This window comes from Lycium barbarum, chromosome 7 (genome assembly GCF_019175385.1).
Source record: "Lycium barbarum isolate Lr01 chromosome 7, ASM1917538v2, whole genome shotgun sequence".
NCBI classification, from domain to species: Eukaryota; Viridiplantae; Streptophyta; class Magnoliopsida; order Solanales; family Solanaceae; genus Lycium; species Lycium barbarum.
This window is the reverse complement of record NC_083343.1, coordinates 113,094,343-113,166,431: the sequence shown is the minus strand read 5'-3', so window position 1 is coordinate 113,166,431 and position 72,089 is coordinate 113,094,343. Positions and strand designations below refer to the sequence as shown.

Genomic DNA, 72,089 nt, shown 5'->3' with positions numbered 1-72,089 from the left:
GATTTTACTTTTGTTGTTAATGAGTGTTAATGAGTGTGATTCCTTATTTAAGATGCTAATTATGTTCGTTTCTTGATTTTTGAGATGTAATTTTCATATTTGCAAATAAAAAAAAGCCTATTAAGTTGACCCGAATAAACTAAAAAGAGATGAACCCGACCCAAATACACGTTCCTAACAAGATGTATATTGAAGAAAATTGTGGCACCTACCACCTTCAAATCCTAGATCCGCCTCTGTGCTCTTGGAAGCTGATAAGTATGTCCCTCCTTTTCTTATTCTTTTTTTAATTTTCTTTTGTTACATAGGGTAAGGGAAGGGAGATTACGTACAACGATGGATTTGAACACTCACCAACAAGCTGAAAGTTACTAGATCCCTACTCATCTTATAATACATACATATACGCACACTTTATTTTTAATTAATGGAAAAGCAGAATTTCAGTTTTCCTAATGATTTTTTTTTTCAGTTTAAAAGTTTGGTAAAATACAAGATGGTGTACTAGTATTTCTCACACAAACTATTTAAGATCATTATTAGCTTGGTAAGATGATACTCCCTCCGTCCCATGTTACTGGTCCACTTTCCCTTTTACATGCCCTTTTAGAAATCATAAATAAAAGTGTATTTTTACTATATTACTCTTATTCCTATCCTTATCTCTGTTCAATAAATTGCACTCTAATCAGTATCGGTTACTTTTAAAAACATTTAATGTTAAGGGAAAAATAGGAAAATTTTGATTAATTTTATCTTGGTTTTGTAAATGGATTAGTATTTTGCGACAGATGTTTTTAGTATTGTGGACAAATAATACGGGACGGAGGGAGTATTATACGTATATTTTAGACAGATGACTAGTTGAGAGGTATACATATATATACACACACCATTTAATTCCTTGCTTTATGTTAACCCTGCTTTGGATACCTGCAGTTCTATTTGGAAAATGAATCCGACATCCGTAGGTGTTGCGGAACCATGCAGCTTCGAAGATTTGAAAGGAATGACCGATAACTTCAGTACGGAATGCTTAATTAAGAACACTATGCATGGGAAGGTGTATCGAGGCTCCATTTACGATCGTGAAGTGACTATCAAAACATGGGATTTCTTTTACCAATGTAAGCCGTACTATGTTGACCATCCGTCTAGATTCTGTAATGAGCTTGAAATGCTGACAGGTGAAAAGCCACATCCAAGTTTGATCAAGATACGGGGTTTCTGTTTTAAACATGTACTTGCACTTGTGTATGATGAAAAGCCAACTAGTAAATTTTTGTCGGATGAGCTTCATTCTGGTATTTGAGAATTTTTCTATACCAGCAAGTAATACTTCATCATTACTTTACTAGTAATATTTTTTGATCTTCAGCAGCTGAACACTTTGGATGGAATGGGAGATTAAGGGTGGCAACTCAACTTGCAAGCCTCTTCCACTGGTTGCATGAGAGGGAATTTTTATTTGGTTGCGTTGATTCTTCCACCATTATGATTGACGAGGTAACAGTTGCACATTTTTTTGTACCTCTTTATATTTTACGGTTTATGATTGCCTCTTCACTTGGTTGGCTTGCAGGACTTCAACATAAAAGTGTTTGACTTTGGTTTCCTCACTCATATAAGTGAGGAAATAATTGACGGAATTGAAGCTTATTATCCTCTTTGCTGGGACGATGCTCCTGAAATTGCTAGTGGTGCGTCTTTTTAACTTTATTTTCTTATTTAAAGATTTGTATGTTAATGTGAACTTTTAGTCATTGAATATTGGAACCCAAATCGTGGGATATGGATATAGTTAGGATGCATGTTTCCGACCCCAACTAGCTTGGGATTGAGGCGTAGTAGTTGTTTTATTTAGTTCAATATTTGTACTGCTAGAGGACTTTGCTACGATGAGTTTGTTAAAAAGCAATCGGCGGCATGAGGAGTCTTGGAAAGCCTGACGAACTAAAGGGTGGGCTTTAGAATGGTGTACAGAGACTTCGTTATACTGTAATAGGAAAAAGCTGGTTCCTGGACTTTTGTAACACATTTGATTCACAAACTGATTACTATAACTGGTCAAACTGTAATGCTGTATATTGCCAACCCTTTAAGAAAGGCAGCTAGTTGGACTTGTGGAAGGAAATCTCGCCATGTATTTGTTAATAAACCAATATACATATTTAAATTTAGAGTGCTTGAGTAATACTTGTGACGTGTGAAGCTGCACGCTCTTCCATGAGATGGTCGTATCCACATTTCTTCGATTCGCAGTTTGTAGAATCAGCTTTTACTGAGTTTTGTTTTTGATTTTCTTCATTACGAAAAAATGTGCAATAGTGATGTGATTTACAGTTCATACAACCTAAGTTGCACGGACTCTTCACTTTCGATGCAGCATCCGTGTCGGATTCTCCAAAAATAGAATACTTTTGGAGTATCCGATATGCACCCGTTGACATTTTTGAAGATCCGAGCAACATAGCATATAACCGATCCAAACTTCTTTGGAGATTGGGGAGTTATTATTGTTCCTTTGGCATGGATAGCATGGACTTTTTGATGTGTTGAGAGTGGGTGCAACAGAATACTGAACTAATACTGGGTTTACCAGCTCAAGAATAGTAGAATGAAAATATAGGGCTTAACCTTAACCCTAAGTTTAGGAACACCTCATACAGTATATCTTTGAATAAGCAGTGTATAGTGGTAGAGTCCTATACAAATTCTGGATGGCAGATGCACTTCAGGAGGAATCTCAATGACCGGGAGATGGATGATATCAGTCAATTGTTGTATGCAGGATCCTATTACTCTTGAAGCTAAGAAAGTGGACTCTCTAATTTGGACAACTAAGAGGGAAGTTCCTCTTTTAAAAACAGCAACACGCTACTGCAGAAGCAAGCTGGAACTGAGATCTTACTTAGCCATGAAAAATGTTATGGAAAACTAAAGCCCCAACTAAGAATAGGTTGCTGAAGATCAAGAGTCCGCAAATAACTTATTATTACACTGCAGGCAAGCAAGACAAATTTGGGACCTTTTTTCGATATAGGTGGAGTACAGCGGGAAATGCCTGAAACAGTCAAACAGTTACTTGAATGTTGGCAGACCCAGGTTGTTAGCAGAAGATTTAAGATGATACGGATGACCCTACCTTTATGCATCATGTGGAGCATACGGTTAGAAATATATAAGAGATGTTTTGAAGATAAAAACTTCACATTTCTTTTGTTCTTGATGAAGAGATGTTTACAAAGGTTATACTTTTGGTGTAGGAATAGCTTGATTGAAACCATGTCCCAGTACATCTAGAGGTGTTAGTTTCTAGGGATGTAGTTTTGGCTAGATTTTTGTAACATTGGTACCTTCTTGGTACTTTTCTTAATCAAAATTACCTTATCAAAAAACAAAAAAAATTGTGGAGATGACCCATGCGTTTTCGGGAAGAAACCAAGTCTAAATTCCAACTGAATAAGTTCTGAATTGCTAGCTTGAAATTTCAATCATTTATTGTACATATGTGTGATCCAATCACGGACACATGCCCAAATTCATTAGAAAAGGGAAAGATTGGGCAACAACCAAGCGTATAATGTGCATGGCTGACCATAAAACTAAGTAGAAATATTGCACATACTGCTATAAATAAATTGCACAGGAATAAGTCTCCTCTTCATTTAGGGTACCAGGATGTTCGCCTCCAGTTGAGCCAAGAAGTTCGGCATCTCAGATGCCTCTCTATTCCTTTTTAATTACATTTCGTCCTACTTTGTTTTGCTTATGTTATAACATGATATTATATGTTGGTAGTTGACTGTATATTTCCTACGCTCTGGTCAAATGGATTTCCTCTTGAAATATTACTTGCTGTATAGATCAGTTTAGTAGGTTCAACCTTTTCTTCTTTGTTTGCCTGGTTACTTGTAACAGTAGTGTTTGGTGGGGCATCCGTTGTTGTGTTCATGGTCCTAATGACACCCTTACCTAGAATCGGTAGGTGTAGCTTGGTCTTCAAGGGACCCTGGGATATCTGAATCAGTTTTGTAATTTCATCTCTTTCTTCTTTCATTTGACCTGCCATTTTGTGTTCTTATATGTTCAATCATCAGTTTCTATTTTATTCTAAATCCAAAGTGATAGGTTGGACAATTCATCATTCACACAAAATTTCCTTGGACATTTTGACGTTATTTGCATTTAGAAAATTGTCAAAAGAAACTGATTCCATTAATATGGCTTCTGATCCATGTAGGTATTCGCGATTTTAAAAGTGATGTGTACAATTTTGGTCTTCTTCTTGTGGAGTTGATTTTCCAAAGAGGGAATGTATCCAGGACCCGCAATCGCAAGGAGCTCATAGGTGGTCGTATAAGATCGATCCTGGTTAAATCACTCCTGCAAGTTGATGATGAGCAAGCTAGTTGCATCACAGAATACTAAGATCATGTCTGGAACAGGATGAAAAAGCACGCCCAGCTATGAAGGATGTCTTTGCCACCTTGTCTACTTTGGGACAGGGGAGCAACTCAGACTAAGGAAGAAAAAAATGATTACTTTGTTAGCTTATTCCGAGGCTTTATATTCTAAATTTCCTTTTAGAATAGCCACAGTCTGATCATACTGCTCCTCAGAGAAAGGATAAGCCCCCATTTGAGACTGGATCCCCATTGCATCACCAACTTGACATTGACCCTGAGCCATATCCTGACCTTGAGAAGTGTTTGTCAATGGACTTGAGCTTTCAGCTACAACACTCACATTGTTAGCAATTGAGTATCTTTGCTGATTCCCTTGTTCATTCCCACTGTTGTAAGGCCTCTTTCTTGGGTCTGTAGTCTGCAGGATAACCAACTAACTTCCAACAGTTCTCCTCAGTATGACCCTTTAGTTTGCAAAAATCACGAATCTTGTTCTTTTTGAACTTCTGAGAACCAGGACCAGCATTTACATACCCTTTATTACCATGATTACCATATCCATTGTTTGCACCATTCCTAGTAAACATTGCAAGACCGAATTATCAGCTTGTATGCTCTGATACCACAAAGATTTATGTGAAGAAAGATAAGAACCCTAGTTTAGGGATAGAGAAGAAGAGGAGAGTGGATAGATTGTAGAGAGAAGAAATTCTTATTCATTCATTCATTCAATGTAATGAGAAATGTACAGATACAAGTCCTTATATATTGGAGTTGTTGATTATATGATTAGCCAACCAACTAACTAATCATTAGGACACTAATACTAACTAGCTATAACTAACTTCCACATTACAGTTAATTAGTTTACTAAAAATTACACATTTGCCCTTCTGTGCTATTCCTTCAGCTGTTAGTTGATGATAATCCTTCTACAATATACAAGATCAAAAAGCAAAATATTCTTACGTACTGTGCTTCCAAAATACTGCTGATCATATTACATAATTATTTAAGCATTGTTTAGTTATTGTTAACGAATTATATCCACATTTCAAAATTTAAAAGTGATAAATCTTCGATGCTTCTAGAAAATAGTAAGGGTGCTAAAAGTAGGTGGTCATTGATTGTTGTCTTCCAATGGTAGAATGATTATAATTAACACAAGAAAAAACATGTTAGAAATTTAAAACTAAACCACGAATAGATGGGGGCTTTTACTGATAAAACAATAAAAAGAACAAACTACAAAGCAGGACTAGATGAAGACCTCCATAGGAACACAACTTTAGAAAAAAGGCGACCTCCATAGGAAACACAACTTTAGAAAAAAGGCATCCTTTTTATATATGCGATAGAGAGTTTTATGACAATTAAACATTGCTGTTGTTAATATAATTTTGGAAAAAATGCATACAGTCGTTCTTATTATCTTCCATTTAAGTGGTGTTTTAAAAGACACGGACGACAAAGATTCAATAGATATTGAACCAACATGAATTGATCAATACATAAATGTTGAGGGAGATCTTTGCTAGCTAGTATTATAGTCACATTTTCCTATTTGAGTATCAATGTTGAGATTAATTATACCTAACATCTTTACCATGTTGTGACCGCATAATCCTGGTATATAGTTGTGGCTAAACACACATGGAGACATCTAAAGGTGACACGATTTTTCATTTAGATACCTAAACTTAAGGGTTCTATTGAGGACTTACAATATCCAATATTTGTTCCAATTAGACCTTTTTTGTTGAGTTGGTAGATAGAGTGAGTTTCACCCAACATAGACACGTGAAGAACCTGAAAACAAACCTTTTTTTTCTGTCTTTTTATTTCCTCTTCCTCTTTTTTTTCTCTGCACCGCCACTTCCACCATTGCCTCCTTGACTTTCACCATTGTTGTGCCTCCACCATTGCCTCCATCTCCAACAATTGCCCCTGTTGATTGAAATTGAATTGAGACCGTGTTCTTCATTTGTGTTGGCTATTTATTTTGGTCGGGTCGCCCATGTGGACTGATCCGGCCCATTTAAAAGAGATAAACATGTAGGGAGTTACTTAGGGCAGTTATTTTCTTAACTCCTAAAGAAAAACTACCACTACATTATTTTAGGAGTGAACGTGCAATTGAGGACAACACTATTTTTTGAAAGTTCTTCCAAAAACTCTTTTCTCCAGCAATCTTAAATTCTCCACACAAAAGACATCTAGTTTGTGGTAAATAATACTTTGTTTCCAAGTGATTCAAAGTTCGACTTGGGCGATTCTTTGGTAGCAAATTTAATGATTAATCTTCCGCTGTTTTAAGGTACACAATTATGTTGTCCTTGCTCCGTATGATTTTTTCTAACAATGGTATCAGAGCCTAGGGTTATTTGTTCCCAAGTCTTGTGTACGGGGAGAATCTCTATTTACGGTCTGTCGCAATTACTTCTTTCGTTAAACTAATCTAAGACTGAAAAGAGAGTTTGAAGATTTTATTGCCGCCGTCTCTTGTGAATGTGTTTGTGGTTTTCTGTCCGAATTGTTTTTTAAACTAATTTGATGGGTCCTTTAATTTGTGTTGAAACTGAGAGAACTAAATACGGATGGAAGTTTAAGTTGTTTGGCTTTTATTGTATATATATTGAAAACATCTCATCTTTCAATACAAAAAGTGACTTTGTTGTCTTCTCATCAATTATTAACGATTTTTTTTATTGAAAGATGGGCTCCACAGATCATGATTAAGTCATATGTGTGTTCTTGCTTTTAAATGACAAAAGGAGTGCCTTTACATGATATCTTGTAATTATATTTTGGGAGAAGACAAGTATATGAATTTATAGTTAATTCTTTCTATTCTCTGAACTAAAGTGATTCTTCTTTTATCAAAGAGTCACTGCTTCTACGAACTTTAAATTTTTAAGTCATTTTGTTGTGTTTAAAAGGACTTGCAGCACTTATAAGGCTTTTTGTTGTTAATGGCTTAACTAATTAAGTTTGTATTTGAAAACAAACAATGCGTTTTGTTGAGTGTTGGTTCATTCTCAAGAATATTGTATTCTGTTTTTTTGAGTGAATTGTTGGTTCAGTATATGTATGTGGAATCTTATCACACTGGACGAAAAAGAAAATCAATGAACTGCTATTTTTTTTTTTGTTGCTTGCTGTGAGTACATGATTAAAAAGATGGTCTGTATATAATTCTCAGTATTCTCAGTGTAATAAAATTTGTTTAGTCCCAATGATCCTTAAACGTAAATTGGTCTTCTACGAGTAATTGTGGCATATGTTGTCACATTGAATGGTATGTCCATTCTTATTGTTTCCTTATTCCCATTTCAGACATGGCTGGATAGGGACATGCTCGAAATGCTCCAAGTGGGAGTGGTGGTAAAAGTCCAGCAAAAGGACAACGTAGAAGAATGCGTCGTCGAAGGACTATATCTAGTAATGATTCAGACTCTGAGCCTGAAGTCATCAAGAATTTCCTAAGGACGATACAAAATATATTTAGGGAGGATAGAGTTGTGCGAAGGGAATGAGAAAGAAAATTTGTAGAATTTTAAAAAATCAAAAAGGACCCATCTGCATCTATTCTAAGCTACCTTCGTCTTTTTGGGAGGAAATTGTCGGAAATAATGTTTTAACATTTTAAAATTGTTTCGAGTTGGGATGCCTTGGGAATATTGGAGCAATTTGCCAGATTATTGGAAGGGTCAGTTGGCTGATATTTATCACAAGCTTAGTCCAAATGCACCCATTTGGGTATACTATACGGAACTTGAATCTAAGTGGGAGGAAAAGGAAATAACAACTAAGATTTAGAAATCTTGGCTACTAAATACTTGTTCTAGACCCAGATTGAGTCCGATAGTTCCTAAATCTCAGCTTTCTAAACTTTCTCCCATAGATAAATTGGCTAAATATGTGGCTGAAAGTGTTGTAGATCCTCGTCACTCACGTAATGAGATAGCCATAGACGAGTAGTATATGACTTGTAATTGTGTAAATTCCTTTTATGAACATATGTTAGTTTATTTTTTCTGTGAATATATGCATATGAATATTTATTTATTTATTGTTAATTGATATGCATTAACAGAATGTTGTAAGGGGATAAGACTAAAAGAATCTGTGTGATTCTAGTCACGAATATAATTAAATACACATTAAAAAATGATTTTAATTTGGTTAAACATTTAGTTCGTAGATGATGATTGGAAACTTTTGTGACCTTTCGATTTTACACTAGATGTGAAACCTTTGTGAAAATTGATTTGCTTGAATGTGTATATCACATGCTTTTATTTTAAGGGTAAATATTGATGAGTAAAAACTTGCTTAATTGTCTCAATCAACATATATGGCATCTGAGAGCATCATTGTTGATTTAAACAAGGGTGAGAAACTAAACGGTGAAAATTACGACATCTAAAGTCGAAATATGTGGTATGTATTGGAAGAGCAAGATGCTCTGGAAGGTATTAACCATGTTTTGGTTCACCCAGAAGAGGGTAACACTGTCCAACACATAATAAATCTGGAAACTTACAATGCGTGGAAAAAGAAAGATTCTACTGCACGTGGAATTATTGTGAGTTTTGTTGTTGATGATCTCATTCACGAATGTGAAGAATACCCTACTGCTCATGCTATGTGGGCACACTTACGAGAGACTTATGGGGGTAACACTGTGACCCGCCTTAGACAACTGACTATCAAATTTAACACTTACAAGAAGCGTCATGATCACAATGTCAAGCAACACCTTAGGGTGATGTCTAACATGATTGCTCAACTCAAAAGTGTTGGTCATGTTCTCTCTGATGAGCAACAGGTTCAGGCAGTGATCCGGTCTCTTCCCAATAGTTGGGAACATTTGAAGGTCAACTTAACCCATAATGATAACATCAAAACTTTTTCTGGTATTGCCCGTCATGTCGAGCTTGAAGAGGGGGGCTTGGTGCTGCTAAAACTGTACCTAATGCCTATGTGGCAGAATCCAGTGGCACAAAGTCTTTAGGATTCAAACGCAAGAAGAATTGAAAAAATGACGGAAAGGGTAAGGAGACCGGAGAAGGACCCTCCAAGAAAAGGAACAAGCCAAATCCCAAGAAGGGAAAACCTTTTTTCGAGAAGAAAGACAAGAGTAAGATGAAATGCTACAACTGCCATGTTCCAGGGCATTTTACTCAAGAGTGTCCCAAGCCGAAAGAAGTAGCATTTCAAAACGCATCTCTAAGTGCTACATATGTTTCTAGCACTGTTTTACTAACTGAATCTTATCCTGTATGGATTGTAGTCTCGGGGGCCACCGAGCATGTGAGTCGTGATCGAGAAGCGTTTGTGGAGTTTCATCGAGTCTCACCTGGATCAAGGTGGATATATGTAGGAAATAATGCAAAGCTTGAAGTCAAAGGGATAGGCACTTGCAAAATGGACTTGCGTGGTGGCCGAACTTTGATGTTGCATGAGGTCCTATATACTCCAGCGATCCGACGTAACTTAGTATCTATGTCTGTTCCTCTAGATCTAGGTTTTGATTTAAAGTTTAGTCGCAATAGTGTTAGAATTACTCAAGATAATGTTTTTTACGGTTTTGGACTTCGTTATGATGATTTTATTGTTTTAGATTGTAATCCTTCAACTTATGACTATTATGTTGACCGTTCTGTAATGACATGTTATTCTAGTAACAGTGAAGTTGATGTTATTACATGGGATGCAAGATTAGGTCATATAGGGTAAGACCGGATGAATAGATTAGCAAAGGAAGGGAAATTAGGTCTTTTCTCCAAAATTGAAATGCCAACTTGTGAAAATTGTCTTGCCGGAAAGATTACACGTAAACCATTTGGGAAGGCTAAGAGAAGATTCCCCATTGCAATTAATCCATTATGATATCTGCGGTCCAGTGAATATGAGGGCAAGGTCTGGTGCTTTGTATTTCATTACATTTATTGATGATTTCGCACGCTTTGGTTATGTCTATTTGATTTCTCATAAATCTGAAGCACTCTAATGCTTTAGAAGATATATGAATGAAGTTGAGAATCAATTAGATAAAAGTATAAAGACTTTAAGAGCCGATAGAGGCCGTGAATATTTATCAAAATAGTTTGAAGAATTATGTAATGAAAAAGGCATTACGAGACAGTTAACTACTCCTTACACACCTCAACAGAATGGTGTAGCAGAAAGGAGGAATAGAACATTATTGGACATGACAAGGTCAATGATGGTACAGGCAAATTTACCTATCTCTTTCTGGGGAGATGCTGTTGACACCCAATTTTGTCCCTCCTTTATTCTAATATATTCCCTTAGGCTTCTAAAATTATTAACGAACTAAATACTTTGTTTTCACTACTATTTTTATTTTCTACTACTTTCTATATCGTTACTTTCAATATTACTAGCATTACTTTATCACAAATTTTAAATGGTTCGTCATCGTTTCATTTTTAAGATTTGTACTCGTTAAATTAATTTTACTTTATTAAATCCTTTATTTTCTACATACTAATTATTAATCGTCTTCACATAGTATAGATTGTACTAGTTATTAAATTAGAAGCCCAAAGAATAATTAAAATAGAGGAGAAAAGATTAACATTGAGCCCAAATCATGGCCCAAACGGAGCACTCTCATCATCAGCCCAATCCTCTGATCCAACCCACATCAACGACTCGACCCGGCCCATGGCTTCACTTCATCATCTAAAAGGGAAAACAGCCGCATACGCACAGCTACTCCCCCTCTCTTTCGTCCCTCTCTCCACCTTCTCTCATCCCATTTTTAGCAAAACCTTGACCAACTTTCACCATGGCAGATCCTTGCCCTCTCATTTTCGTGCAAGCCCTTTCCTCTTTCCTCTTCCAAACAAGAAACCATCTTTGTTTTCAGCCATGGCAGATTTCACCTTGCCATTTTTATATACGATCTGGTCAACAAATGGCCAAAACTGTTGAAATTTTTGAAAAAGGAGATCAACATTTAAAGATCCGATTCAGATTTCAAACGGCTAATTCCACTTGAGATCCCGCCCAAAAAATTTGAACCATAGCAAACCCTAGGGATTTTCGCTATAAAGACTCACTTTCTTGACCTACAAAGAGGGTTCTTTCAGCCGCCTGAACACCTCTTAAACATTTACACTTTTTCAGTCACTATATCTGAAAAAAAAAACAGCACTGCTAATAACAATCCTTACTCTAGCATTTTCATTCAATTCGTCCGAAAGTGAAATACGAAACTTTAGTTCACAAAAATCCGCAATACTTACATTCGAATTCATTTGGCTTAAGATTCGGGTCTATCCATAACGAGAGAGTGGATTCGACGCCGACGACCCCCGTTCACTGCACCTAACAAAGGTAATTTTCCCTCCCTCTCCTTTAATTCTGTGATTCTGTTTTAATCTCATTATGTTATCAGTGTTGTTTTAGTTTTATAGTGTTCATGTTTTATTACCTTCTCGAGTTATTGTTGGCTGTGATGTTTTTGTTTAGTTATTCTCCTAAGGTCTGTTTTCTACCTATTAAAATCTAGCATGAGCATAGGTTGGTTGAATTGATTACATAGTTGTGTGTGTGTTTTGACTTTTTGACGGGCCTTCGCCTCACTACTCAGGATAACTGTTGTTTTTAAAACTACAAGTGTATCGGTCTGATCATGTAGTTGAATTGCCTTTAGTATCATTCTCCGTGTGCAACTTACATGAGCTTTTAGATAAAATTTGTTTCTGCTGGGCTTGGGAACAATTGAGTGTTATGAGTGTTTGCCTTGTGATTACGTTGGGTTGCAAGCATATTGAGATTGGGGATGGGTCTTTTTCGTGATATTATCCTCCTTACTGCATTAGATTTCCACAAAGACCTGGTTTAAAACTCCTTCTGCTCCCCTTTTATTTCTCTGAAAAAAAAAGCTACTCAAACTTCTGCCTGCTTATATGTTACCCGAACTTGCCTAATGCTGCACATGATCGTATACATGCATTTTAGGAGTTTAAAACATTGGCATGATTTTCATTTCGTTTGATTCTATTTGGTATGGTTAGCCTTTGTAGAATGTTAACAGTGGATATGCTCGAGACATTTATCTTCATACACATTTGGATGCATCTAAATTGGTATATTAGGTATACTACCTATTAGTAAGTGGCCAGTTGAGCCTTGGGGAATTCTGAGCTCTGTTTTTTTATGTTTCCTTAGCAACCGGGCCGATGAACAGAACACATGTCTGGCCCATTCGAATCCCCTTTTATGACCTGTTGGCCCTGCTCGTTGAAGTATATGTGCAACTTTGGTTTGCTTTGTGTCTCGCCCCATTTTCTTTCCTTGTGGACATCTAATTCGAACTTGGGTCTGCTACATTTGTCTAATTTCTTTTCTTGCTGTTTGTTTAGGAGTCATTAATATATTAATCATGAGCAGTCCCCTGTTTTAGTTAAAATCCATTGGTCTGCTTTTTATATTACACATGTTTGGCCTTGTTTATTGATTGCATACTAATCCTTATCTTTCGTTTTTATGCATGACCATCGCGTACGGGTCCGAGGGACTTCCGCATTCTGTGTTGGGCCAAAGCCCAACATAACTTTCCTTCAAAGCATCCTCCTCAACCGTGTAAAAGGATCTGGGCCGAAGCGCATACAATAGAAAAAGAATAGATTGCACCGTTAGCTTAAATGGGCCAAACCCATTTGCCTCTTCTACTCTACCCCGTTCATATATATGATTTGTAGTGATTGACTAGCATCTTACTTTATATTGCTGTTTTTTCTTAGCTTTAGGTGAATCTTAACGGGGTTAGTGGGAACCGTAGCTTAAAAAATATAAGTATGATCTTGTAAGACTTATAATGAAATTGATTGTGATTATCGTTAAAATTTTGGCTAAGCAAAACGATTTTCCAGAAAGATGTTAAAGGCTAAATAATAACAACACCTTTCGAATGAATCATGTTATTTTCATAGTGTTTTAAATAAAGGCCCTGGATTGTATTTTGGTATTGAAATCCTCTCAGACTTCTAAAGATTTTGTCATACTTTAATATTATAAAACCTCTAAACTTTAGTCATGTTAATCTTTTAATGATTATTCACTTTGTTAGTTGGTATGACTCATTTCTCCAAGAATATATAAAACGTTACACATCTCGCGCTCTTTCAGTTTATAACTAAACTCTTTTATGTATATTATTATAACTAAACTCTTTTATGTATATTATTATTTCCTACAAGTCCTATTTTAAATAGCATTCTTACATATATATAACTTTAGCAATACTTACAAAGCTATTTTCTTTTCTATAATATTACACTTACACTTAGCCTAATTAAATTTGAGTCCGGTCGGATTAACCATTATTAATGGAATTTAGAAGATGTCTAATACCTTCCCTCTAGGTTAGTTGAACCCGTACCTAGAATCATTTGATTTCGTAGACTTTAAAATAAAATCAACTTTAGATAATTACTTTAATTAACTTTAGGTGCCCTAATTTACCATAAATAATTAGGTGGCGACTCCCTACTTTAATTAACCCCGGAATTACCGGGATGTTGTAAACTATTTTGATTCCCGTTAAAATAGGGTATATGTTACACCTCAGAAAAAAAAATTGAGTCCATGAAATAATTCTGCGGATGAACAGTAACTCGGCGAACAGTAGACGCGGATGAACAGTAACACGGGAACAGTAGACGCGGATGAACAGTACTCGGTGAACAGTAAATCTGGAAAGTAAAAACCGAAAATTCTGATTTTTTTTCTTCATTTTTACCTCTCTCTCTCACCCTAAACTCTCTCTAAACCTCCCAAACCCTCCTAAAATCTCTCTAAAATTTTCAAGTTGAAGTCCTCCAAATCAAACCAAGATTTCATCTTAGGAATTGGAAACTAGTTAAGAAAGGATTATAGTATTTGGTGCTTGATGTGTGGCTGATTATTGAAGCTTGGAGCTAGGATTTTAGTTGAGTATTCTGGGCAATAAGGTATGTAATATACTCTATTCTTGTTAATTAAGTTATTCATGGGAGAATTCCCTAGTTTAAAGTGAAGGGAATTATGTTATGAAGTCATAGATTAGTTGGTTGATATGATTGCCTTGAGGGTTGTTTTTTTATTGGAACTTTGAGATATTTCTAGGTGATTATATTGCTATATGAGGTTGTTGATATTGTTGTTGATGTTGTTCTTGAATTTGAAAGAATAAAGTGTATAAAGATATTGTATACAAAGCGTATACCGGGCTGTTTTGTGCCGATACTTGGGGCTGTTTTATGTAATTTTCGTGGCTGCTTTATGACAATATTTTGGAGCTGTTTTATGTAATTTTCGTGGTTATTTTGTGACTATATTTTGGGGACTGTTTTATGGTCGTTATAGATTGTTTTGAGGGCTGGAATATCGGAGGATTGGCTGTAGTTGTTGTTGTTATATTATGAATATACGGAAATAAAGAAGTGTATACAAGCATTGGCATCCGAATGTATATTGGGCTGTTTTGGGAGTAATTTAAGAATGGATTTAAGTCTAGTTTGATATGAAATTGTTGGTATTGTTGTTGTTGGTATTTTGATTGACGTTTGGCTAAGTTGGAATTTCGAGGATTGTTAAGTTTACAGGGAAAATGCTGCCCAATTTTCTCTAGAATTTACGACGCGTTCTTATAGTCGATTAACTAGTGTTAATACAAATTCTCCCGTGAAGGTAACGACGTGACATTGGGGGAGAGCAAGTGAACGATAACATAGCTAAACGACAAAGGTATGTGAGGCTAGTCCTTTCTTTCTAATGGCATGAATCCTATATCATAAGTTCTTTTCCTCTTCATGAGTTCCTATTTTCCGGAAAGCTAGAAGCCTAAGTCCATAAATGTCTATATAAGATAAGAGATAAGAGATATGATATGATGATGCCATATTGATAATGATGCTATTTATTTCTTACACTCACCTTATGTACTAATTCCTTCAAGGTGAGGCAGAATGTCAATAATTGCTCCATAATGAAATCGGGGGATCACGACCTTACGCCACCCCGACAGAGTATAGTTGATCTTGAGTCTTATGCATGTACTATGATAAGCATATTATGATAAGCATATTATTACAAGTATTTTTAATGAGCATGTCATGATCATATTACACCGCGCCTAGTTGGCCGGGCAGTCACCGCCAAGGCGGGCAGCTATACGGATACACCATGACCTTTTGGCATGGGTAGACACCACTAGTGGGCGGCATGAGATGGTACCCCGGACGCGGGAGGCCTGGACGCGGGCTAATGTTATTGATTATCACACCGTTCCGATATGGACGGGCAGCTTGCATATTATACATATATGAAATTATGATGAGTATGAGTAAGACAGCATGCATTACTTCTTTTATGATTGTCATTCAGATTCAGATGTTTCATATTGATGATCACATTATATTATCACTGTCTTTCTTTATTATTTATGCCTCTCATACTCAGTACAATGTTCGTACTGACGTCCGTTTTCTTTGGACGCTGTGTTCATGCCCACAGGTAGGCAGGGAGGTGAGCTTGGTCCAGACCCTTAGTAGCTATCAGCTGATTGAGAGCACTCCATTGTCCGGAGGTGCTTATGATTCTTCTTTGGTATATATGCATATTTTGGACACGAGGGAGTCTTGTTCCGTCTATATGTTTAGTATGTCAGTAGAGGCTCGTAGATACGCAGTGTGGGTCAGATGGTCTCACAAGATGTTATTATTATGTATATATTATTTTGATGGCCGAGAGGCAAATGTATATAAGTATTTATGTTTCTATATAAAATATGATTTTCCTACAATTCGTGTATAAAATTGGTAAAAGGGCATTAAATGAGTAAGATGAGTATTAGAACGAGTGGTGCTCGGTGGCTAGCCCCGGGTACCCGTCACGGCCCCTAGATGGGTCGTGACAGTATAGCATCTTGGCGACTCTGCTGGGGAACAGTTAGGTTCTAACCATAACGGACTTAGTTTAATTAGGCTTTGTGTGCTTGTCTGAACTACTTTATTTGTTGTTAACTGTTTTTACATGCTATTATTTGTTTGCTTGCTATAAACTGTTTAAATGTTACTGTTTTGATATAAACTGTTATTTCGTATCACATTTCTCCACATTTGGAAATTCACACTATCACACGTACATGCGAGGTGTGTTTTGCGCACCCGCAAATTTCTTCAAAAATCCAAAATTTTAGGAGAGTTGGCGTATGCGCGGGGTGTCCGAATACCGGTGACCGCGTAGCCTTCTCACTCGAGTAGTCCACTCGGGAACCTTGCGTCTAGTAAACCCGCTCTTAGTCAACCTAGGATAGAGCTAAACCAACACCCTTTATTAAGAGCATACATTTCATGACCTAGGAGGTTTAATACCCTTGGTGTATTAAACCCATTAGATGACTTTACCCAAACCTCCAAGTGGGTTCACGACCCCAAGTGACAATAATCATACTTTATGTGCATGTTTGAAGGTAAATGTGCCTAAATATTGACTACTTGCTTTAATTAATTAAACTTTAGAAGGGAGGGAATAACTAACGTTTCTATGACAGGTATGGAGTACGTCTGTGATCAACAATTGACGAAGACCAAGGACGTCACAAAATGGAGCTGGAAATTAGACATAGGAAATGGTATTTACTTTACCTAGATTAGGAGACACTTTATGTTGTATTCATTTGATATGTAATAAATATTACATTATTTTTGTACTTTATTTCGAGAATAAAATTTGTTTAATTAATCAAAAGCAATGGGATGACGTATTATGGCACACTTTACCCTTCAAACAAACGTTAGGCCCACCTCTGGCACAAAGAGGTCACATGCATATTAGGACGCGCTATTGTTTGATATACTCATTTACACTTGTTGACAACTTGTTTGACTTTACCTGATGACTTATTTACTACATGACTTACTTAACTTTACGTGATTATGACTTTGCCTAGATGTGCTAATGAAACTAATATCATTTGCATTTTTTATGTTTCCTTTTTCTTTTATTTTTATTCCCAAAAGAGTTGATTCGTGTTGACATTCGAGTTGGCCGATCATCCTTACCTCACAAGGTCAAAGACGTCATCGTTACCTCGACGTAGTTGGGTTGTTCAAGGAAAGGAAATTATTATGCCTGATCCGGCCGCATCTATTTCAACTGGTTTGGAAAACATCGTGATCTCTAGCGATCCCCCCGAGACTTCTGAACATAGAACTACCGTTCAACATGACGAACATATCGCCCGCCTGACTCAAGAGATTGAGGATCTACGTGGCGAACTGAATGGGGTTAGGGACCTGACCAATTTGTCCGTTACACTCCAAAGTCCACCTCCTGAACCTAGAAATATGACACCAAATCCACCTCCTTTTCCATCACTCGAATCTCCAGTTCCTGAACATTTTCGTCCACAAAATAATGCACCTATCAACAACAACTTTCCTCCAATCACCCTCGCAAATCCACCAAATCCGTCATCCGTCTATACTCCTCCACAAAGTCAACCACCGACCTACACTACCTATACTCCTCCACAAAGTCAACCACCCACCTACACTACCTATGCTACTCCAAACCACCACTCGTCAATCCACCAAATCAACCGCTAGCTCACACTCCTTATATTCCTCTATCCACCAACATTAATCCACCACCTGCAACTACTCCTCTAAACCCACCAAACCAACTACCTACAAACACCACTTATAACACACCACCTCTAGTCCAAAACACTCCCACTGTCCAAACTTATCCAACCCAGCATATACAAGGGGCACATTTTGCCACTACTAATGCACAATATGTTCCTCCGGTATATGCAGCGGAAACACAAGCCTTCACCAACCCAGTAACGGTCAGGTTCCAACCCGAGGTAGATCAATACGAGGAAATGGAAAAGGATGCAAAAGCGAGGGCAGATGACATGTTGTTAAAAGAGATCCACAGTCCCAAAGAAGCAATGAGAAACTTTCAAGTTTCTAGGGGAAGTAAGAGTGTAGAATACGAAGATCTGTGTGTCCAGCCTGACGTCAATCTGCCCGTAGGCTACAAGCCGCCAAAATTTGATACATTCAATGGGACAGGCGACCCTCATACACACTTAAGGGCTTACTGTGACAAACTAGTTGGAGTAGGTAGAGATCAGAACATAAGGATGAAGCTACTCATCAGAAGCTTATCTGGTGAGGCTCTTACTTGGTATACACAACAGGACGTCCATAAATGACGTGGTTGGAGTGATATGGCCCAAGACTTTATGGACCGATTCAGCTTCAACATTGATATCACACTATATAGAGTCTACATGACTAAGTTAACTAAAAAGTCAACTGAATCGTTCCGTGAGTATGCACTGCGTTGGAGGTCAGAAGCAGCCAGGGTTCAACCCCCGATGAATGACAGAGAAATGACTGCTACCTTCATTGAATGCCAGGCTGGCATATTTTATGAGAAAATGATAGGTATGATGGGACAAAAATTTACAGAAGTTGTCAGAATGGGAGAAGCCCTGGAAGAAGGAATCAAATCAGGGAAAATTCAGGATCTTACTGCTTTGCAAGCAGTAAACAAAGCTATTCAATCTGGTTCTATCAGTGGGACCAAAAAGAAGAAAGAAGATGCCGCTGCAGTCATGAATGTCCAAGGACATAAACCAAGCCAAGCCATTACATACTTTAACCATCTACAACAACCCTTCTACCTTTACCACTACGCCGAACCCTACCAAGCTCCATTATCTCCTTACCCTGTCTACAACACCCAAGCAAATTACTACCAACCCCGAGCACCTCACTATCGAAACCCACGATACCAATCTGTTCAAGCTCCCACTTACCAGAATCGACCACATACCACACCTAAAGCCCGTCCAAACCCTGACATAAAAAACACCCATAATTACACTCGGTTCGCTGAACCTTTGGCTCAATTGTTTGAAAGAATGAAAGCAGCCAGCGTGATACAACCTATTGAAGGGAAAATTCCCTATCCTATTCCAATATGGTTTGATGGTTCCAAACGTTGTGCATATCATTCTGGAGTTGTTGGGCATGACACTGAGGATTGTTACGGGCTCAAAAACAAAATCGAAGCCCTGATTAAAGAAGGAGCGATCCAACTCACTGGAGCTCGGCCCAATGTGGACAACAACCCTATACCTACTCATGAAAATGCCAACGTGAACATGGTAACTGTTGAAGAGGATAGGGATTCGAAAAGAGCCATTATGCCAATTGAAAAGGGCATGTCATCAACTTTTGCTGCTCCCGTGGGAATAATCCAAAGACAAGCACCAATAGAGATTGTTGTTACAACCACTCGCGACACCGAGACGCCGACCATCCAGGGTGCCGAACCAGGAGAAACTCTGAAGAATTGGACTTGTACTCCGTCCCTGGTTCGCCGGGAGTCTTGGTAGATTTGAACATGTAGTGAACTTTTTGAGATAGCACGATTTTAAAATTGAGGCTTAAATCGTGCCCCAAAACTTTTGTTGCTTTGCCTCAACTTTTGGAAGCTTAAATTGCAAAATCTATGAATGCATTTCTGACTTTCCTTAATTGTCTATTATTGTTATTTTCTACTTTATCAAATCTGTCAACTCTATGATTGTGACATAAGATGAACAAATGAAATAACATACGTCTCGAGGGAGTGACAAAGAGACTAGAGGACAAGACAAGATTCCCCTTGGAAGAATTGAAATAGTCAATAGATAATGACACAAATATGAAGGCTATCAAGTTAAGAAAAAGAATCAAAAGGCAACATTAGATTAGACAGCCTAGTTTGCAACCTTCCCTTTGATACACGTACGAACTACACTGACCTGATTCCCGTGGTGGGTTACGTAGGCAGCTCACATAGGGTTCGGTTGCATTATAACAGAAAATCCAAATCCTTATACAAGGAGAACTACGCATGACATGATTCTCTCGGTGGGATTCATAGACTATCAATATACGGGTCAGCCACATTTAGGTAGAAGTCCAACAAACCTTTTACCATTTACATAACAGAACTACGCTGACCTGATTCCCTTGGCGGGATACGTAGGCAACTTATATAAGGTTCGGTCACACCATAACATAGGTTTAGTATACCCTTCGAAGTCAAAACTAGGGCAGATTTTGAAAGGATATAGACAAGAGAATGGCTGGACATCGACAAGATTAAGGCTACCAGACAGGAAATATTATAGACAAATAACGTTTCAATTGTTTTAGAAGTGTCGCAGTCTAAAGTTGGCAGAAATATTTTACAACTTACATACATGTATATTTACATATATATCTTTACTTACGTACATGTACTCACGTATATATCTTTCCTTATACATATACTTACATACATACCTTTCAAATGACACACTTTCTTTCAATTGTTTCACTACTGTTCATCTACCGAGGCTTGAACGGAGATCACAAGATCCAAACAAACAAGACGAATGGAGCGCCAACAACGTCAAGCTTCGAGTCAACACGAATCAACTTCCCCCTCCCAAACTAAGAATTTTTCTCTGAGTGCAGGAATCTAAAACCGCGAGATCAACAGTCAAGTCTATCAATCAGGGCCGAAAAGCATCATTTGGCTCATTATGGCCTCGCCTCAAAAGCCAAACGACTTTATTTCCAACTTTATCTTTAATTTTATTTTTATCACAATAACTTTATGACTTTATTAACAAATATACCTGTTTTGTAGGTTGTCGAGATTGAAGACGAATTAAATCAGGATTACGTGTCATTAGTTTGTTCTGTCACGATACCGTCAACATCATCAGCCAAACGGCTATGCTATCACTTTACTCCATACTTTATCAATTATTTTATCATTCACTTTACCTACTTTAACCACTTTACCCTGAACTTTACAGGAATCAACATTAAATCTCCGAAGACAACCGGAGACATCATTTGGCTATTCAGCCTCTTCCGCATTAGCCAAACGGCTACACAATCACTTTACTTTACCAATTACTTTATCATTTACTTTACCAACTTTAACGACTTTATCCTGAACTTTGCAGGGATTGTCATTAAGTCTCCGAAGACAACCGGGGGCATCATTCGGCTATACAACCTCATATGCATAAGCCAGACGGCTACACTATGACTTTACTCTCTACTTTATCATTCACTTTACCAACTTTAACGACTTTACCTTGAACTTTACAGTAATTATCATTAAGTCTCTGAAGACAACCAGAGACATCATCCACTTTTCGACTTTACCCCGGACTTTACGAGAATCTTCATCAAGTCCCCGAAGACAACCGGAGATATCATATGGCTATACAGCCTCATTTTCATAAGCCAGACGGCTGCACTCTCACTTCACTTTCTACTTCATCAATTACCTTATCATTCAATTTAATAACTTTACCTTAATTTCACAGATATCATCAAGTCCCCGAAAACAACCGGAGACATTACATGGCTATACAACCTCATTTTCATAAGCCAAACGGATGCACTTTCACTTTACTCTCTATTTTATTACTTTACTTTATCATCCACTTTACCTACTTTAATGACTTTACTTTAAATTCCACAGACATCATTTATCATCAAGTCCCGGAAGACAGCCGGAGGCCTTATCACTATCATTAAAATCTCCAAATACAACTGGAGATATTATTACGTCCTCGGCATACATATCACACATTCATTCAAGTCCCTGAAGACAACCAGAGACAACATTTGGACACACGGCCTCATTATAAGCCACGCGGCTTCGCCTTCATTCTCACACTCATATTTACTATCATTTTACACTCCTTATAAGTTTTACACTTTCAACTTTACCCCAAATGTTATTAATGATTTTGACATGAATTTCAGTTTTTGACAGAAAGTACGACCTACATACAGAGACACAGCACAACGTGAAACTTTATCTTACGCAGTGAACTGGGGCAAATTTGCTGAAGAGGAATATCAAACTCACAAGCAAAGGTCACGGATCTACTCTCGAATTCAATTCCTCCTACGTCCACAAACACGTGATACGTAGGTTAATTTCTCTTTCATATCCACCGCTAAAACTCTACTCAATCAACTCCTCTCACAATCATGTAAGCCTTTTCTATATCCCAATCTCACCATAATTCAACACTGGGGGCAAACCGTAGCGTCGGTATTGATCCACTTCTTTCGAACTACGTATAACTTGATTCTCATGAAATCCGAGACATGTAGGCAACTCGAGATTGGGTCGGCCATAATACTTTCCATCCCATAATATTTTCCACCGATTATCCTAACTCATTCTTCCTCAAGTTCTTCCAAGTTCGTATTCGTTGGTCGGAACAAAATTGGCTACTACGTCAACTTCTTCATCCGAAAACTCTTACATCGTCTCCGGTCGAAGAGGGGCATCTGTTGACACCCAATTTTATCCCTCCTTTATTGTAATCTATTTCCATAGGCTTCTAAAATTATTAACGAACTAAATACTTTGTTTTCACTACTATTTTTATTTTCTCCTACTTTCTATATCGTTACTTTCAATATTACTAGCATTACTTTATCACAAATTTTAAATGGTTCGTCATCGTTTCATTTTTAAGATTTGTACTCGTTAAATTAATTTTACTTTATTAAATCCTTTATTTTCTACATACTAATTATTAATCGTCTTCACATAGTATATATTGTACTAGTTATTAAATTAGAAGCCCAAAGAATAATTAAAATAGAGGAGAAAAGATCAACATTGAGCCCAAATCATGGCCCAAACGGAGCACTCTCATCATCAGCCCAATCCTCTGATCCAGCCCACATTAACGACCTGACCCGGCCCATGGCTTCACTTCATCATCTAAAAGGGAAAACAGCCGCATACACACAACTACTCCCTCTCTCTTTCGTCCCTCTCTCCACCTTCTCTCATCCCATTTTTAGCAAAACCTTGACCAACTTTCACCATGGCAGATCCTTGCCCCCTCATTTTCATGCAAACCCTTTTCTCTTTCCTCTTCCAAACAAGAAACCATCTTTTTTTTCAGCCATGGCAGATTTCACCTTGCCATTTTTATATACGATCTGGTCAATAAATGGCCAAAACTGTTGAAATTTCTGAAAAAGGAGATCAACCTTTAAAGATCCGATTCAGATTTCAAACGGCTAATTCCACTTGAGATCCCGCCCAAAAAATTCGAACCATAGCAAACCCTAGGGATTTCTGCTATAAAGACTCACTTTCTTGACCCACAAAGAGGGATCTTTCAGCCGCCTGAACACCTCTTAAATATTTACACTTTTTCAATCGCTATATCTGAAAAAAAAAACAGCACTGCTAATAACAATCATTACTCTAGCATTTTCATTCAATTCGTCCGAAAGTGAAATACGAAACTTTAGTTCACAAAAATCCGCAATACTTACATTCGAATTCGTTTGGCTTAAGATTCGGGTCTATCCATAACGAGAGAGTGGATTCGACGCCGACGACCCCCGTTCACTGCACCTGACAAAGGTAATTTTCCCTCCCTCTCCTTTAATTCTGTGATTCTGTTTTAATCTCATTATGTTATCAGTGTTGTTTTAGTTTTATAGTGTTCACGTTTTATTACCTTCTTGAGTTATTGTTGGCTGTGCTGTTTTTTTAGTTATTCGCCTAAGGTCTATTTTCTACCTATTTAAATCTAGCATGAGCATAGGTTGGTTGAATTGATTACATAGTTGTGTGTGTGTTTTGACTCTTTGTCGGGCCTTCGCCTCACTACTCAAGATAACTGTTGTTTTAAAACTACAAGTGTATCGGTCTGATCATGTAGTTGAATTGCCTTTAGTATCATTCTCCGTGTGCAACTTACATGAGGTTTGAGATAAAACTTGTTTCTGCTGGGCTTGGGAACAATTGAGTGTTATGAGTGTTTGCCTTGTGATTACGTTGGGTTGCAAGCATATTGAGATTAGGGATGGGTCTTTTTCGTGATATTTTCCTCCTTGCTACATTAGATTTCCCCAAAGACCTGGTTCAAAACTCCTTCTGCTCCCCTTTTATTTCTCTGGAAAAAAAAGCTACTCAAACTTCTGCCTGCTTATATGTTACCCGAACCTGCCTAATGCTGCACATGACCGTATACATGCATTTTAGGAGTTTAAAACATTGGCATGATTTTCAGTTCGTTTGATTCTATTTGGTATGGTTAGCCTTTGTAGAATGTTAACAGTGGATATGCTCGAGACATTTATCTTCATACACATTTGGATGCATCTAAATTGGTATATTTAGGTATACTACCTGTTAGTAAGTGGCCAGTTGAGCCTTGTGGAATTCTAAGCTCTGTTTTTTTTATGTTTTCTTAGCAACCGGGCCGATGAACAGAACACATGTCTGGCCCATTCGAATCCCCTTTTATGACCTGTTGGGCCTGCTCGTTGAAGTATATGTCCAACTTTGGTTTGCTTTGTGTCTCGCCCCATTTTCTTTCCTTATGGACATATAATCCGAACTTGGGTCTGCTACATTTGTCTAATTTCTTTTCTTACTGTTTATTTAGGAATCATTAATATATTAATCATGAGCAGTCCCCTGTTTTAGTTAAAATCCATTGGTCTGTTTTTTATATTACACATGTTTGGCCTTGTTTATTGATTGCATACTAATCCTTATCTTTCGTTTTTATGCATGACCATCGCGTACGGGTCCGAGGGACTTCCGCATTCGGTGTTGGGCCAAAGCCCAACCAAACTTTCCTTCGAAGCATCCTCCTCAACCGTGTAAAAGGATCTGGGCCGAAGCCCATACAATAGAAAAAGAATAGATTGCACCGTTAGCTTAAATGGGCCAAACCCATTTGCCTCTTCTACTCTACCCCGTTCATATATATGATTTGTTGTGATTGACTAGCATCTTACTTTATATTGCTGTCTTTTCTTAGCTTTAGGTGAATCTTAACGGGGTTAGTGGGAACCGTAGCTTAAAAAATATAAGTATGATCTTGTAAGACTTATAATGAAATTGATTGTTTGATTTTCGTTAAAATTTTGGCTAAGCAAAACGATTTTCCAGAAAGATGTTAAAGGCTAAATAATAACAACACCTTTCGAATGAATCATGTTATTTTCATAGTGTTTTAAATAAAGGCCCTGGATCGTATTTTGGTATTGAAATCCCCTCAGACTTCTAGAGATTTTGTCATACTTTAATATTATAAAACCTCTAAACTTTAGTCATGTTAATCTTATAATGATTATTCACTTTGTTAGCTGGTATGACTCATTTCTCCAAGAATATATAAAACGTTACACATCTCGCGCTCTTTCAGTTTATAACTAAACTCTTTTATGTATATTATTATAACTAAACTCTTTTATCTATATTATTATTTCCTACAAGTCCTATTTTAAATAGCATTCTTACATATTTATCTATAACTTTAGCAATACTTACAAAGCTATTTTATTTTCTATAATATTACACTTACACTTAGCCTAATTAAATTTGAGTGCGGTCGGATTAACCATTATTAATGGAATTTAGAGGATGCCTAATACCTTCCCTCTAGGTTAGTTGAACCCATACCTAGAATCATTTGATTTCGTAGACTTTAAAATAAAATCAACTTTAGATAATTACTTTAATTAACTTTAGGTGCCCTAATTCATCATAAATAATTAGGTGGCGACTCCCTACTTTAATTAATTCACGAAAAGAAAGTCTGCAAATTAAAAGGATCTATTTATTGCCTGATGTATTCTTTAAGCCAGTGGTATTTGAGATTTCATAAAGAGGTGATGTCATATGATTTCACCATGATCGATGAAGACCATTGCATTTATGTGAAGAAGTCCAATGGAATGTTTGTAATTCTTTCCCTTTACGCGGATGATGTTTTATTAGCCGAAAATAATTTGGTGTATGTGAAAACTATCAAGTCATGGCTTTCAAAGTCATTTGACATGAAAGACATGGGTGAAGCAGATTATATATTGGGTGTTAAGATCCAAAGAGATCGTTCCAAGAAGTCTTTGAGTCTATCTCAAGAAACTTATATAAAGAAAATTTTGGAACATTTTCGAATGAATAGTTGCAAACCTATGGATACTTCTATAGCAAGAGGTGAGACTTTAAGCCTTGAAATGTGTCCAGAGATTGAAAAAGAAAAAGAAGACATGTCTCGAGTTCCATATTCTAGTGCTGTCAGGAGCTTAATGTACGCTATGATGTGTACTCGTCCGGACATTTGTTATGCCGTAGGTCTGGTTAGTAGGTATCAGTCCAATCCTGGAAGAGATCATTGGAAAGCTGTGAAGAGGATCTTCCGATGCCTAAAAGGAACTATTGATTATTCACTATGTTATAGTGGAAATGATTTACACTTGAGAGGATATACACATGCTGATTGGGGTGGTGACCGGAACGATAGAAAATCGACATCCGGTTATGCTTTCTTACTTAATGGCGGTGCTATTTCATGGAAAGGTAAGAAACAAACTTGCACGACTCTTTCAACTATGGAAGCTGAGTTTGTGGCTTGTGTATCTGCAGTACAAGAAGCTTCTTAGTTAAAAATATTCTTTGAGCATTTGGGCGTAGCAAAGAATTCTCAAGGATCAAATGATTTTACATTGTGATAATCAAGTGGCTATTGCATACACAAAGGATCCTAAGTATCACAACAAAACCAAACACATTGACATTAAGTATAACTTTGTAAGAGACACAGTAGCAAGTGGAGACGTAACTTTACAATACATACCTACGCGAGTAATGATAGCTGATCCTTTTACAAAGGAGATATCTAGAGACCTGTTTGAGAAACATGTTATGGCTCTAGGTTTGCGTAGGATATTATTACATTTATGTATTGTAAAATGACTTGGTTGTTACAATATTTTCATCAATATTTGACTCTTGAATTTGTGTTCATATCTGATATGCATATGATGATGTAATTTTGTTGATAAAGTGTGTCAAACAAGTCGCGAGATTGGCTTTCTCACACGAGCAATCGCCTCTTACGTTGAGTAACGTGAAGAGATGAGTTCCACCATCATGTTATGACTTGTTTTGTAAGCCAGCTATGAGTTTCTCTAAGAAGATATATTTGAGGATCATTGAAGAGAGAAGCTCAGGTTAGACATTTGGAGGTGTCTAGATCAAGATCTGTACGGTGTTGAATAAGTAAATGAATGAGACACATGCACCACTAGAAGGTGAGAACACCGTAGCATGTGTTTCATACCACGTGTGCTAAGCGACTAATGGGTTAATGGAAGAATGGATCCCTGCTTCTTCATTATGTGAGACCCTGAATAGTTACATTAACTTTGTCATTGGAATACCCTTTGACTGTTTCTTGAAGTTTCAATCAGTGTTGCTACTTTAGCATGTCGCTAATAGCCATGAGTGATTCGGCAATGCGGTGTATGTCTAGGAAAGCAATTGATATGAAACCGATAGATTCGAGTAGAAAGGGAAGACAATTAATATTATTAATTTAACTTGTATTCATAGGCCGACCATTGCACTCACCATAAGAGTATCAAGTGTAATTGTGGATATAAAGTTAAACATGAACTCGAGTTCACCTCTTTAGAGGACGAGGGATCAGATAACTAGCTACTGGTATAGCGGATGATGTCTGGGGTATTGCGAGTGATAAGATCCTCATGTTAGTAGTGAATTCTTTCCGCATGTGATTGGATTCCTACAAAGAGCTCTTGTATAGCTCTCGATGCTCGTAGATCGTACAAACTATTTGTCGTATGAATTGTGTGTGTTCCTAACATGGTGTTGGCTTGGGTCTAGTCCACCATGTGCGAAGTGGGAGATGTTTTCTATTTATTTTGGGCGGGTCGCCCATGTGGATTGAACCGGCCCATTTAAAAGAGATAAACATGTAGGGAGTTACTTAGGGCAGTTATTTTCTTAACTCCTAAAGAAAAACTACCACTACGTTATTTTAGGAGTGAACGTGCAATTGAAGACATCACTATCTTTTGAAAGTTCTTCCAAAAACTCCTTTCTCCAGCAATCTTAAATTCTCCACACAAAAGACATCTAGTTTGTGGTAAAGAATACTTTGTTTCCAAGTGATTCAAAGTTCGACTTGGGCGATTCTTTGGTAGCAAATTCAACGATTAATCTTCCGCTGTTTTAACGAACACAATTACGTTGTCCTTGCTCTGTATGATTTTTTCTAATAATTTGAAATCGAAACACCATTAATGGGATCTTCAGAAAGCTTGAAGGTTTAAAATGAGTTACTTGATTTGGTAAACCTTTGAAAAATGAATGTTGGGGTTGAATCCAGGTCTTCGTGGGAATTTTTTAGCTAAAGTTATAATAAATATGGAGGAATTTCTATTGAAATTTTAGATTAAAATCGTGGCTGGAACAAGAACACACATGAAGATGGTGAAGAACACCACGAACAATTATTGATTTCCAGAACTTTTTCAATGTGTCTATTTTTTATGTTAATAATGTGTCCTCTGATTGAGTGTACATTTATTTTTTTCTTTTTGATAATGTTATTTTTATTAAATAGATTTTAAAATTGTTTTTCATTCTTTTACTCAGAAAGATACATGTCCTCATTTTATTTATCGTTAGCCATGTCGAGTGTATTATACACACTTTGTAAGTTTGGCTAATTCAACAAAATATGCCAAATTCAAATAGATATCGGATATTTTAAGTGTTCAATAGGAACAACCCTAAATTTGGATGTCTAAATGAAATATTGTGTCAACTTTAGATATCTCTGTGTGTTTAGCCTAGTTGTCCTCATGGTTCACATATATGGTGTCAGGGGCGGATCTATGTAGTGGGTTGGGGGTGGCACGACACTTATACTCTCGGGTAAAATTTAGTATATGCACTGGTACTTTATACAGAAATAATATAATAAAATACAAAGTGGCACCGGAAGTCACAAATTGACTGTTAGTGTTGGGTTTAATTGATAGGTTGAATGGGAAATGGAGGGAAAAGAAGTGGAGGGAAAATTGAGTTGTTCCCTCTTGCTTTATGAAATCAGCATTTGTCCCTCATAGGTGGTGGAAAGAAAAGTTCTCCTACTTAAAAGTAGAAACACTCATTCGTGTTGCTAAAGGGTCAAGAAGAGGGTCTCCCCTCGCGCCGTCGTCATCGCTCGGCTCGGATTTGGATTTGGATTTGGATTTGGTCAAATGATCTGATTGATTGATAATCTTTTTGGACCAAATTTCTTTTAATTTTAATTATTTAATTAATTATTAATTAATTAATTAAAGATCCTGACCTGCGACCCGACCCGTTTTCTTTCTTTCCCGGATTAATTTAAAACATTTCCCTCCGTTTTTCCAACGAAATTTTTCTAAAAGGTTGCAAACTTTTCTGAAAAGTTGCAAACCTTTTCCCAAACAGGCTATATATTTCTGTTGATCCTCTGAATTTTTCCTTACGAAATTTTCTGATATTCATCTTCTTCTTTTTCTGCACTTCTTAAAACGCTCGTGTGATATACTACCTTCGAGTGGTTCGCAGTCACCTTAATTTGTTGTACCGCTATTTTAGTGAGTAAATCGTTCTATCCTGGGAGGAAAGATTCCAAAACCTCGGGTACATTGAGGGGAATAATTTCCTTAAGGACACACTGTGAATTCAGTGGGCTCGATTTGGTTTTCCATATGCTGTTCATATTATTTTCCAGTTTCTGTTAATTTCGTTTTCTACAGTTTTACAAAATCTGTCCAGTTTCTGTTTTCTGTTTTCAGATTTTTTTTTTACTGTTTCAACGTTTTTGCAATACAGTTTAGTAACAATCTTAAGGAAATTAGTGCTTATATATTTTAATATGTATTCTGTTTTAGAGACTAAAACCTTCTGGTTTTCTACTCCGTTGGAATTTTTCTACTCCAACTTGAAGAACATAAAAACTTCGTTGGATTATTAAAGTTCATAATAGTGACGCGATTTGAAGAACATAAAAACTTCATCGTGAAGCAGATTCTGGAAAAAGGAATATATATATATATATATATATATATATATATATATATATATATATATCTTCTCTGTTAACTGTTCTGCTTCATTTGCCATTTATTAAACAGTTTGTCAATTATTGGCAGTAAAGAATGGAAACAGAAAGTGATGTTAATGCTCCTAGTGGAACTGCAACTCTTGGTGCCACTGCTGGTACTACTGTTGGCACTACTGTTGGGCCGACAAATGTTGCGTCGTCAAGCCGTCCAACTGCTGCACACGCGATGGCACCGACAAAGAAACCAGGGAAGTTTTCTGGTATCAACTTCAAAGGATGGCAGCAAAGAATGTTCTTCTGGCTGACTACTCTAGGCATGCAGAAGTTCACAAATGAAAATCCTCCTGCTACTGAAGAGGGAATGCCTGAAAACCAGCGCTTTATGATTACTGAGGCTTGGAAGCATGCAGATGTTTTGTGCAAAGGATACATCCTTAGAGCACTAGATGATGATCTGTATAATGTCTACAGTTCTGCCAAAACTTCAAAAGAATTATGGCTTGCACTCGAAAAGAAGTATAAAACTGAAGATGCATGCTTGAAAAAATTCGTGGGTGCCAAGTTTCTTGACAACAAGATGACAGACAGTAAAACTGTTGGAACCTAAGTTCAAGAACTCCAAGTCCTTATCCATGACCTTATTGCTGAAGGTATGGTGATCAACGAGGAATTTCAAGTGGCTGCTGTGATTGATAAGTTGCCTCCTTCATGGAGAGACTTCAAGAACTATCTGAAACACAAGCGTAAGGAAATTTCGCTGGAAGATCTTGTGATTCGCTTGAAGATTGAGAAAGATAATAAAGTTGTTGAAAAGAAAGTCGCGTGGAAATTCAACGATTATAAGAGCGAACATCGTTGAAGAAGCTGCTCCAAAGAATAAGAAAAGGAAGAAACCTTTTGGAAAGAGTAAGGAGCAGAACAAGAAAAAATTCAAGGGCAATTGCTATAATTGTGGGAAAGCTGGCCACAAAGCCACAGATTGTCGTCTCCCGAAAAAGGACAAAGGAAAGGGACAAGCCAATATGGTGGAGAAGAATGATGACATGGATGATCTGTGTGCAATGCAATCGGAGTGCAATTTGGTTGGAAACCCAAAGGAGTGGTGGCTTGATTCTGGTGCCACTTGACATGTTTGCGCTGTAAAAGAAGCATTTGCAACCTATGCTCTCGCTGGACCCGAAGAGGATCTGTTTATGGGAAATACTGCAACAGCCAAGGTTGAAGGATATGGGAAGATACTTTTGAAGATGACTTTAGGCAAGGTGCTGACTCTCAACAACGTTCTGCACGTTCTAACAATTAGGAAGAATTTAGTTTCAGCCGGACTACTCATAAAAAACGGGTTTAAGTGCGTGTTGGTTAGTGAGAAAATTGTAATAAGTAAGAATGATATGTTCATAGGAAAGGGCTACCTCACCGAGGGCCTTTTCAAAGTCAATGTAATGGTTGTTGTCAGTATTAATAAGAATTCAGCTTCGTCTTACTTATTGGAGTCAAATGATTTATGGCATGTTCGTTTAGAACATGTCAACTACAAAACCTTGCGAAAATTGATTAATTTAGAAGTATTGCCTAAATTCGAGTGTAATAAATCAAAATGTGAAATCTGTGTTGAATCTAAGTTTGTTAAACATCCATATAAGTCTATTGATAGGAGTTCAAATCCTTTACACTTAGTCCACACAGATATATGTGATATGAAGTCAATACCATCACGCGGTGGGAAAAATTATTTTATAACTTGTATTGACGATTGCACTCGATATTGTTATGTGTATTTGCTTAATAGTAAGGATGAAGCAATTGATGCATTTAAGCAATACAAGAACGAAGTGGAAAATCAATTGAATAAAAAGATAAAAATGATTAGAAGTAATAGGGGTGGAGAATACGAATCTCCTTTTGCAGAGATAAGTTTAGAATATGGAATTATTCATCAAACTACTGCTCCCTACACACCACAATCAAATGGAATTGCGGAAAGGAAAAACCGAACATTAAAGGAAATGATGAATGCTTTATTAATAAGTTCCAGTTTACCGCAGAACTTGTGGGGGGAGGGGGGGGGGGGGGGGGGCTATCCTTACAGCTAATCGAATACTCAACAGGATGCCTGTAGACACGTGATTTTTGACCCTCCCCGTGTGTTTCACCTTATAGTGTTTAAATATTTTTTTTAATTTTAATTCTTGACGTGTCGATTTTATTCTATTTTTATTTAGTAGGCTTATTTGCGAAAATCAAAAAGAACAAAATATTTGCTATTTTTAGAGTATAAGTTTTGTATTTTAAAGAAAGAAAATTACAAAAATATGCTTTGTAGGTTTTAATTTTGCTTAGACAGTTATTTATTTTAAGATTTTTTTTTCTTTCTTTTCAGTTATCTAGAATTAGTTATTAAATATATATATATATATTTGTTTTTATTTATTTATTTTTATTTTTACATTAAAAAAAAAATGATGAGCAAATGGGATTACACCACCTCATCACATAATGACAAAGCTCCGTAACAAACCTTATCACAAAAATAAGAAAAAGGGGGTCACGTTTTTGGTGGAAACATTTTTTCATAAAAAGGGGATAGCAAAAAGGGGGCCCGCGGATTTAGGGTCTGTTTTTGTGCACAAAGGAACACGTGAATTGGGGGATTATTGTTAGGGGTGGGGACCACGAAGGGACCTATATCATATTCAATCAAAAAAAAAAAAAAAAACCAGGAGGAGCATCGTTAAATATAGAGAGCAGCTTTGTTTTTTTTTCGGGGGGGACTGCCTACTCTTTTGATAGCAGTAGCCCACTATACTTCTCTTCCAACACCTGAACTTTCAGCCGTCATCCAACACCATATGAGCTCCACCATTAGCTCATCATCTTCATCTCCCTTAAACATCCAAAGTTTATGAAAAACAGAGTACCTTGAATCCACTATGATTTCGGGTCTCGTATCTCGTTTTTTGGGCTGAGTTAACGAGGTCGAGGTTGTTGTTTGAAGTCCTGCTTGGGGTTTCTGGCCGCTGGTTCCGCTCAATGTCGCCGGTGAAATATGCGGGTCAATAGCTTCATCGAGTTCCTGTAACTTAAACAAAGATTCATCTATACAAAGGTCCATGGTCCTGTTTGCTTTCAAGTTTAGTCCGCATTTTTCCTCTGTAATCCAATGCTTGGAGATATAAATAGTTATCAATACAATGAAGGAAGTTTTACGCCATTAAGGTCCACTTCTTACTTTTCCTCTTTATTTTTTATTATTACTAGTTCATATATGTCTGTTGGATTTTCGTTTTCCTCTTAGTTATTTTTGAGCCGTTGATTTTGCATAATCTTCGTTTCTGTGTAAGTTTGGATCATGCTGATGTTTAAATGGGGTTATAATACCTTCATGGACCTTTATTTGAACTACTGGACATAAAGTGTTTTGCTGGGTCTTTATGTTGGATTAGATTGTGGAAGATCTTAATATGTTTAGAGTTTGGTGTTGGGTTTAATGATTATTTGAGTTTGTTGGATGGATGTTCAGATTCGTGTTTTAATATGGATAAAATATAGTTGGTCAGCTGTTTAACTTTGGTATAAAAATCAGATGTTTAACTTGGTTACGTAAATCAGTTTTTTTTTTTAGTAATCAGTTGGCCACTAATTTAACTATTAAAAAATCAAATCCAAAAGCTTTAGTAAACTTGAGGCGCAAATTACAAGTTGTCTTGATTATGTAAACGTGCGCGCGATGTGATCGCGACAATAAATTAATAATAACCAAATAATTTTAAGTTTCGGATTTTAGAGACAAATAATTGTCTTTAACGCTAGATGAGCTTTAGGCGCGTTTTAAGATGTTTGTTTCGATTAAGAATGCGGCTACGCATCTTATTTCGAGACACCCTAATAACTCAAGGATGCGGTTACGTACCTTGGCCGAACTCTTTTTAATAATTAATTTTGTTTTGAGTAAGAATGCAGTTATGCATCTTATTTTGAGACGCTTAAAAAATCCGGAATGTGGTTACGCATCCGAATTAAAAAAAAGGGTAAAAAGTTCAATAAATAAAAGTACGAGCAAATCAAGGCTTGGGAACATAATTTATCCAAAATAGATTAAGCTAAGTATAAGTCGATAAAGCGACCGTGCTAGAACCACGGGACTCGGGGAATGCCTAACACCTTCTCCCCGGTCAACAGAATTCCTTACCCGGTCTTCTGTTTTCGCGGACCATAATAAAGAGTCATTTCCTTTTGATTAGGGATTCATAAGGTGACTTGGAACACCAAAACTCAATTCCAAGTGGCGACTCTGAGTAAATAAATAATCCCTTTTCAAAACCGTCACTTCAAATGGAAAAACCCTTTACTAATAAAAACCTGCGCGTTTATAGCGCGGGGGCGCAAAAAAGGGGTGTGACAGCTCTGGCGACTCTGCTGGGGAGTTAACCAGAATTCGAGCTTTGTGATATTGCCTTATACTTGGCTTTTATTATTGTTATTTGGATTTATTGTGTTTTGTTGAGCCTAATGTGCTAATTACCGCTCATTTATCGCTTTGATATTGTTGAACTGTATTATAAACTGTCTTCTCTCGCGCACCCCTCTGAATCTCTGAAACACTTCACACACAGTCACAGGAATGCAGTTATGCATCCTAACTTTCTGTCAAGATAAAGCCGGAGTGTCTTGGCCCCCGGTGAAGGATTTTAGTCACACATGTTAGGCGGGACAGGATAAGCAATGAAGTCGGAATAGCACTGCTACCGACAGTATTGCCCCTCCCCGGCACGAGTTGTCCGCTCGGGTGACCCAGTCTAGACACCTTTGCCATTAGGTCTTAAACCTAGCAGAACTGAAAACGCAGAACTGATATCCCTAGTAGGCTACGCTTATCTGCATCACGTGCATTTGACTTAGTGGGACTCGGCACAGGGGCCGGGTCTGACTAGGACAGGTGACCTTTTATCAGACCAACATGTGCATCCAATGTGCTAATTGTAATATACTTGGGAAGTGCCTGATTGTTGACCGGCTTTAGGATAACCAAGGGGGTTCGAGAGAGATAAATATCAATGACTTTTGGGCCATTAAAAAAAAAAAAAAAAAAATTGTTTAGCCCTACCCTTCTCGAAAAAAAAAGGAAAAAAAAAAGGAGAAAAGAAAAGAGAAGAGGTCAAATATCATCCCCATTTTTTTTTTTTTTTTTTTGAGTTTATACGAACTACGCGAGCCTGATTCTCACCGTCCGTGAGATACGTAGGCAACTCTCTTCGAGTTCGGCCCCACCTTCTCAGGTTTGAGAGGTTCATTTGTGTCATTTGTGTAGTCCTTTTGTCCATTTGTGTCAGGTTAGTTTGTCAAAACAATAAAGATACTAAGTCACTTTGCAGAGTCCTTGTCATAAAATTAAACGTACCCACGAATCGGTGACAGGGTATTTAGACAATTCACTCTAGGTTTGGTTTTCAAGTCCAATGTTGGGCAACTTTGTTGAGTTTTGCTATCTGGGTCACGGTAGACTGCTGTAAAAAAAAAAATACAGAGATTGATTGTGATTTTTCTTGCCTTAGCTTTTAAAACCACATATTTTTCTATAAGTTTATTTGTCGTCCACGTGCATTCATGAGTCCAAGTCTAAAAAGGTCATTACTTTCATATCCAACAGGTCTATATGAGTCTTAACCATGTATTTACATCCATAGGTACAACATGTTTTATCCGGGCCGTGGGAAGTGTCAAAAGAGGAAGCGAGATGGGAGTATACCACTTCAGGTTGTTCATGAGGTCCCTTGGAAACTTTGGACATGGTGGAATGAAATGGATGTGCTAGAACACACAAAGATCTTTAAGCATATGGGGTTCTTGACCAACATTATGAAAATCGACCCTAGGAGGGACGTGATTGATGCTTTGCTATCCTTTTGGGACCCTACAAAGAATGTGTTCCGATTTTCAGACTTCGAGCTGACCCCTACCTTAGAGGAAATTGCTGGCTATACCGGACTTGGTGAGAACCTACACCGCCAAAAACTTGCAGCCCCAAGACTTATTTCTGTGAACAGTTTCCTCACAAAAATGAACATCGCTAAGCGCAAAGAGGATGAGAAGAAAAAGGGCAAGGAAGAATTTCTGGATGAGGGTTGGGAATCCCTGGACAAAGGATGGGTTTCTTTAGAATTCTTGTATGAGAGGTACGGGAGAAGAGACGGGTTTGAGAGGTTGGGAAAGAGGCTCAGTAATAAAGGAAATTTTGAAATTTGGAAAGACCACAGTCGTTTTGCCTTCATGGTGGCATTTTTAGGAATAATGGTCTTCCCAAGACGGGGGCAGAAAATCAACATCCGTTTAGCCGGGATAGTAGACGTCTTGACCACAAAGAAGGATCATACCATTGTGCCAATGATCTTAGCAGATATTTATCGGGCCTTGACGGTTTGCCAAAAGGGAAAGGGTTACTTTGAAGGGTGTAACATATTATTGCAAATGTGGATAGTGGAGCATATCTTCCGACCCCGTCATGTGGCAAGATTTGTTCATGATCGGAGTGATTACATTTCAAGCTATGAAACTAGGGTAAAGGATTATAAGCAACCGGACGGTGTGGAGGCATGGATTGGAGAATTTCGTTCATTAATGTCAGATAAGATCACTTGGAACTTCCCTTGGTTCCCTTGGAGAGAAGTCATACACACATCTACACATCGCCCGTTTCTCTTATTGATGGGTATAAGGGGTGTTCAACCGTACGTACCATTACGAGTTTTACGACAATTGGGTCGGCGCCAGATAATACCTGTAGTAGAAGACATGACGAATTTTGTATTTGAGGTAAGACCAGAAATCCCCTTGCCTGAAGGATTGGTTGTGGAGATTTGGAATGGCTGTCGGGTAATGACATTCGATACAATGGTTACCGAGCGTCATTCGGGGGAAGTGCATCCGGGATACCCTATATGGCTCGAGAACCAACCAGTTGTGAAAGTTCAACCCAAGAGATCCGCAAAAGGGCCAGTAGATTATGAAGCCGAAATGGACATAAAAATCGCGATGGCGATGAAGGAGCACCATGCCGCCAATCTACTCTTACAAGCAGATTTAGAGCGTGCTAGAGCAAGCTTGGCCCAACAACAAATGGAGTATGAGGAAAAGATCAGACAAGCCCGTTTAGAAGTAGGATCAGATTATCAATCCACACTGCAAACTATACACACAGACCTGGAGCACGCTAGGGCTATAATTCAGCAGCGGGATGTAGAAATTGCCGAGGAAAGGGCCAAAACGGCCGCACTACAGGGAAAGCTTCAACTGGCCACGATTAGGGGGTCACAGATAGCGGAACGTGCTAAAATTATTAGACAAGGTTTGCAAGAGAGATTGAGCATCCTTGAAGAGGATATGCACCAACAGCAGAATGAGTTTGAACGAAAAGAAGAACAGTTTAAAAAAGAGAAGGCTGAGTGGTTACGCTCCCAAGATAAACTTCACGAAAAATTGGAGGAAGCAAAAAGGAACTTGGCTCGCCAAAATATAGGCTCTGATATGTCTCAGTTAATTCAGGAGAGGGAGATGTTACAGGAGAAATTAGAGTCAGTGACCGTGCGTGAGAAAAAGGCGAGAGAAGAGGCCGCTGCCCGTGAGTTAAGGATAAAAGAATTAGAGTACAAATGTGGGACGGTTCGAGGTAGGGTCCGAGGTATGGCCATTCGCTCTTCACAAGCAGGTTTGGAATATGAAAGATTGGGCTACGAGCAGTTTCATTCGCAAATACCTACCTTTGTCAATCATCTCACCCGTGCACTGCAAGGTTTATATAAGGATATGGGTGGCCAGCTGAATCAGAGTCATCATGAGGGGGACAAGGAATAGAAGTGTCGATGCAGTCAACGTGTTCGTCTTTTACCTTTTGCTCTTTCATTTTTCTTTTGAGTCAGCGTTACGTTGTCTTTAGTACTAGTGGAGTCGATTTTATTTCATTTTTCATCCTTTCTTTGAGTCTTTGTAAAAGTGATGGAATGAAAGTTGAAAATCAATGGAAAAGATTTTGTTTTCAAAATAACCCAGCTATTTGTACGAACTACGTTACGATCTGATTCATGTTTTCAACATGATACGTAGGCAACCCCCAACGGGTTCGATCGAAGCTTCTAAAACCTGCAAAAAAAAAAAAAAAAAAAAAAAAAAAAAAAAAAAAAAAAGAGAAAGGAGAGGTTGAAAGAAAGAAAGGGAGAAGAAGAAAAGAGAAATGAGCGATGAAAAAAAAAGCGAGGCTGCACCTAGATAAGCCGGGATGAGACATAGGGCCTGCCATGGTAGAATTGATACATGCATATGAATGAGTGATTATGAATTGCTTAACCCTAACATTAGCTGTTTTACAGAGAAGAGTTAAGGTAAAAGTGGTTGGTTTGTGGCCATACTGGCAACGCATCATTATTTCACAAGGTCAAAGGGCAGTATCGGAATGACGGAAGGGACTTCGCTACCGATGATCAACATGGGGGATGAAACGGAACGGGTGGCTCAACAAGAATCTGCCATCGCCGAGGAGAATAGAATTCTCAGGCAACAAATGATTGAGATGTTGCAAGGATGGTCGAATGGTCAACAACCTCCTCAGTCAATCCCTGGGTTCCCCGACATCACTTCCGTCGCACAGGCATGCTCACAAGCACCGTTATCTACTGCGGAAGACCCGGTATACCCACCTGGGTTCGGTCATTACACCAATTTGCCGAATACGGCGGAAACTTCTGTAGGTCGTCCTCCAAGGGTACCAATCAGGACCGATCATTCCGGGATTGCAACCACTGGGCCTGCCTACACATACTCACTGTCTAACCCCAATCATGTTGCAAATGTAAGACCCGTTTACACAATACCGCCACCTGCGGTTATGCAAAGGTCAAACCTTGTGCCACCATCTGACATCCGTCAAGAGCAGCATTTTGCACCCGATTTTGCATTTGGGGCTCCTGATCCTTATCATCAGACTCTACATTTTATTCCTCTAATCGATTCTGAAGGACCTGCTAAGAATGCGGTTACGCATCTTGGCCATGAATATAGAGGTCCTGCTAAGAATGCGGTTACGCATCTTGGCGCTGAGTATGGAGTTGCTACTAAGAATGTAGAGCATGACGAAATGGTTAGGAAGATGAAAAGTCTAGAACAAGCTATAAAGAACTTGCATGGATCAGGAAGCTATAAAAGCGTTTCATACAGTGATTTGTGTATGTTCCCGAGTGTTCACTTACCTCCGGGGTTTAAGACACCGAAGTTTGACAAGTACGATGGGCACGGTGATCCCATAGCTCATTTGAGGAGATACTGCAACCAACTGAGAGGAGCTGGGGGTAATCAGGAATTGCTCATGGCTTACTTTGGGGAGAGTCTGACTGGTTTAGCTTCGGAATGGTTTATTGATCAGGACATTGTGAAATGGCATACTTGGGATGATATGGCAAATGAGTTCGTGCAACAATTTCAGTACAATATTGATCTGGTTCCTGATAAAAAATCTCTAACCAACCTGAAGAAGAAAGTTACCGAAAGTTTTAGGGAGTTTGCGGTTCGTTGGCGTGAACAAGCTGCAAGGGTAAAGCCACCAATGAGAGAAGGAGAGATGGTGGAGACTTTTCTCCAAGCACAAGATGAGACATATTATCAACACATGATCCCAGCCTTAGGAAAACCGTTCATTGAGGCCATTAAAATGGGAGAAATAATAGAAGAAGGAATCAAAACAGGACGCATTGTCGGCTTTGCCGCGTTGAAGGCAACAACCCAAGCCATTCAAAATGGTTCAGGGAGTTTTGGTGGAAAGAAGAAAAAGGAAGACGTAGCTACGGTTGCGCCTGGGCTACGGCGAAACCCGAGGGGCCCGCCTCGCCAATACACTCAACCCCAACCCCAACCCCAACCCCAAAACTACACCCAAGATCCATATAATTACCCACAACACTACTTCCCTCCCCAAAACCCACAATATTCTATTCTGCCCCCTCAGTACCCCATATACAGTACGCAGCCATATGTCCAGCCCCCTTGTTACCCGCAATGGCGTGCACCAACCCCGCAAGTCCGTCCTCCACCTCCACAGACTTACCAAGGCCCTCCCAGATCCAATTTTCGGCCCAGGCCGGAGTACAAAAGGGCAAATACGGTCAAGGATAACTTTACCCCCATTGGGGAATCATATGCTGATTTGTTTCAGAAGTTGAGGGCATTAAATGTTTTAAGCCCAATTGAAGGAAGGATCCCAAACCCTCCTCCGAAAAATCTTGATTACTCTCAAAGATGTGCTTATTGCTCTGATACCCCGGGACACAATATAGAGAAATGTTGGTATTTGAAGAAAGCAATCCAAGATTTGATTGATACACAACAAATTGTGGTGCAAAATGCAGATATACCGAATATCAATCAAAACCCACTACCAAATCATAAAGAAACAAACATGTTGGAGTTGATCTATGGTAGTGATGGGTCTGATGTTCCATACAAGCCTATCATGAAGATTGAAGCAGGCGTGGAGAAATCAGTAAATGTGGCAGATTCCGCAAAAACAGCACCTTTGGGGTTAAATGAGGTTACAAAGAGACCAATCCAGTCAGACGCGATGAAACCCTTATTGATTGTGAAGGGAGCTCTAGAGAAGGTTGGGGCAAGTCAGGGAAAACCAAAGTTGATCGTGCCAGGGGTGTCGAGCAGGCCTATTTTAACTGTCAAAGGGGCGTTCACCACTCCTATCATTATTAAGCCAGTGACACAACTTTCAATAGTTGATGCTAAGGCGGTTCCCTGTAATTATAATCAGACTATGGTTACTTACCAAGGGAAGGAAATCATCAAAGAAGTAGACGAAGTAGGGGGCCTGACTCGTTCAGGAAGATGCTTCGCTCCGGAAGAGTTAAGGAAAACCAAGCAGGTAAGGGAAGGCCAAATACCCGTTAAGAAACCAGTAACAGAGGAAGAAGCTGAACAGTTCTTGAAAAAGATGAAATTGCCAGACTATTCCATTGTGGAGCAATTAAGGAAAACCCCTGCTCAAATCTCTTTGTTGTCTTTATTAATACACTCAGATGAACACCGCAAAGCTTTGTTGAAGATTTTGAATGAAGCTCATGTCCCTACTGAGATTACGGTTAATCAATTGGAGAAAATTGCTGGGAGGATCTTTGAGGTAAATAGAATCACTTTCTCAGATGATGAACTACCCGTTGAAGGTACTGGACATAACCGAAGCCTTCATATTACTGTAAAATGTGAGCTTTCCTATGTCACGAGAGTTTTGATTGATGGGGGCTCTGGTGCAAACATTTGTCCTCTGTCAACCTTACAAAAACTAAATGTAAGTACTGAAAGAATTCGACCAAATAATGTGTGTGTTAGAGCTTTTGATGGAGCGAAAACTGACGCCATCGGTGAGATAGATCTTGTGCTTACAATAGGGCCTGGTGATTTTACCATAGATTTTCAAGTATTGAACATCAATGCCTCCTATAATATGTTGTTGGGAAGACCGTGGGTACATATGGCTGGGGCAATCCCATCCACATTGCATCAGATGATCAAGTTTGAATATGATAGGCAGGAAGTGATCGTTCACGGGGAAGGGGATTTGTCCATTTATAAAGACTCCACTGTTCCCTTTATCGAAGTGGATAATGCTGATGAAACACTGGTGTATCAAGCTTCTGATATAGTGGTAGCTGAGCAGATCCCTGAAGGGAAACCCATTCTGAGACCGCAGTTGCCTCCAACATCTGTTATGGTGGTAAATGAAATGTTGAAATATGGTTTTGAGCCAGGAAAAGGCTTGGGGGCTTCTCTACAAGGTATGGTTTATCCGGTGTGTCCACGTGAGAGTCCAGGTCCATTTGGTCTGGGGTTCAAACCAACGGCTGAAGATAGAAAGAGGGTTAAAAAGCGAAAAAAAGAAGCATGGTCACTTACTAAGCCTGTGCCACCAATCTACAAGTCCTTCGTCAAGAATACCAGCAGTTTTTCCCAGCCAGTACTGGATGTGGATTTTGGGTTGATTGGGTGTTTCCAGAACTTGTTTGTTGAAGCTGATATGGTTGAAATGGGAGGGGGTCCCAGTAACGCGGATGTGCAGTTCATTGGCCATGATGTCCAACTCAGCAATTGGGAAGTCACTCCTCTCCCAACCAGGAAGGAGTTTTGGTAGTTTGTTTTGTTTTCCTTTCCTTTATCCGAGTTATTCCAGGGTTGTAATTCGGATTTTTATCTTTCGCTTGTTTTAATGTTCAAACCCTTCTATCCTTCTTTTCAATGAAATGCAATTTGTTTTTTTCCGTAAATTCTAATATGTTTGTTTATTTTCTTTTGTACAGTTCTGTTTGTGCTGGTTCTAATGATATGACATGCATGCGGAATTCTCAGCCAGATTTTAAAATCCGACCTAACCATGAAACAATGAACCAAGAAGTTGAATATGATGAAGAAGAAGTATTTCAGGAAATAAGCAGGGATTTGAAACACTTCGAAGATAAAACGAACCCTAATTTGAATGAAACCGAAGCAATCAATCTAGGAGATCAAGATAATGTCAGGGAAACTAAGCTAAGTGTGCATGTTCAACCACATTCCAAGAAAGAATTAATCCAGGCTTTGTTTAAATATAAGGATGTTTTTGCATGGTCTTATGATGATATGCCGGGTTTAAGTACTAAATTGGTGGTTCACAAATTGCCAACTGACCCCACATTCCCTCCTGTGAAGCAGAAATTAAGGAAACTAAAATCAGACATGAGTGTGAAGGTTAAAGAAGAAATCGAAAAACAACTTGAGTCCAAAGTCATCCGAGTCGCTCGATACCCTACTTGGTTATCCAATGTTGTCCCCGTTCCGAAGAAGGATGGCAAAACGCGTGTGTGTGTGGATTATCGTGATCTAAACAAAGCAAGCCCGAAGGATGACTTTCCATTGCCCAATATCCATATTTTGTTAGACAACTGTGCTAAGCATGAGATTGCGTCTTTTGTAGATTGCTACGCAGGGTATCACCAGATCGTTATGGATGATGATGATGCAGAGAAGACATCCTTCATCACAGAATGGGGTACATATTGTTATCGAGTCATGCCGTTTGGGTTGAAGAATGCTGGGGCAACATATATGAGAGCGATGACCACCATATTTCACGATATGATGCATAAAGAAATTGAAGTATATGTGGATGATGTGATCATTAAATCAAGAAAGCAGTCTGACCATGTCAAGGATTTGGTGAAATTTTTCGAAAGGCTTCGCAGGTACAATCTTAAGCTCAATCCAGCGAAATGTATATTTGGAGTTCCGTCAGGGAAACTTTTGGGGTTTGTAGTCAGTCGGCGTGGTATTGAATTGGATCCTGCAAAGATCAAAGCTATTCAGGAGTTACCACCGCCAAAGAACAAAACCGAGGTAATGAGCCTACTTGGGAGGTTGAATTACATTAGTCGATTTATTGCTCAACTCACAACAACTTGTGAGCCCATTTTTAAGTTGTTAAAGAAGAATGCTGCGATTGAATGGACTGACGAATGCCAAGAAGCGTTTGACAAAATCAAGAGGTATCTGTCGAATCCACCTGTATTGGTTCCTCCCGAGCCTGGGAGACCTTTAATATTGTACCTATCAGTCCTGGACAATTCCTTTGGTTGCGTATTGGGTCAACATGATGTTACAGGCAAGAAGGAACATGCAATCTATTATCTCAGCAAGAAGTTTACTACTTATGAGGCTAAGTACACTCATCTAGAAAGGACGTGTTGCGCTTTGACTTGGGTTGCACAAAAATTGAAACATTATCTTTCGTCCTACACTACTTATCTTATCTCCCGCTTGGACCCTTTGAAGTATATATTTCAGAAACCCATGCCCACGGGCAGGCTTGCAAAATGGCAGATATTACTCACGGAGTTTGATATTTCGTATGTGACTCGGACCGCGATGAAAGCCCAAGCCTTGGCAGACCATCTGGCGGAGAACCCAGTGGATGAAGAATATGAGCCATTGAAAACGTACTTTCCTGATGAAGAAGTGTCATGCCTCGAGGAGGTCATTCCGGATAACGATCCGGGTTGGAAGTTGTTTTTTGATGGGGCTGCTAACAGGAAAGGAGTTGGGGTAGGGGCCGTTCTTATCTCAGAATCAGGACAACATTACCCTGTAACAGCCCAGCTTCGATTTTATTGTACCAACAACATGGCGGAGTATGAAGCTTGCATTTTGGGTTTAAGGTTAGCTATCGACATGGGGATTCAAGAATTATTGGTATTGGGGGATTCAGACTTGCTAGTCCACCAAGTTCAAGGAGAGTGGGAAACCCGCGATTTGAAGCTTATACCATATCACCAGTGTTTGCAGGATCTTTGCAGACGGTTCATAACAGTAAAATTTAAGCACATTCCTAGGATTCATAATGAGATTGCTGATGCTTTGGCCACCTTGTCTTCAATGCTCCAGCACCCAGACAAGGCTCACATTGACCCTTTACATATACAAACTCACAATCAACATGCTTATTGCAATACAGTTGAAGAGGAACTTGACGGTGAGCCTTGGTTCCATGATATTAAAGAATATACCGAGTCGGCGAAATATCCAGCACATGCTACCAGTGACCAGAAGAGAGCTATTCGACGATTGGCAAGCGGATTTTTCTTAAGTGGAGGAATTTTGTATAAAAAGACTCCAGATTTAGGACTTTTGAGGTGTGTAGATGCTAAAGAGGCTACAACTATCATGACTGAGATACATTCAGGAGTTTGTGGACCGCACATGAACGGGTATGTTTTGGCAAAGAAAATTCTTCGAGCAGGCTATTACTGGCTCACCATGGAGCGGGATTCCATCCGTTTCGTTCGTAGGTGTCATCAGTGCCAGGTACATGGCGACTTGATACATTCTCCTCCTTCAGAATTGCACACAATGTCTGCTCCATGGCCTTTCGCAGCTTGGGGGATGGATGTGATCGGACCAATTGAGCCGAAAGCGTCCAATGGGCATAGGTTCATTTTGGTGGCCATCGATTACTTTACAAAGTGGGTGGAAGCAGTAACTCTCAAGTCGGTGACTAAAAAAGCCGTGGTGGATTTCGTTCATTCCAACATCATTTGCAGGTTCGGGGTCCCGAGGACAATGATTACAGATAATGCGGCGAATCTCAACAGTCATCTGATGCGTGAGGTATGTCAGCAGTTTAAGATTACACATCGGAATTCAACTCCATATCGTCCGAAGGCAAATGGGGTTGTGGAAGCTGCTAATAAGAACATTAAAAAGATACTGCGCAAAATGGTGCAAGGTTCGAGACAATGGCATGAAAAGTTGCCTTTTGCTTTATTGGGTTATCGCACAACTGTTCGCACTTCAGTAGGTGCAACTCCTTATTTGTTGGTATACGGGACCGAAGCGGTTATACCTGCAGAAGTTGAAATCCCGTCCCTTCGAATCACTGAGGAAGCCGGAATTGATGACGATGAGTGGGTCAAAACCCGTTTAGAGCAATTGAATCTGATTGACGAAAAGAGATTAACATCGGTATGTCATGGTCAACTGTATCAAAGGAGGATAGCACGAACACACAACAAAAAGGTGCGCCCCAGACATTTTGAAGTGGGTCAATTAGTGTTAAAGCGGATTCTTCCACATCAGGCAGAGGCCAAAGGCAAGTTCGCCCCAAATTGGCAGGGGCCATTCGTGGTGAAGAAGGTTTTGCCCAATGGTGCTTTGTATCTGACAGACATAGAAGGCACAATGTCTGAAACTGCCATCAATGCAGATGCAGTGAAAAGATATTATGTATGATTTTCATCTCCCTACCTTTGATTTACTTGTTGGGTGCTTGATATTTTTAAGGGTTGATATGACGAAGGCAGTCTATTCTGCTACCTATACATTATGTCATCCCTTGCTACCCCTTTTGAGCCATAGTTTATTTTTCTTTCGCAACCCTCGTTTGGAATCAAGCTTTTCATAAATATTATTATAAAAAAAAAAAAAAAAAAAACAACAACAACAACAAAATCAAAAAAAAAAAAAAAAAAAAAAATCGGAACTACGTCTGACCTGATTCTTGTCTAGACAAGATACGTAGGCAACCCTATTTTGGGGTTCGGTCCAACCAAAGAGAATCCAAAATTTCCCGTTTCGAAGAAACTGGGACAGAAGTTATTATTTTCTTTTTGAGTCGATTCCAAACGTTGTAAGTTTCATCCCTTATTACTTTTGTATTGTCTTTGAGCCTCCATGCCATCCTTTATTTCCAACCCTATCCAAAAGCCACGTTACAACCAAATAAAAGACCTTCAGATCAATCATTAAGAATGTCAAGGCTGAGCAAGCTATGAGTATAAGGCATTTGCATCATTGGCATCACTTGTGGCATCAGCATAAGGGAGATAGAAGAAAAATGAAAATGAGAGAGTCTTATTGGTGAAAACCCTCACGGGCACCGTAAGACGATTGTGAGTTGAGAGAATTGAAAATGAGAGTTTTATTGGTGAAAACCCTCACGGGCACCATAAGGCGATGGTGAGATGAAAAAAATATATAAAAAAATGAGAGAGTCTTACTGGTGAAAACCCTCACGAGCACCATAAAGCGATGGGGAGTTGAGAGAATTGAACATGAGTGAGACTTGTTGGTCCACTAATTGTATGAAGGCCTTGATTTTGACGCAGTTGTTGGGTGTATACATTCGGTTTCGAAGTCAAAGGGTTAGTAAGAGTTTATGAATAATTAGGAAGGACAAATCAGTCTGATTAAGCCAAAATGCATGTCATATCATTGGAGCTGGCTACAACATTCAGATAAGTTTTCCCCATTCTTTTCTTTCTCGAAGAGGACATCCTTCTGTTAACCTCTTTTCATCTTTATCTTTTATTTTGCTTTCGTCGTTTGGATTTCAGGCTTTTTCTTCGAGTCATTCTGTTGTGAGATAAGTAAGAAAGGATCACAAAACTTGCTACCAGTTTTCCCAATTGCGAAGCAAAACATCTTGGCTAGCACATGAAGGTAACAAAATTCAGTCGGCGTAAGATACTCAACCAGCTGTCGACCATTAATAAGTTTTGGATTCAGGGAAATACAAGGTTCAATAAAGTTTGAGTTAACGGACATTATGAAACAAGAGATCTATGGTCTGGTGTTGAAGTTACTTCTGAGACATTTTGGAAACCATGTTTGAGTCAGTAATGCCGTGGGTCAACAGGATGCGATAACTGTCTAAAAGCAGAGCCAAACAAGATGAGTGCAAAAAGCAGTTGCTTTCACAGACAAGCCATAAACCAACCACAAAGTTTTGAAACTCACAAATTTTTCTTTGTTTGAAACAGGGACATAAAATTTTATTCGCTGCCTGCAGGTACATTCTGAAAAATGCAAGGCGCAAGTATTACGAGGACAAAACTCAGGACCCTCCTGGAAAATGGGATTTAGGTTATCAGGACCCTCCTGGAAAATGGGATTTAGGTTATCAGGACCCTCCTGGAGAATGGGATTTAGTTATCAGGACCCTCCTGGAGAATGGGATTTAGTTATCAAGACCCTCCTGGAAAATGGGATTTAGTAACTCAGGACCCTCCTGGAGAAGGGGATTTAGTTATCAGGACCCTCCTGGAGAATGGGATTTAGGTTATCAGGACCCTCCTGGAGAATGGGATTTAGTAATTCAGGACCCTCCTGGAGAATGGGATTTAGTTATCAGGACCCTCCTGGAAAATGGGATTTAGTAATTCAGGACCCTCCTGGAGAATGGGATTTAGTTATCAGGACCCTCCTGGAAAATGGGATTTAGTTGTCAGGACCCTCCTGGAAAATGGGATTTAGTAACTCAGGACCCTCCTGGAGAAGGGGATTTAGTTATCAGGACCCTCCTGGAGAATGGGATTTAGTTATCAAGACCCTCCTGGAGAATGGGATTTAGTTATCAAGACCCTCCTGGAAAATGGGATTTAGTTGTCAGGACCCTCCTGGAAAATGGGATTTAGTAACTCAGGACCCTCCTGAAGAATGGGATTTAGTTATCAGGACCCTCCTGGAAAATGGGATTTAGTTGTCAGGACCCTCCTGGAAAATGGGGGTTAGTTCATCAAGACCCTCCTGGGAAAAGGGGGTATAGTTAAGGGACGCACTTTCTAGTTAGTACATTTGATTTTACTTCCATAATTAAATTATTTTATAGTTTATAATTTTGCTAACACTCACCAAAAAATTTCCTGGTATGAACTGGGACAGGAAATTTTGTTCGTGTTCGTTGTTTTTGGTAATTTGCAGGACCCGCCTGAAGAATGGGAAGCAAGTCAGGACCCGCCTGAAGAGTGGGAACAAGTCAGGACCCGCCTGAAGAATGGGAAACAAGTCAGGACCCGCCTGAAGAATGGGATGATCAGGAACCCGCCTGGAGAATAGGGCCACCTTTCAATTTCAAGTTCAGGAACCCGCCTGGAGAATAGGGCCACCTTTCAATTTCAAGTTCAGGAGCCCGCCTGAATAATAGGGTCAACATTCAACTGCTTTTCAATTTCAAGCTCAGGAGCCTGCCTGAAGAATGGGGTGTACTTTGGGTTGCTTTCAAGTTCAGTCAGAAGTAGCACGAGTCCCGCCTGGAGAATAGGGATGACTTTAAATTTTAAAGTTTAGAAACAAGCATGAAGGTTCAAGTCAAGATTCAAGAGAGGCTGCATAGATAGGGTCTTGTACTTGTATTTTCTTTTTAACTTTTATCTTTCATTTGATGTAATAATAGGACCGCGGACCGGAGCCTCGACAGGACCTCGCTCGACTATTCACCTCAATATGTTTCATCTCCCTTCTTACTCTTGAACTACACGTGACCTGATTCCCTTATAACCCGGGATATGTAGGATGCCCAAAACCAGGGCTCGGTTGCATTATCTTCTTTCTTTCCCTTCCTTTTAGAACAACGGTAGGGTTAAACTAGTCTCTTTGTCTACTTGTTTGTTTGAAAACTCTTCGTGTTCCCAATCAAACAGGGACAGCTGTAGACACGTGATTTTTGACCCTCCCCGTGTGTTTCACCTTATAGTGTTTAAATATTTTTTTTAATTTTAATTCTTGACGTGTCGATTTTATTCTATTTTTATTTAGTAGGCTTATTTGCGAAAATCAAAAAGAACAAAATATTTGCTATTTTTAGAGTATAAGTTTTGTATTTTAAAGAAAGAAAATTACAAAAATATGCTTTGTAGGTTTTAATTTTGCTTAGACAGTTATTTATTTTAAGATTTTTTTTTCTTTCTTTTCAGTTATCTAGAATTAGTTATTAAATATATATATATATATTTGTTTTTATTTATTTATTTTTATTTTTACATTAAAAAAAAAATGATGAGCAAATGGGATTACACCACCTCATCACATAATGACAAAGCTCCGTAACAAACCTTATCACAAAAATAAGAAAAAGGGGGTCACGTTTTTGGTGGAAACATTTTTTCATAAAAAGGGGATAGCAAAAAGGGGGCCCGCGGATTTAGGGTCTGTTTTTGTGCACAAAGGAACACGTGAATTGGGGGATTATTGTTAGGGGTGGGGACCACGAAGGGACCTATATCATATTCAATCAAAAAAAAAAAAAAAAAACCAGGAGGAGCATCGTTAAATATAGAGAGCAGCTTTGTTTTTTTTTCGGGGGGGACTGCCTACTCTTTTGATAGCAGTAGCCCACTATACTTCTCTTCCAACACCTGAACTTTCAGCCGTCATCCAACACCATATGAGCTCCACCATTAGCTCATCATCTTCATCTCCCTTAAACATCCAAAGTTTATGAAAAACAGAGTACCTTGAATCCACTATGATTTCGGGTCTCGTATCTCGTTTTTTGGGCTGAGTTAACGAGGTCGAGGTTGTTGTTTGAAGTCCTGCTTGGGGTTTCTGGCCGCTGGTTCCGCTCAATGTCGCCGGTGAAATATGCGGGTCAATAGCTTCATCGAGTTCCTGTAACTTAAACAAAGATTCATCTATACAAAGGTCCATGGTCCTGTTTGCTTTCAAGTTTAGTCCGCATTTTTCCTCTGTAATCCAATGCTTGGAGATATAAATAGTTATCAATACAATGAAGGAAGTTTTACGCCATTAAGGTCCACTTCTTACTTTTCCTCTTTATTTTTTATTATTACTAGTTCATATATGTCTGTTGGATTTTCGTTTTCCTCTTAGTTATTTTTGAGCCGTTGATTTTGCATAATCTTCGTTTCTGTGTAAGTTTGGATCATGCTGATGTTTAAATGGGGTTATAATACCTTCATGGACCTTTATTTGAACTACTGGACATAAAGTGTTTTGCTGGGTCTTTATGTTGGATTAGATTGTGGAAGATCTTAATATGTTTAGAGTTTGGTGTTGGGTTTAATGATTATTTGAGTTTGTTGGATGGATGTTCAGATTCGTGTTTTAATATGGATAAAATATAGTTGGTCAGCTGTTTAACTTTGGTATAAAAATCAGATGTTTAACTTGGTTACGTAAATCAGTTTTTTTTTTTAGTAATCAGTTGGCCACTAATTTAACTATTAAAAAATCAAATCCAAAAGCTTTAGTAAACTTGAGGCGCAAATTACAAGTTGTCTTGATTATGTAAACGTGCGCGCGATGTGATCGCGACAATAAATTAATAATAACCAAATAATTTTAAGTTTCGGATTTTAGAGACAAATAATTGTCTTTAACGCTAGATGAGCTTTAGGCGCGTTTTAAGATGTTTGTTTCGATTAAGAATGCGGCTACGCATCTTATTTCGAGACACCCTAATAACTCAAGGATGCGGTTACGTACCTTGGCCGAACTCTTTTTAATAATTAATTTTGTTTTGAGTAAGAATGCAGTTATGCATCTTATTTTGAGACGCTTAAAAAATCCGGAATGTGGTTACGCATCCGAATTAAAAAAAAGGGTAAAAAGTTCAATAAATAAAAGTACGAGCAAATCAAGGCTTGGGAACATAATTTATCCAAAATAGATTAAGCTAAGTATAAGTCGATAAAGCGACCGTGCTAGAACCACGGGACTCGGGGAATGCCTAACACCTTCTCCCCGGTCAACAGAATTCCTTACCCGGTCTTCTGTTTTCGCGGACCATAATAAAGAGTCATTTCCTTTTGATTAGGGATTCATAAGGTGACTTGGAACACCAAAACTCAATTCCAAGTGGCGACTCTGAGTAAATAAATAATCCCTTTTCAAAACCGTCACTTCAAATGGAAAAACCCTTTACTAATAAAAACCTGCGCGTTTATAGCGCGGGGGCGCAAAAAAGGGGTGTGACAATGCCCCACAGCAAAACACAACCTATTCCATATGAACTATGGAAAGGAAAAAAACCCAACTTGAAATATTTCAAAGTGTGGGGGTGTTTAGCAAAGGTCCAAGTTCCTTTGCCCAAAAGGGTAAAAATCGGACCAAAAACTGTAGATTATGTTTTTATTGGCTATGCTACAAACAGCAAAGCTTGTCGGTTTTTGGTTCACAAATCGGACAATCCCGAAACTCATGTTAATACAGTAATTGAATCAGATAACGCTGAATTCTTTGAAAACATTTATTCGTATAAAACTGAATGTGAGTCGTCAAGTGAAGAGGATCCAAGGCGTAGCAAACGTTAAAGGATATCTACTTCCTTTGGACCAGATTTTATGACATTCTTGCTTGAAAATGAGCCTCAAACATTTAAAGCAACAATGTCTTCTTCTGATTCAGCATTTTCGAAAGAGGCAGTCAATAGTGAGATTGAATTAATTTTGAACAACCATACATGGGAATTGGTTGATCTTCCTCCTAGAAATAAACCTTTAGGATCAAAATGGATTTTTAAAAGGAAAATGAAAGTTGATGGCACTATTGACAAATATAAGGCAAGACTTGTGGTCAAAGGTTATAGACAAAAAGAAGGCCTTGATTTAGTTTGACACATATTTGCCGGTAACAAGGATAACATCTATTCGGGTGTTAGTGGCACTGGCAGCCGTATATGGTCTTGAAATCCATCAAATGGATGTCAAGACAACTTTCTTAAATGGAGAATTGGAGGAATAAATTTACATGGAACAACCTGAGGATTTTGTGGTTCCTGGTAAAGAAAGGAAAGTGTGCAAACTTGCTAAGTCACTTTATGGACTTAAGCAAGCACCCAAACAATGGCATGCGAAATTTGACCAAACAATGTTGGCAAATGGATTTAAGATTAATGAGTGTGACAAATGTGTTTATATTAAAAATACTCCAAATCATGAAATCATTGTTTGTTTATATGTTGATGACATGTTGATAATGAGTAGAGATATTGCCGATGTAAATGCTACGAAGCGTATGCTCGCTAGCAAATTTGACATGAAAGACTTAGGGGTTGCTGATTTGATCTTAGGAATTAGGATCCATAAAACTCCACAAGGTCTAGCATTATCACAGTCACATTATATTGAAAAGGTACTTGATAAGTTCAAGTAAGGCTGGACATAAATATCGAAAACCGAAAAACCGAACCGAATTTCAAGAAACCGAAACCGAACCGAACTAGTTTGGTTCGGTGTTCAGTGTCCACCTTCAAAAAACCGAAACCGAAATGGCCGAACCGAACTTTGACGAAACCGAACCGAAGAACCGAAATTTAATACATTATCCAAAAAAAAATTAAAATAGTCCACGCCCATTAAGTTTAAGCAAAAAAAACCCAATTGTAACAAGCCCTCTTTTGCTTTTGTATCCCTAATTTTCCACTTCAATTGAGAAAATCAAATATCTTTAACAAAGAAATGTGACTAGGATGTGTCTTTAGGATTAATGTATGTCTTTTATGTGTTTTCTTAATTATTCTTACTGTATGTATATAACACCTAGTAATCATATATTATTGTTATGATTTTCTATTCTTGTGTATCCTGTTTGTTTGATTTTGATTTTGATTTGTCAATTTTATGTTTTGTTGCTTTTGAGAATATGAATTAGTGTAAATGGAATCGCTTCTAATATCATATAAAAAAAACCGAAACCGAACCGAACCGAACCAAACTATTTTGGTTCGGTGTTCGGTGTCCATCTTCAAAAAATCGAAACCGAAATAGCCGAACTGAAGTTCAATAAAACCGAACCGAAGAACCGAACGCCCACCCCGTAAGTTCAAGTATTTAAATTTCAATGTTGCAAAGACTCCAATTGATGTAAGTTTTGCACTTCAAAAGAACGAAGGTGAAAGGGACTCACAATTGGACTATGCACGAGTTTTGGGAAGTTTGATGTATATTATGAATTGTACATGACCAGATATAGCATGTGTTATTAGCAAGCTGAGTCGATTCGCGAGTAATCCCAATCAAACTCATTGGATGGAAATGAAACGAGTCTTGGGGTATTTGAAACACACCCAAAACTATGCTTTGCATTATAATAAATATCCCGCAGTAATTGAGGGATATAGTGATGCAAACTGGATCACCGGATCATCTGAAGTTAAATCCACGAGTGGATATGTTTTCACCGTTAGTGGAGGAGCAGTGTCTTGGAAATCATCAAAACAGACATGCATCGCCCGCTCTACAATGGAATCTGAATTTATAGCTTTAGACAAGGACGGTGAAGAAGCTGAATGGATCCAAAATTTCTTGGAAGATATTCCATTAGGTAGGGCAGGGAGCGCTATGTATAACGGAAAATCGCGTCACATTCGACGGCGACACAATACCGTTAGACAACTACTCTCTAGTGGTGTTATCACTATTGACTACGTAAAGTCAAGAGATAACGTATCGGATCCGCTAACAAAAGACCTATCTAGAGAGGCTGTTGAAAGATCATCGAGGGGAATGGGGTTAAGGCCTAGGACAAGTCATTATGGAGGTAACTCTACCTAGTAGACTGGAGATCCCAAGAACTAGGTTCAAAGAGATCAAACAAAGTTATGAATGACGGTTCAACATTGTCAAATAACTCAACCCATTCTCGTGATGATGACAATGTTCAGAAACAAGGATAAAACCTTAAGGCTTTTTAATGAGTTAATAAAGAATTAAAGTTTTTTAATGATTATCTAAGTCTGGCAGAACATGACCAGATAGTGTGTCTATAGGCCTACACATTTAGAAATCACCTATGTGAGTGTGAAGTATAAGCCGCTTCAAGGGGAATGATGGTAAAGGCCCATTCTCTATGCATTCACGAAACCAGGCGGTGTTCCTGGCTAAAACGAACACCACCGTGAGAACCATAGATGGTTGAGGGTTAATTGTGTGACTTATGTTGTCTAGTTATACAACAAAGTTCGACGGTTCAAAGATATCACATCTACCAATTGATCGAGTATATCCGATATAAGTTCACTACGGAGAGTTCAAAGGGAAACCTACTTATCCAGATGCAATTAATCTTCGCTTGTATATCACACACTTGTTCGTGTATTCCTTTATCTTATAGCCATTCCCCATTCATGTGGGGGATTGTTGGGTTTAATTGATAGGTTGAATGGGAAATGGAGGGAAAATAAGTGGAGGTTAAAATGAGTTGTTCCCTCTTGCTTTATGAATAAGCATTTGTCCCTCATAGGTGGTGGAAAGAAAAGTTCTCCTACTTAAAAGTAGAAGCACTCATTCGTGTTGCTAAAGGGTCAAGAAGAGGGTCTCCCCTCGCGCCGTCATCGTCGCTCGGCTCGGCTTCGGCTTTGGCTTCGGCTTCGGATTGGTCAAATGATCTGATTGATTGATAATCTTTTTGGACCAAATTTCCTTTAATTTTAATTATTTAATTAATTAATTAAAGATCCTAATCGGCGACCCGACCCGTTTTCTTTCTTTCCCGGATTAATTTAAACATTTCCCTCCCTTTTTCCAACGGAATTTTTCTGAAAGGTTGCAAACTTTTCTGAAAAGTTGCAAACCTTTTCCCAAACAGGCTATATATTTCTGTTGATCCTCCGAAATTTTCCTTACGAAATTTTCTGATATTCTTCTACTTCTTTTTCTGCACTTCTTAAAACTCTCGTGTGATATACTACCTTCGAGTGGTTCGCAGTCACCTTAATTTGTTGTACCGCTATTTTGGTGAGTAAATCGTTCTATCCTGGGAGGAAAGATTCCAAAACCTCGGGTACATTGAGGGGAATAATTTCCTTAAGGACACACTGTGAATTCAGTGGGCTCGATTTGGTTTTCCATATGCTGTTCATATTATTTTCCAGTTTCTGTTAATTTCGTTTTCTACAGTTTTGCAAAATCTGTCCAGTTTCTATTTTCAAAAATTATTTTTTACTGTTTTAACAATTTTGCAATACAGTTTAGTAACAGTTAGTGCCACGACTGAGCTTCTAATTTTGAAGCAATTGGTCCTATGATCGAGAACCACGGAACTCCGAAGCATTTTTTTCGAGAAAAGGACCAAAATCATCCATAATGTTTGGGTTTGGATCAAAATCATACATATTCTTTCACATGGTGCACTAATAGTACATTATGTTTGCATAAGTGGTGCACTTTTAGTCACAATCCCAAATAAATTTAACGGAAAAAAACAAAAATGCCCCTGAACTTTTAGAAAAGGTATAAAAATACCCTTTATTCATCTATTTTGCTAAAACTACCCCTCTTTGAGAATTTATTCCCCTTGACTAACGGACAACACTAATTTTTTTTTTTTTAAATAAATTAAATTGCACATGACATTTTATTACTGAAAAATTGATTTATTCTTTTAAAAAGAAATCTGAAAAATCGTTATTTGTAGAATAAGGAAAAATAATTTTTCAACATCCATTTCTTTAAAAAAACAAATGTAGTAAGCCTTTTTTATATATATATATATATATATATATATATAAAAAAAAACAGAATTGGATTTTCATTAAAACAAGTGGAATTTTTTTAAGTTTGGAAAAAAAAATTTAACGGGTGGAAACCCCATTTCTTTTTTAGAAAATTCAATTTTTAAATATGAAAAACTGATTGTTTTTTTAAGTAAAATGTGCAAAACTAATACTCCATAATTTTCTTCTAGATTTAAAAAAAGATAGTTTTCTGGTTTTTTTTTTAAACACAGTTTTTCCATAAAAAATTTAATTTTTTCAGATTTTTATAAAAATCCAATTTTTCACATTTTGAAAATAAAAAAAAATTAGTGTTGTCCGTTAGTCAAGGTTTTACTCGTTAAAAAAAAGTTTTCCAAATTTAAAAAAATTCCAAGGTTTCAGATTTCTTTTTAAAAGAATAAATCAATTTTTCAGTAATAAAATGTCATGTGCAATTTATTTTTTTTAAAATAAAAATAAAAATTAGTGTTGTCCGTTAGTCAAGGGGAATAAATGAGCCAAAAAGTTGAATTGAGGGGTAGTTTTAGCAAAATAGATGAATAAAGGGTATTTTTATACCTTTTCTAAAAGTTCAGGGGCATTTTTGTTCTTTTCCGTTAAATTTATTTGGGATTGTGACTAAAAGTGCACCACTTATGCAAACATAATGTACTATTAGTGCACCATGTGAAAGAATATGTATGATTTTGATCCAAACCCAAACGTTATGGATGATTTTGGTCCTTTTCTCCATTTTTTTCCCCATTTATCTTTGTGGCCCAGCCTAGTGTTCCCTTTCCTCGTTTCTTTAAACTCTTTTTCTTATTTTGTTTTTTTCATGCTCTTTTCTCATTCACAATCCTATTATATTTTGTACGTATTTGCTTTTGTTTTTCTTTCTTTTTCTGGATCTTGAAATTCTTATTTAAATATAATTTTAATCATTTTTATATTTACCCATTGTTACTCTTTTCTTAGTTTCCAAAATTATTTAGAGTTATGATATTAACAGACATGATATTAATCTAGCTATATGCAGATTGAACACTGAAGGGGTGTATTTGCTTGTTGAAAATTTCATGTTATTTATATTTTACACATATTTTGATAAAATTTGAATTGAGAAAATTAGTCGAGTTGGACAAAACTATTCGCTTTGGTGATCATGTTTTCATTTATGCACCAAAGTTTTTAAACTAAACTAAACTAAACTAAACTAATGCACAACGGATCATATTCAACCGAATTAATTCAAAATGAATCGAGCCGACTGAATGTAGACCTTCATTCAATCTTATTAACTAGTGTATGTTTGCATTACTAAAGTGCACTACTAAGAACACGCCCTTTCCCAAGGGAAAAAACCGACAAATAATTATTTATCGAAAATTATCATCTTGGAACAAAAAAACCAATGAATTCCCTTGAATATTTCGACCTCCATTGGTTAATTAAATTTAAAAGAAGACAGTATTAGAATTTTTATTATTATTTCGCGTAGAAGAATTAACCAACGGACTTCCATCGGTTCTGTCAGTTTCATTAAGAAAATGAAAACTCAATTCAATTGGTTTTTCGATAGTGTCTGGCGGTTATCTTAACAAAAGTGTAGATTGACAGCGTCCATAAATTTCGTCTCTTGAAAAATGCAGTTTTTTTTATAATGATGGCACCCATAGTCATCAAATTCTGAATCCGCCTCTGTAGTGCGTATTGGCGTTTACCACTTACTTTGTGTGTGTGTGTGAGATATAAAGCAAGAATATAATGTTGATGCTCAATGAAAGAGTTCACTGAATTAGCTCGTATGTAGAAACTGAATTAGCTCGTATGTAGAAAACACAACACAGACCCCACTAGCTTGTCAATAAGAACGTATTATGTGGATAAGGTTTTGCATGTGATTCTTACACTTGAGATAATTATGTTATTTTGTACATTGAGTTAGATTCAATCACCTTTATTAGGCACATCATGTATGTGGACGGTATGTTTCGTAGTGCATACTGAATGAAGGTAATGATAGGTCAAGATAAAATTAGTCGATCTTAGAATGGTATAAATTGTATATGATCTCGTTGGATGATGGGTTAGAATCTCTCGTTAAGAGAATTTGGGGTCAAGGTTATCGAGAAACATAAGGCGTATTAGGGTAAAGTAGGGGTGACAAAATTAGCCCAAACTCATTTGACCCGCCCAACTCGCTCAAACTTTAATGGGTTTGGGCTACAGTGGTTTTGAAGATGGGCTGATTTGGGCTAGTCCAAGTTGACCCATCACTAATCATCAGTCCAAATTGGCCCATCAAATGAGCCCAAACTGACCCATCAATTGTCCTCCATTCACATGTATAAAAGTTACAAAACATGATTAATTTTTTTTTTAATTATTATTTAGATTTATTTCTGCAATTATTTTTACTTTTAAAAATGTTTATTTTTTTTTAGATTTTTTTTAAGTGTTTTTTTAAGTTTTTTTTTTTTTTTTTTAAATTTCCTTGTTTTAAATTTTTTATTAGAAATTTTTTGTTTTTAAGTTTTTTTTTTTTCTTAGGGTCTATGCTTATCCGTTTTTGTTTAACCTATTTTTCGACCCACCCATATCGACACACGTTTACCACTCTTAGTTATGTACAAGACAACCATAAAAATATATAAATAAGACAAAGGGGTAAAAGAGAGAAATTTGACAAAATCACTATTCATTACGTCAATTAACATATAATTTTCTTTTGATTTACTTTTTGAAATAATTTTGAATATAATTTATGTACTGGGATAACTTTTGAGGAAATATTTATAGTGAATATCTTTATAAGTCGTAAAGCTTATAAGCAAGTTCTTATTAGTTTCGGGGTTAAAGTTGGTAGGAGACGAAGTCTAATTTTTGTATACTATTTGTTGACACCCAATTTTGTCCCACTTTTCCTCTAAATAATTTCTTTACGCTTCCTAGTCATTAATAATCAATTTTTACTTATTAGTGTAATTATTTCCATTTCTAATACAGCTACTATATTGGTAGTACTATTATTACTATTACTATTATAATCGTATGTTGTTATCATTCTTGCATATTAGTAGTAACTATAATAATAGTCACTACGCTAATTACTACCGGTATAGTTCATATTACTAGTATTATTATTTGGTAGTATTTCTATACATATATTATCTAGTTTATAATATTCATAATTTTACTTTGGCTATATATATATATATATATATATATATATATATATATATATATAATATTTATATAGTATATGTTATAATCATAACATGTTTAAGTTATTAAGATGATAAAGCCCAAAGAAATTATTTTGAGGTAAGATAATGTCACCTTCCTTACAGCCCAAAACCATGTCTTATTAGACACCAGAATCAGCCCAATTGACCCATTTCTTTTTCTTTTCCCCCAAAATAACACAGCAGCCCAAAGTACCTTTCAAAATAGCCTTATACATTTAGTATAGTTTTCCAAAGTAGGGTTTCAAACCCTTTGATTCTATCCAGCAGCCACTCCCACCCCTTTCCCTTCTTGGGTTAATTCCAAGGCGTGTTCATACCTAAATCACAATGATTTCACTATTTTCAAAAAAATCATTCTCTCTCACCTCTGCCATAAAATTTGTTCAAGCTAAAAGCCCATTTTTTTTTTGAAGAAATCTACACTTTTCAGAGATAGGACTTTTTTTTTTCAAACGGATCTTTCAGAGTCAAAGCCTCACCCATGACCTTCTTTATTGTATTCAAATTTCAAATCTGAAAACCCTAATTTTTGCCTATAAATATCTCTTTATGTTTCAGCCGAAAAGGGGGTTTTTAGAACAAAAAAAATCTCTCAACTCTTGTCTATCTACTTTAGTTATTTATAAGTTTTAATTCTCATTTTATTGGGGAAGTGGTAGTGGATCTAAGACCTCAAAGCCTCGTTCATTGCTCCCGTGGAAGGTAATAATCCGACACCATTCTTTTACTTCTTCTCATGTTAATATCGTTGTTTTTGTTCAGAAAATCATGTCATAGATCTATTCATTTTTTGATAGTCCAAAAAACAAAATCTGCTGCGTTAGTTAGACTATTTTTAGGATACGTTTTACTTACGTTTGGCTTTCTTCTTCCCTACTAAAATCGTTCTCGAAACCTTAGGATTTAATTTCGTGTTCTTAATATGGTAGAAATTAATATGTTCAAGGCCATCTCCTCTCACATTAAATACGGATGCATTTTTATTTTTTTATTTTTTTGTTTGAAGATATTTTTTTAAAATATTATCTCTACAAATACGTATCAGTACTCTACTTAATTTGTAAACAATGTTGTTAGTTGAATATTTGCACGTGAGCTAGATGATAGCCGAGTCTTGTATTTTTGTTTCTATCATTTTTGTTTAAATATCATGATATTAGGAGTTTGTTTTAATATAGATATCCAAATGAGGTCCTGTTTGGGTGATTATTTTATTTTATTATTATTATTATTATTATTATTATTATTATTATTATTATTTTTTACTTGAGGTTTATTATCAAGAAGTATTATTTATTCCAATAAATGTCAAGCCTAGATCTACGTAAACTATGACTAATATGTATAAGTTCGTTATATTATGTAGCTTTGAATGTCAAGTTAAAATACTAAATCTAGCCTAATGAATATTTGAGATGCTTCTCTGTTGACCTTTGACTTTATTTAAACATAAAATATGATTCCATGCTTAATGTTTACTGTAAATCGTATTTTTTTTTAAATTTGTCATAGTAGGCATTATGGCTTATAGGTCATGTATCCCTGGTAGATGCAAAAATTATTAGAAATCAAGACTTTCAAATTCTTTTCTACATTTTAAAATCATATTTATGTGTGAAAACCATTAAGAGTAGTATGTGTTGCTGAAATATTTAAATGATCTTAACGTTTGCTTCTTCTCACACCTGTACTCATGGCTAGTATATAGATGTTGTTGTTAAAAATTCATATTAGTTCAAATTTGCCTTATTTTGCAGTTTTTCTTATATTTTAGAATTGAATCATTTCTCTAATTCCTCTTCTTCTTCCATTCTTTTTCTTTGTCTCTTTACATGTACACATTGGAGCATATGGAGTCCTAGACGAACTCCCATTTCAGCCCATAATTGAATTGGGACGTTACTGTATCCCTCCCACACTTCGACGTTCAGCATATCGGATCAAATTTTCAATCTTTAGAAATATTTAGTTACTTGTGGTTCACCTTTTTGGGTGAATTATTAATTCTGCTTCAATTTCCTCACATCTTGTATTAGCTACTTTGTTTGACCTATGCTTGTTTGGTTACTTAAGAGAATTAGCCGTAGAACATTGATGAGTCGTGAAATTACGCGATATTCCACGCTAATTCCTTAAGCTTTTGTGACTCCTTAAGCACTTTTGTTGTTACCTTTTGTGTTTTTATGTTGTTTTGTAGGAAAAGATGCCCGGAGAGCATAAAAGAGCAAAATGGATCAAAATGGACCAAAATAGAGCAAAACAAGCCAAGTAGCTGAAATGAGTGATTGGAAGAAACCAAGTGAAAAGAAAGTCAAAAAGAGGTCAAACTGGACATTTTTGCAAAACTATCAAAACTGGACAGTTTTGCAAAAACGGGACAGATTTGCAAAACTGTCAAAAGTGGACAGTTTTGCAAAAACGGGCAGAATTGCAAAAACAGAAATACGGGGGCAGATTTTGACATTTTTTGGACTTGAAAAAATTGGGGGGAGCTACAAAAGAGAGGCTAGGGCAAAACATTATCATCTTTGGTCATTTTGCAAGTTTTGGAGGCTAGGGTTTTTCTACAATATTGGAGGAGAAGATTGGAAGCACTTCAATGAGATATTTCTTAATCCTTTCTTCAATTCCTTGTTTTGTATTGCATATCTAAGTGTGTAGTATTTATTCCATTACTTGAATCTTGATTGTGAAACTATTCTTGATTAAAGTTTGGATTGAAACTTTTGTTTTGCTTATGTATTGAATGATTTTTATTGCTATTGAAGTGGGTCTTTGTTGATTTAATTAATCTCATTCTTGAATGTTTCCAAAGGGAGTAGCTAACCCTAGGACTCACCCATTTACTTAGATTGAGCTTGGAAGAGGAAATCTAGGTTGGGAAAGATTAATTAACAAGAATTTGGGTCATTAAACTCATCTAATAACTTGAGCTCGGAAGAGGATAGTTACTTGAGGTTAAATTGATTGTACCTAATATCACACTCTAAGGCTTGGAAAAGCTTAGAGTGAAATTCATTGATTTGGTTGGAAGACTTTCAATGAGATTTTAGATATCATTATCTATCAACACAAATCCGCTCTTAGTTGTAAAATCGTAAAATACGTTGGATCATTACTTGAGTGTAATCTCCTATTATCCATGCTTGTGGCCATTGATCATTTTACTCGCTTTCTAGGTTAGTTTACATTTCCGCATTAGTTATAATTTTCTCAAACAAAAACCAAAATATTACCTATCGTTTGGCTTTAGCGTAGTTGGTGAAAGTTCCTTACTTTCTTAATCGCCTAGCACATTGTTCCCTGTGGGATCGACCCCGACTCATAGTTGGGTAAATATATTGCATACGACCGTGTACACTTTCTCTTTGAGGAGTGTATTTGGACGTTATCAAAAATGGCGCCGTTGCCGGGGAACAATTTGGCGTATTTGGGTTAGTTTGGGATTTAAGCTAACTTGCTTTGGTTCAAACTTTCTTTGCTTTATTTTATGAAATAAAATAAAAAATAAAAAATAAAAAATAAAAAAAAACTGACCAGTTTTTGCAGAACTGTCCAGTTTTTGCCTCTGCAAAACTGTCCAGGTTTTGCTTTTGTAAAAAAAAAAAAAAAAAAAACAATGGCATCATATAATGAAAATTGGTCGGATGGTAGTTATGCATACTTTGATGACCCTTGTCTTTATTGTGGAGGACCACACTCATGGCAAAATTGTTTGAATTCTCCCGGGGGCGGATTGTGCGCACAATCCCAAACCTATGAGTGGAGTATTTGTGATAGGTGTGGTGGTCAAAATGGTCATTGGGATAATTGTGCTTATTTGTCCTTCCCTTCCCCGAACCCCCACTATGACTATTCTAGTTTTGATTTTGATGATAGTAGGGATATGGAAATGGAAGAAGCCTCAAATGCTCAAAATAAGAGGATAATGCTCATGTTAGAGACCATCCTTGAAAAAGTTGAAAAACAGGACTTAGCGGTTAAGGACTTGAGGCAACCACTTGATGACTTGAGGCAAGCAATTAATTGCAATGACAAAGCTATTCACATCTTGGAGGATCAAATGAAATCATTGGTTCATACTCATAATGCTCAACAACTTGAGGGTGTTGAAAGTAGACAAGAAAGTGGCCAAAACATGAATTTCTCCAAGGGTGGATTTTTGCAAGCTTTGAATGACTCTCAACTTGAAGAAGGCCTTGGCAAAGTGGAAATTGTGAGCCAAGATTGGCTTACGACTCAAGCTCAACAACTTGAAGTCTATGGGGATCATCGTGAAGGCATTTCGAGGGTGATGGAAGAATTTTTAAAAATCCATGTTGAGCAAAGTCAAGAGTTGAAGAACCTTGAAATTGCTATCCGTGACTTGAAAGTCGAATTGAATGCAAAAGTTGAGGTATGCAATACTCAACATCAAATATTCATGGATAGTAGTTTTAAGTTGGTTCCCAATGAAAAAGTGGTCAAAATTGATTTTCAAGAGCTAATGATGAATTGCCAACCGACCAATCCAAAAATAATGCAAGATGCCGAGATTGAAGAAATGATACTAGAGTTGCATAAAAAAGTTCATGAAATGGTTTTTGAAGACTCTAGTTCATTTTTGGGTGAGGATGTCAAAAATGAAGCGAATTTGAAAATGGAGCGCCTTAGACCACATTCCAACCATTTTTCAACATTATGCTTGGTTAGTGAAATGGAAGTTGAACTAACCGAGCCTATGGAGAATTTTGAAGATGAAGAAGAAAGCGTTTTCATTTTGAAGTTTGCTATGCCAAGAAGACAAAATGACATGCCTCACTTAAGGGCCAAGAAGTGCAAAATGCGACACCCGAGAGTTGGCCTCCTTGTTTTTCTACCACCGCCCCATGAGCGTCATCATGATCTTGATTCAAAGCTGGGGCGCAAATTCATATCTTCCAAATGGAAGGAAAAGTGGTAAAGGTAACCGTCGTGCCGCGACGTTAAATCAAGCGCTTGGTGGGAGGTAACCCATCGTTTTAAAAGTTTTAAATCGTTTTTGAAATTTTATTTTTTAGAATAGTTTAGTTTATGGTTTTTGACTAATCTGCAAAGTTTCAGAATTTTTGGAGTTGTTTTGAGCATGTCGGATATCCGGACAGCCCCCAAAACCAGTAAAAGCTGCGAAAAAAATCTTTTCTGGTGTCATAACCTGCGATTCGCAGGTGGGGTCGCAGGTGGTGACAGTAAGCAAAAAAAAAAAAAAAAAAAAATTTTTTCTTCAATATTTTTATGTTTTGTTTTGATTATGTGCAGCGAGGACACTGCAATGTTTATAGTTGGGGGTGGCACGTGGTAGCGCATTATATTTTGAAACTTGCTCAAATTTTTTGAAAATTTTGTTCTTTTGACATGTTGTGGATTAGTCACTCTTATTATTTCATTTTCTTTCTTAGCTTCTTTCATTAGTCTTGAAAGTTTAGGTGTAGGTTCTCCTTTGAGGAAAAATGTGAAAACTCTTGGCTTGTTTGGTACTAATAGAGTTAGTCTCTTGCATGTGAAATTGAAATGTGAATACCTCTCCAAATTATTGTGAAAGTTAAAAAGCAAGGTGCATAGGAAAGAATGATCTGTGTGACAACTTTTTGGCTAATTTTGTGACTCTTTACCTACTAGTGTGTTGACTTTGGATTATGAGATATTGCACTAGTTGTTCTTGCTTGGGAAGTGAAATTAATCTATCTTGACTAGTTCATATGCCATGTGTGTGAGTGTTTGTTGAATAAATCTTGTGTTTACTTTTATCATCTAGAACTTGCCCGGTTAGTCGTTCAATGCTAATTTTGATTATGTTGGTTGGAGAGATGACCTTGGGCTATCTTTGTGATGTTTGAAAAAGCCTCTTTAGCCTTTCTAGCCTACCATTGCATAAATAATATCACTAGTAACCCCATTTAAGCTTATGACCTTTTCTTTGATTGCCACATTACAAGCCTTTACTATGTTTGATGAAAAGTCTCTCTTTTGAACGTTTCCCTCCTTGAACATGAAATTGTGAATTTGAGGCCAAAAGCCTAAGTTGGGGGTGTTAGTGTTGCTTGAGAGTGGTGAAGGTTGGTGTTGTGAAAAAGTCAAAAGAAAGGAAGAAAATTTGAAAAATACAAAAAGGTTGCAAACTTTTTTGTGCAAAAAAATGTATCTTTGTAAAAAAAATAAAAAATTAGCAGGTGACATCACCTGCGACTCGCAGGTCAGACCTGCGATTCGCATGTGGGGTCGCAGGTCGTGCCAGTGAGTAAAAAAAAAAAATTTTTTTTTTTTTTTCCTTTTTCTATTTTTATGTTTTGTTTTGATTATGTGCAGCGAGGACACTGCAACATTTATGGTTGGGGGTGGCATGTGCTAGCACATTATATTTTGGAACTTTATAAAGGAAGTTGGAATAATTGGGGAAACTAGTATGCAAAGGAAGGAGTGTTGTTTTGAAATGAAAAGGAAAGTGGACGAAAGGTTTTGTGTAGTGTTCAAGGAGGGCGTAGTCACTTGTATCCCAAATACTTATCCTACCCTTCCCTAAGCCTACATTACAAGCTTAAAAAGTCCCTATGTGATCTCCAACTAAATGTTCTTGAGTTAGTGATGATTGAAAATAAGGGCAAGCTTATGGTGTGATATTTGTTAGCACTAGAATTTCTTTGTGAGTGTGAGTGACTTTGTGTATTTGTCCCTTGTGTTGTTGTTGTGAATACAGTGATTTTGGGACTTTCTTTCTTGTGAGGGCATATGGATTACGATAGATTGGTGATGTTGAAAAATCCAAAGTTGAGTCAACTGAGCATATCTAGTAAGCTAGTAGTTTTGAGTCACTTATTGAAACTTGAGTGTTGTTGCTTGATAGTTTTATATCTCTATTGCATTCTTGAAATTGTATTTTGAATGAGAGAGTTATTTGGTTGAAGCTTCACATGCTTGTAGCCTAATTGTTGGTACCAACCATAGTCATGTTTTTGTGCTTAAAATGGATCCTCATTGAGATTTTTGTTTTAGTTTGCTTGAGGACAAGCAAAGACTTTAAGTTGGGGGTGTTGATGAGTCGTGAAATTACGCGATATTCGACGCTAATTCCTTAAGATTTTGTGACTCCTTAAGCACTTTTGTTGTTACTTTTTGTGTTTTTATGTTGTTTTGTAGGAAAAGATGCCCGGAGAGCATAAAAGAGCAAAATGGATCAAAATGGACCAAAATAGAGCAAAACAAGCCAAGTAGCTGAAATGAGTGATCGGAAGAAACCAAGTGAAAAGAAAGTCAAAAAGAGGTCAAACTGGACATTTTTGCAAAACTGTCAAAACTGGACAGTTTTGCAAAAACGGGACAGATTTGCAAAACTGTCAAAAGTGGACAGTTTTGCAAAAATGGGCAGAATTGCAAAAACAGAAATACGGGGGCAGATTTTGACATTTTTTGGACTTGGAAAAATTGGGGGGAGCTACAAAAGAGAGGCTAGGGCAAAACATTATCATCTTTGGTCATTTTGCAAGTTTTGGAGGCTAGGGTTTTTCTACAATATTGGAGGAGAAGATTGGAAGCACTTCAATGAGATATTTCTTAATCCTTTCTTCAATTCCTTGTTTTGTATTGCATATCTAAGTGTGTAGTATTTATTCCATTACTTGAATCTTGATTGTGAAACTATTCTTGATTAAAGTTTGGATTGAAACTCTTGTTTTGCTTATGTATTGAATGATTTTTATTGCTATTGAAGTGGGTCTTTGTTGATTTAATTAATCTCATTCTTGAATGTTTCCAAAGGGAGTAGCTAACCCTAGGACTCACCCATTTACTTAGATTGAGCTTGGAAGAGGAAATCTAGGTTGGGAAAGATTAATTAACAAGAATTTGGGTCATTAAACTCATCTAATAACTTGAGCTCGGAAGAGGATAGTTACTTGAGGTTAAATTGATTGTACCTAATATCACACTCTAAGGCTTGGAAAAGCTTAGAGTGAAATTCATTGATTTGGTTGGAAGACTTTCAATGAGATTTTAGATATCATTATCTATCAACACAAATCCGCTCTTAGTTGTAAAATCGTAAAATATGTTGGATCGTTACTTGAGTGTAATCTCCTATTATCCATGCTTGTGGCCATTGATCATTTTACTCGCTTTCTAGGTTAGTTTACATTTCCACATTAGTTATAATTTTCTCAAACAAAAACCAAAATATTACCTATCGTTTGGCTTTAGCGTAGTTGGTGAAAGTTCCTTACTTTCTTAATCGCCTAGCACATTGTTCCCAGTGGGATCGACCCCGACTCATAGTTGGGTAAATATATTGCATACGACCGTGTACACTTTCTCTTTGAGGAGTGTATTTGGACGTTATCAAACATTCTAACCATTTAGAGGCGTAATTGGGACATTATATTAGTAAGTCTTAGAAATAAAATGTTTTCTTTAGAAATCACAATCTAGTTTGCTTTACGTGGTGTTTAAATTCTTCATGAGCTAAAAGACGTATGTATTCTTTTCAAAATTTTAAATTCTAAAAAATATATTTTCCAAAAGGATGTTAAAATTAACTCTTTTTGCAAGCAAATTGATTTGTTGTAAAAAAAAAATGATTTTCCTTAATAGTGATATACTTAATTACGTGGTTCATTTTTATGTCAATTTTTATTAGTCACTTAGCCTTATTTTAACTACTTTTAAATAATCTTAAGTCCGGTCGGTTAACCGTTTTAATACGGATCTTAAAGGGTGCTTAACACCTTCCCTTTAGATTAATTGAACCCTTACCTAGAATATTAAGTTTAGTGGACTTTAAACGGAGTTAATATTAAGTAATTAATAGGTGTCCTAATTCACCTCCAAATTAATTAGGTGGCGACTTCTTAAATTAGTTAATTAATTCAGGAGTCACCAATATGTTTTACTCTAATTTAACCCGGTTAAAATGGGGTATAATAGCTTGGCGAATCAGCTGGGGACACTTAGGTTCTAACCATAACGGGCTTAATTAATCACTTTTAAGATTTTGTGTATATATTTACTTTGCTTTTACTATGAACCTTTATATGTGCTAATAGTTATTTTGTATGATATAAACTGTTTATGTGTTACTGTTTTTATATAAACTGTCATACCGTTTCACTTCTCCACTTCTGAAAATTCACACAATCACACATGCACGCGAGGTGTGTTTTGCGCACCCGCAAAATTCTTTCAATTTACCCAAGTTAGGAGAGTCGGCATATGCGCGGGGTGTCCGATTTTTCGTGTGACCGCGTAGCCTTCTCACTCGAGTAGTCCGCTCGGGAACCTTGTGTCTAGTGAATCCACTCTTAGTCTACCTAGGGTAGAGCGAAAACCAAAACCTTGTAAGGACATACATCATTTTAAACCTAGAAGGCTTAATACCCTTGGTGTATTGAGTTCATTAGTCAACCTTACCAAATGTCCAAATGAGTCTATGACTCTAAGTGACACTATTCACTATTTATGTGTATTATTTGAAGGACAAATGTGAAGAATATGTGGACCTAGTACTCTATAGATAAATATTTTAGGAAAACTAACATTTTGTTGTAGGTTGTCGTGGAGCATCCAATTAATGACGGAGGTTTGAAGACAACTAAAGGAATTAGTGGAGATGAAGTATTAGATATCTTAGATTAACTTTGAATTGTATTATTAACTGGCATGTAATAAATTTTTATTATTCTTGTAAATTAGTTTTAGGAAGAGTTATGGAATGATACATAAAAGACATGTTTCTCCTTCAAATGTTCGTTAGGCCTACCTCTGGCATAAAGAGGTCTCTTGCATTATAGAACACGATGTATTATGTGCAATAATATGTTTATGTGCAATAACATGTCCTTACCGTATACTGACTCGTTTTCTTTTTCTTTTCTTATTTTACCTTTTTTCTTTTAAACTTATTTTCAAAACAAAAGGTTGACTTGTGCTAAAGGGGAACTGGCGGAGCATCCATATTTCACACGGTCTAAAGCCAAGAAATCAGACTCTGACTCATCACTAATCACCTGGTTAACTAAAAAGACTTGTTCTAAAATGGAGCAAAGTTTGATCAATGCAACCACTTCATCTGAGCCATCTCTTAGTTTACCGATCACGAGTGATCCCACATCCTCTAATGAACCATAAACACATTTGGAGATCATTGCTCGTTTGGAGCAACGAGTTGCTGAACTAAGTCGCATGGTACTTCAAAAGAGGTCATTTTCTCAAACTCCGCCACACATGACTCCATCTCATGGGGTTCGTCAGACTTTGCCTATGCCACCTCCATTCCCAAACTTGGATGAACTTAACCAAGCAAACTATTTTACCACTTCTCAACCAGTTCATTTTGAACCCCTCGCCCACCTAGTTACTCAAAATGCTCCTCTTTTGTTTACAGCCGCTTCTTCAAAGGCTCAGTACATACCGCTGGCACATGATGTTACCAATGCGCATCAAGTTCCGCCGGTATATACTTATGCCACAGCTCCACCCATGACACAAGCCCAAGGATTATGTCGCACAGATGTTGATCATTATGTCGAAGTCGAAAAGGAGGCAAGGACAGTTAATGATGAAATGATAAATAGAAAGCTCAAAAGTTTGGAAGATGCTATGAGAAGATTGCGTGGACTCGGTAGTAAACAAAGCGTGAGATATGAAGAATTATGTGCATTTCCTGAGGTAGAATTGCCACCAGGTTACAAGATTCCAAAATTTGAGAAGTTTGATGGGTCAGGAAACCTTTTCTTCCATTTGAAGGTCTATTGTGAAAAGTTGATTGGTGGGGGGAAGAATGAAGGGATAAGAATCAAACTATTTAATCAGAGTTTGAGTGGAAAAGCTTTGGAGTGGTATTCTAAGCAAGATACAACCAAATGGCGTACTTGGAATGACTTAGCAAATGCTTTTGTGGATCATTACAAGTTTCATGTTGAGATCGCTCCTGACAGAATCTCAATTACAAAATTAAATAAGAAGTCAACCGAATCATTCCGAGAATATGCTATACGGTGGAGGGAAGAAGCATCTAGGGTACACCCGCCCATGGAGGAAACAGAAATGGTTACTTTCTTCATTCAGGCACTAGAACCGGAGTACTATGAACGTTTGGTAACAATGGGGGGAAAAACTTTTGCAGAAATGATCAAAGCTGGAGACATGATCGAAGATGGCATCAAGACAGGGAGAATAACAAGTCTAGCGGCATTGCAGTCTACTAGTAAGGCCATACAAACTGGTGCTCTCGGAAATGGAAAGAAAAAAAAAGGAAGCGGCAGCGGTAATGGCTCTAGGAAGCACCTCATACCACCATCAACAACCTCCGCGGTACCAGTCTAACGCTCTCCACTCATAATATTTCCAATATTCGTCACATCCATACAACCAAGCTTTGTCATCTTACCAACCTCAATCACCACAAATTTCCTACCCCGTCTACAACACACAACCAACATACCGAGCTCCACAACCACCAACATACCAAGCTCCACCACCATAATTTCATCATCCAAACAATGCATCCGCACCTCGCCCAAATAGACCTTTTCGCAATTTTACACCGTTAGGAGAGCCATTGAGCGTTGTTTTTGAAAGACTGCAAGCTTCAGGCTTATTGTATCCTGTGGAAGGTAGAATTATAGATCCACTACCTAGAAGTTTTGATCCCACTAAAACGTGTGCATATCATTCGGAGGTAAAAGGCCATTCCACTGATCGTTGTTATGCATTGAAACATAAGGTTGAAGATCTCATTGAAGCAAAACAGATCATGGTCAGACAATCGGCACCAAACGTGGACAACAATCCACTCCCGACCCATGATGAAGCCTCGATAAATATGATTGGAGTAGATGAAAGTGATGACGATCCGGCCAAATTTATAGTGCCTGTAGATAGCGGGAAAGATCGTGGTATTGTAGTCGTTGCTTCTCCAGCTATAGTGGTAAGGGGTTTTGTACCTGTCGAGATATTAGGAGCTTCATCAACACCTGTGAAATTAGTTCAGGCACCAAATCAGTTACCAGTGCTCGATACCAAAGCCGTACTATGGAATTATCAACAAGCTGTGATGGAGTGTCGAGGAAAGTAAACAATCACTGACAAGACTAAGAAGTCAGGAATGACAAGATCCGGAAGGTGCTATACTCCAGAAGAGCTAGCTAGATTGAGGCAAACTAAAGAAAGCAATGTGCCTCCCAAAAGGGTTGTGACAGAAGCCGAGGCAGAAGAATTTTTGAGAAAAATTAAGGCCAGTGAATACTCAGTTGTAGAGCATTTGAAAAAGACCAATGCCTAGATTCCTATCCTCTCTTTGCTTTTAAGTTCGGATGTACACAGAAATGCACTCTTGAAGATTTTGAGTGAAGCATATGTTCCAATCGAAACAACTAGTGAGACATTAGCTGGAATAGTTAGGCGCGTGCTTGACAGTCATTGAATCAGCTTCGATAATGAAGAACTGCCACCAGAGGGATGTAGTCACAACAAAGCACTCCATATAACTGTCAAGTATCGTAACATGTTTGTGTTTAAAGTGTTGATTGATGGGGGCTTTGGACTTAACATTTGTCCACTAACAAGTCTGAGGAAGATCGGATATAATATTAGCGAGCTTAAGACAAGTGATATGAATATTCGAGCATTTGATGGGGGCT

The 72,089-nt window shown here is 37.5% G+C and overlaps 2 protein-coding genes and 1 long non-coding RNA gene across 3 annotated transcripts; all 3 read left to right on the top strand.

The window, feature by feature from the left end:
* The first annotated feature begins 1,051 nt into the window (after window positions 1-1,051).
* LOC132601764 (probable serine/threonine-protein kinase PBL4) lies at window positions 1,052-4,431 on the top strand. Its single transcript, XM_060314829.1, has 4 exons — window positions 1,052-1,304; window positions 1,379-1,506; window positions 1,583-1,700; window positions 4,244-4,431. Exons 1-4 carry the CDS (start codon window positions 1,052-1,054, stop codon window positions 4,429-4,431), a joined length of 687 nt encoding a protein of 228 aa, XP_060170812.1.
* Window positions 4,432-32,617: 28,186 nt separating this feature from the next.
* On the top strand, window positions 32,618-46,212 carry LOC132601763 (uncharacterized). The gene is made up of 4 exons (XM_060314828.1): window positions 32,618-33,630; window positions 38,775-42,582; window positions 42,753-42,883; window positions 43,016-46,212. Exons 2-4 carry the CDS (start codon window positions 38,858-38,860, stop codon window positions 46,210-46,212), a joined length of 7,053 nt encoding a protein of 2,350 aa, XP_060170811.1. The 5' UTR covers window positions 32,618-33,630; window positions 38,775-38,857.
* A 13,408-nt stretch (window positions 46,213-59,620) lies between these two features.
* On the top strand, window positions 59,621-62,207 carry LOC132603846 (uncharacterized). The gene is made up of 2 exons (XR_009568553.1): window positions 59,621-60,147; window positions 61,643-62,207. It is a non-coding gene; the product is annotated as an uncharacterized LOC132603846 (long non-coding RNA).
* The last annotated feature ends 9,882 nt before the right edge of the window (window positions 62,208-72,089 follow it).

What these genes read in the sequence shown, in the direction of transcription:
- LOC132601763 (XM_060314828.1), top strand. Translation starts at nt 38,858, where the DNA reads ATGACGGAAGGGACTTCGCTACCGATGATCAACATGGGGGATGAAACG. An exon ending in CCAACCAGGAAGGAGTTTTG is followed by an intron (nt 42,583 to 42,752) that starts GTAGTTTGTTTT and finishes TCTTTTGTACAG; the next exon opens with TTCTGTTTGTGCTGGTTCTA. An exon ending in AGAAGTATTTCAGGAAATAA is followed by an intron (nt 42,884 to 43,015) that starts GCAGGGATTTGA and finishes ATTCCAAGAAAG; the next exon opens with AATTAATCCAGGCTTTGTTT.
- LOC132601764 (XM_060314829.1), top strand. Translation starts at nt 1,052, where the DNA reads ATGCATGGGAAGGTGTATCGAGGCTCCATTTACGATCGTGAAGTGACT. An exon ending in GTCGGATGAGCTTCATTCTG is followed by an intron (nt 1,305 to 1,378) that starts GTATTTGAGAAT and finishes TTTGATCTTCAG; the next exon opens with CAGCTGAACACTTTGGATGG. An exon ending in TGCTCCTGAAATTGCTAGTG is followed by an intron (nt 1,701 to 4,243) that starts GTGCGTCTTTTT and finishes TGATCCATGTAG; the next exon opens with GTATTCGCGATTTTAAAAGT.